The 72089-nt window shown below is 42.4% G+C and overlaps 3 protein-coding genes and 1 long non-coding RNA gene across 4 annotated transcripts; 1 reads left to right on the top strand and 3 right to left on the bottom strand.

Annotated features, from left to right (window-relative positions):
• Positions 1-12181: 12181 nt before the first annotated feature.
• LOC125311017 lies at positions 12182-19495 on the top strand. Its single transcript, XR_007196399.1, has 3 exons — positions 12182-12264; positions 12586-12655; positions 19414-19495. It is a non-coding gene; the product is annotated as an uncharacterized LOC125311017 (long non-coding RNA).
• On the bottom strand, positions 13904-26520 carry LOC125311016 (sodium/potassium-transporting ATPase subunit alpha-1-like). The gene is made up of 22 exons (XM_048268819.1): positions 26402-26520; positions 21707-21820; positions 21526-21585; positions 21127-21330; positions 20895-21008; positions 20641-20775; positions 20422-20539; positions 20006-20274; positions 19508-19816; positions 18731-18865; positions 18428-18617; positions 18061-18236; positions 17790-17926; positions 17513-17663; positions 17239-17407; positions 16901-17055; positions 16661-16784; positions 15862-16007; positions 14978-15108; positions 14765-14866; positions 14526-14617; positions 13904-14129 (listed from the first exon to the last, which is right to left on the bottom strand). The coding sequence occupies exons 1-22, from the start codon at positions 26426-26428 to the stop codon at positions 14101-14103; spliced, it is 3087 nt and encodes a 1028-aa protein (XP_048124776.1). The 5' UTR covers positions 26429-26520; the 3' UTR covers positions 13904-14100.
• A 2739-nt stretch (positions 26521-29259) lies between these two features.
• On the bottom strand, positions 29260-39867 carry LOC125311014 (sodium/potassium-transporting ATPase subunit alpha-1-like). Its single transcript, XM_048268818.1, has 22 exons — positions 39753-39867; positions 39509-39610; positions 38086-38145; positions 37209-37412; positions 36952-37065; positions 36735-36869; positions 36510-36627; positions 35809-36077; positions 34951-35259; positions 34366-34500; positions 34041-34233; positions 33510-33685; positions 33273-33409; positions 33013-33163; positions 32664-32832; positions 32423-32577; positions 31865-31988; positions 31583-31728; positions 31320-31450; positions 30939-31040; positions 29655-29746; positions 29260-29438 (listed from the first exon to the last, which is right to left on the bottom strand). Exons 1-22 carry the CDS (start codon positions 39762-39764, stop codon positions 29410-29412), a joined length of 3063 nt encoding a protein of 1020 aa, XP_048124775.1. The 5' UTR covers positions 39765-39867; the 3' UTR covers positions 29260-29409.
• Positions 39868-40993: 1126 nt separating this feature from the next.
• On the bottom strand, positions 40994-57139 carry LOC125311013 (sodium/potassium-transporting ATPase subunit alpha-1). Its single transcript, XM_048268816.1, has 22 exons — positions 55848-57139; positions 55570-55680; positions 54401-54460; positions 52099-52302; positions 51842-51955; positions 51615-51749; positions 51411-51528; positions 51024-51292; positions 50506-50814; positions 50118-50252; positions 49842-50034; positions 49553-49728; positions 49325-49461; positions 49058-49208; positions 48788-48956; positions 48542-48696; positions 47595-47718; positions 47328-47473; positions 47076-47206; positions 45962-46063; positions 41336-41427; positions 40994-41139 (listed from the first exon to the last, which is right to left on the bottom strand). Exons 1-22 carry the CDS (start codon positions 55857-55859, stop codon positions 41111-41113), a joined length of 3072 nt encoding a protein of 1023 aa, XP_048124773.1. The 5' UTR covers positions 55860-57139; the 3' UTR covers positions 40994-41110.
• Between the last annotated feature and the right edge of the window lie 14950 nt (positions 57140-72089).

Genomic DNA, 72089 nt, shown 5'->3' with positions numbered 1-72089 from the left:
CCACCAAAACACACATCATCAATCCCACCACATTCTAAGCATCCTGCACTGCACTCTGCTCTACACCACACACCACTGCAGCGGGAGGCTGTTTGCAAACATTTGCCCCAGAGACTCGGCCCTGAACCCCAAAGGCCACACCATCCAGGGCGGGGGGAGACGTGGAGGGGTCCCCCATCTCCCTGCGTGGGGCAACAATACGCCCAGCGGGCTATGGAATTCCACTAGAGCCCACCTGCAGAAAAAGAGACTGCACAGCTGGTGGCTTCCCTTCATGTTGCTCCCCACTCTCTGTTTCTCGCTCTGTTTCTCTCTCTCTCTCTCTCTCTTCTTCTCTCTCCCTCTCCCCTCTCTTCTCTTTTTTCCCTCTCCTGCTTTGTTCCCTTTGCCATGGAAGAATGTGGCCTGTTAATTAGTGCTCAATTGCTTAGGGAATGAGAGAGAGAGAATTAGAGAGCAAGAGAGAGAGAGAGAGAAATGGGGGAGAGAAAGGGAAAAAAGAAAAGAGGAATCTGCATAAAATTTTAATTTCCACGCTACGCAAATGACTGTTTTTCAGAGGCTCTCATTTGGTGTGTGTCTGTGTGAGTATGTGTGTGTCAGGATTGTGTGTATGTGACTGACATCCTTATTAATTACAGGATTTAAGCAGTCATTCGGCGGCGTTCATAATTCAAAGGATTAGAGGGTGTGTTTTTCGGGCTGCCTCGCACTGTGTTTGGTGTTTTGTGTGTGTGTGTGTGTCTGTGTGTGTGCATTTTGTGTGATTGTGTGTGTGTGTGTGTGTGTGTGCACATGCATGCGTGCATTTGTGTTTTGTTGTTTGTTTGTATGTGGGTGTGTCTGTGTGTTCCCCTCTGTGTTTTGTGTGTATGTGTTTGTGTCTAGGTGTATCCCTGTTTTGTTGTTCAGAGCTGTGTATATGGGTTTCACATTTTCTCTGTGTGTGTGTGTGTGTTTCTGTTGAGGTGGCGTGATGGAAGCTGGTCTGGTCCATTGTCAGCACACACACACACGTGATGCCCAATCACTGCCCCTCCATTGCTGCCAGGCTGTGTGCCAGCCTCCCGCGCCCCACAGGACAGGCTGTGCCATGTGGCAGGATGCACGATGCTCTAATGCCACATATGGCACGTCCTGGCAGTGCCAGTAGGTTAAGCAACGAGGACTCTTGGTCTGATAGTCTTTTGAGAGAGAAAGAGAGAGAGAGCGAGAGAGAGAGAGAGAGAGAGAGAGAGAGAGAGAGTGAGAGAGAGAGAGAAAGAGAGAGAGGCTTCAGAGGATCAGCATTGTTGCCTGTTGCATGAATATGTCAAGCTCAACTGTTGACAGTGTTTTGTGTGTTCAGTCTCTCTCTCTCTGTATACAGCAACCTTCATGTCCATACACTTGTACAAGTGGCCAATGTAACTCATCTGTGTTTCTTCTTGCATTTGTATGTACATGTGTAAATGTTGTGTGTGTGCATCAGTTTGAGTGTATGTGTGTGTGTGTGGGGTTGTTCACACCTCACCACGTGTGCTTTTAAATCCTCCTCATGATCGTACCCCTCCATGCAAGGTGATGCACAGTAGGCAACTCTGAAGGGTTGGGAGTCTGAGGGGGTTGGAGGGTGGGGTGGGGAATATCCGTCTAAAAATAGCCCATCTCTGGAATGCTGGAACGTTTCACCGCTAGTCTCCTCTTTTGGCCAAGATATTCCCAACACCTTGTCACAGGCAGCCGACCAGATGGTGAGCTCGGTAATTACCAGTGGCCAAGGAAATTCTCTAAGAAAAGAGCAGGAGGAAGTTATTTGTATTCCTGTTCTCTGCTGTCATATTGGGAAAAAAAAAACATCATCTCTTTTCTCAAAATTAAACTTTACAACCATCTTCCTCACTGGCAAAATAAGGTGCACACTCAAGGCATAAGCATTTTCACACACTACACACACACATTTCTCTCACACACACACGCCACCCATGTTTTGCATACATTTTCCACATGCAGCATATGTTCCACACGTCAACATTCTATAACTACACTGCTAAATGGAATGACTGCATCTCATCACCTAAGCCAAATGATAAATGACTGGTAGTCTTTTCATTAGTGGTTCAGTCATCCTATCTGGAGATGAGAAGGCATCGTCCAACCACAGCAATACAGTACAGAAGAGAAAAGAAGAGAAGAGAAAACAAAAAGAGGTTTGCACAACAGTTAGTGCACATCTCAATTAGTGCAGCATTAGCAATTGACTTGACATTATCAATTGAAAATGTAAAAAACGACATTTGTTCACAATCAGTTGCTTTGATGTACTAAAGCAGTTGCTGTTTGTTCAAGATTGAGAATTTCAATACTGATCTGAAATATGCACCAAAGCAACTGAGCAAAACTGTAATATGTAAACATATTATTTTTGTTTGGACACAGAACTACTGACTACTGAGTGAGGACTGTAAGGTACTTGTTTCATGTAGAACCTTATCAGAACCACATTACTCTACTGGGTCTGCTGCGCCTGTAACAAGCCCGTGCTCAGAGCCCCCCCCAGGACTCATGCATCTGCTGGCAATCTCTGCTGCAATAAAGCACCACTCAAATACAGACATCCCTCTTCCCCTGCTCCCAGTAATGAGGTTTGGGTGAGATTATATGCCTGTGTTTGTGTCTGTGTGTCTATGTCTGTGTGTCTATTTGTTTGTGTGTGTGTGGGTTTCCCTTATTGTGTGAGTGTGTGTGTGTGTGTGTGTGTGTGCGTGTGTGTGTCTGTGCGTGCATGTGCATGTAAATATGTGGTCATAGCTGCTCTTTCTGCTATGTACCAATACTATGATATCTCCATCCCTCCTCTCTACAATTGTAATTATTTGGGTGAATTTGTGTGTGCATGCTCAAATTCGTGTGTGCATGCTCCAAGGCAGAGAGAAGAGGTGGAGGAGGAGGAGGAAGAAAAGCATTTTAACAAAATATTTCTGCCACACATTTTCTCATGCATAATTTACACCTGATCCTTTCCAGTGCTGTCAGGCTCCCTGTTCTTTGAGTGCTCCTCCTGGAAGAGCTTGATCACTGGCTGATGGTTTTCCCACAGAGGAATACAAAAGAGAGAAAAAGAGAGGGGTAAAAAGATTGAGATTGATGTGGTGATATTAGGACTGCATCCACATTTTGTTGTAATTCAAGGCTGGCAAATCTTCTTTTCTAATCTTCGATGTGCTTGCTTTTGCTGCCGCCACCACACATAGATTTGTTTTGCGCAGGCTGTTCTACCTGTTCTAATTTAAACAATTTGAAATCATAGGAGCTGATGCTCTTAATGTATGTGTGTGTATGTGCGTGTGTTTGTGTGTGTGTGTGTGAGGGAGAGAGAAAGCGGGAGAGAGAGAGAGAGAGAGAGAGAGAGAGCACAGGGCTGAGGGTCACAGGTGCCTCACAGTGGGGTCTAAAAATAAACTGTCTTAGCATCATTGATCTTGATGCCCTGGGGATACATTGTATTCCTGTGGCTTGTCATAAGAGCGGATAGTCCCAAGTCATTAAGAAGAATAAATACAGAATTTGTTTCCTTTCCATGATGATATTTACTGTTGAATTACCTATGTTTAATAGGATCAAATAAAACATATTCCTTTCTTGACTACATTAAGCTACATTATGTCATTATGAAGACTGAACTATATATTTCTTTAACATAATAACATCATTGAATGACCAATATTTTAATATCATCAGCCTAAATATCATAAGCATATTAAGCTGATTAGGTGGTAAGACTTATTCTCAGGACCTAGACATGATTTCCCTCCTTTATTCTGTTGAAAAAAGACATTGAAATGACAAAGACAAAAAAGTACATTGAAATGACCCCTGTTAGCATTTAAAATCATCCCACTTTGAGCTTAGGAGTTATTTTCACCTCAAAATAGTTATGGAAAAAAACATGGTCCTCACATGGTCCTGAGGTTATGGTCCTCATCAAATACTGCAATGATTATGTCTGAGATCTTGAAAGGAGTCATGCACAGGGTGAAGCCTGACAGGGAGGCTACACCAGGTCTGCAACTGAAGCGCTCAGTTAGCATAGTGTAAAATTTGTTTTAGAAGAATTGGTTTAATTTTTTCAAACGTATGCGCCGCTCATGTCTGGTGTAGTCAATTAATTCCATTGATTCTAGTTGCATAGTTCCATTGATTCCATTGATTCTAATTGCATAGTTGTAGTAGTGTTATACAGTAGTTGCAGCAAACGCTACGCGAGCTCAACACTTCAGTGTACGTCCATGTGCCAGGTGTAGTCTCCCTGTGAGAGTAAAAAAGTGTTGGCTCTGAGCAGGCTGTTTTGTTAATGCCTTCCACTTCACAGCCCACGGCAGCATCTGAAAATGGATGGCAAATCTGATTTGAGGAATTGAATGAAGCGTGAGCTACCAAGAAACCTGGTCAACTTTCAGGGAAACGCCAAACGGGGACATATTATCAAATGATGGACAATGTTCTATGTGTTTGTGTGTGTGTGTGTGTGTGTGTGTGTGTGTGAGAGAGAGAGAGAGAGAGAGAGAGAGAACTAAAAAACAACTCCACTGATCCATGTACATTTACACACACACACAAATACACCTCTGTTGGTCTACCACATTATATTATCCCACTGTTTATCTCACCAGTGTGATAATCTGAGGCAGCAGAGCAGAGGGGTCAGCCTGTTAGCTCAAACAAGGTATGTAGGGGTGTCTTGGTTTTATCATTCTCTATTTTTCTTCTCTCCCAAATTGCCTAGTAGTTCAGATGCAAGCTATATTAGTTGGTATCACTGACAAGAAATTTCTTCTCGTCAATTATGTACCGGTATTTGAGGGGTTATAGAAATCAGGTATACCTTCCTCTGTCTGTCTAAATATACTGTAGCCTACATATTTCTCAGTGGACATGCACTGTACTCTACCCTGGGTACTGGATGGTCCATAGGATAAAATGTGTTAATCCTGGCAGCTCTTAATGAAAAGCTCTAAATGGCAGCTCTATAATGACATCGTCCCTATTGGTTCCCAATATAATGTCTACTATGCATGTTGCTTACTTTAAATTCTTTGACCTTCACCGGCTTGTCTGCATGTTTTTTCCCCTCATTTAAATTGTCTATAAAGAAATGGTCAAGCTTGGATAGCAGCAGCCTTGGGATAAACCTAACCAAACCTATGTGAACATTTCCACATAACTACGGTAAGTCACACAGCCTCCCCTCATTTCGAGTCCATCAAAAAGAGCACTTCATTTTCCACCATTTGCTCTCCCTTAGTTTAGTCATCAGTGGAGTTGTAACAGCTACAGCATCCTACAATCACCTATTAGATCATGCATATGACAGAACATTTCCACAGTAGCTACGGGTGCTATAAGGGCCAACCCGGGGGCTTTGAGCGGCTTGTCATGTCACATATCAAAGCCATTCTCCCCCCCACCCTGGACCCCTTCCAGTTTGCATACCGAGCCAAGCGGTCTACAGAGGATGCAATCTGCTCTGCCCTCCACCCAGCCCTCACCCACCTGGAAAAAAGAGACTCATATGTGAGATTGCTGTTTATAGACTTCAGTTCTGCATTCAACACCATAATACCACAACAACTCATCTGCAAACTCGACAAACTGGGACTCAGTACCTACCTCTGCAACTGGCTACTGGACTTCCTCTGTCAGAGGCCCCAAGTAGTGCGTGTGTTGGCAACAATACCTCAAGCAGCATCACACTGAGCACAGGGGGGCCCCCAAGGCTGCGTGCTCAGTCCGCTGCTCTTCACCCTGCTGGCGATGACTGCACTGCAACCTACAGCAACAATCACATAGTGAAATTTGCTGACGACACAACTCTGGTGGGTCTCATCACCAAGGGCTGACGAGACTCAATACAGGTTGGAGGTCGACCATCTGACCACGTGGTGCAGGGACAACAACCTCCTGCTGAGCGTCAGCAAGACCAAAGAGATTGTTGTTGACTTCCGGAGAGGTCACACCCAACACCTGCCACTGACCATCGGCGGTGCTGTGGTGGAGAGAGCGAGCAGCACCAAATTCCTGGGGGTGCACATCAGCGAAGACCTCTCCTGGACCACCAACACTGCATCACTGGCGAAGAGAGCTCAGCGCCGCCTGTACTTCCCTCTTGGAAACTCAGGCTGAGCAAGTGCTCCACCAGCCATCATGACCACATTCTACCGAGGCACCATTGAGAGCATCCTCTCCAGCTGTATCGCTGTGTGGGGCGGAAGCTGCACTGAATACAACAGGAAAGCCCTGCGGCAGCATAGTGAACACAGCTGGAAGGATCATTGGTGCTTCACTCCCCTCCCTGAAGGACATTTACACCACCCACCTCACCCGCCAAGGCGACCAAAATTGTGAGTGATGCAAGTCACCCCGCTCACAATCTGTTTGATCTACTGCCCTCTGGGAAGAGGTACAGAAGCCTGCGGCTCCTTTTCTACCAGACTCACCAACAGCTTCATACACCAAGCTGTAAGGATGCTGAACTCTCTCCCTCCTCTCCCCCTCCACCCTCAGCTACATAACATCCTGGACATTGGACCCACAATGGCCGCCTGCACTCTCCACTTGCACACTTGAACACTTGCACACTTGTACACTTTACAACTTGGTTTTGTTGTCCTGAAAACACAACACTTCTGCTGCTCTTACATAACTTGCACCACTATGCCACTTTCTTCATTACTCAGGTCAAACAGAACTACCCAAGCCTCTTATTGGCCTGACTTTGCACTAGTTTTTTATTGACTGTCTATGCACAATTTCAACAAAATTTTGCTGCTCTTATTTTTTCATTATTATATGTGCCCTCTTATTTACTTATTTACTTACTTTTTTGTTTACTTGAATGTTATGTTTGTCTGTGGACTTAAAATTGGTAAAATATGTCTTGTCTTCACCGTGGGATAGTGAGAAACGTAATTTCGATCTCTTTGTATGTCTGGAACATGTGAAGAAATTGACAATAAAGCTGACTTTGACTTTGACTTTGACTTTGATATGGGCCAACCCAAGGATGAAAATGACCTTACCATGGGCTCTGGTGAAGGACAATACAAGTCAAAGTATCTGTCCTCAACTTGATGAAAGGCCAGGCCTTGGCCATGGCGAGGAAAAAATTCCCTATAGGTGGATGGAAAAGAGAGCAATGCAATTGGCCTATATGTTTTGCCAGAAGGTCTGGATGGACTGTTAGGGATGAGATTAAATGGTCTAATCACGGCATTTTAACTACATGGCATTCCTCTTACAGAACTGTGAACGCACTGATATTTCTTCAAGTGAGTCTGAATGAGCGTAAGATAAAGATTAGTCTGAAAAGCCAGTGTGAGTCCATATTTACATTCATATAACCAAGCGTTCCTAGGGCTCATCTTGAAAGAAGATGAAAAACATGAATATGTCACCATTTGCAAATGGTCAACTCTTTGCACATGTCTTCTTTGTGACATCTGACCTGTTATGCTCCCAGATTGGTTGTCTGACCATGTAGAGGCAAAGAGGTAAACGAGACTAAGTCTGTAGACTGTAGGAGGTTGGTCTCTTACTCTGGAGCCGCTCAGTAAGGCATCTCTTTAGCACTGTGGGGAAGACAACTCAAATTATATCTCATATCGTTCTCCTTGTTCCTCCTTTCCTCCCTTCCTCACTGCGTAGGCAGAGCTCCTCCAGATTGAAGCTCGGTCGATCTGCTCCCTGACTTCCTCCCTTCTCTGTGGCTCATTAAGATGGCCAAGAGTTGATATGAGCCGCCTCTGCTCTGTGCCTGTTCTGCCTCGCTGCCTGACCTAGGCCCTTGCGGGCACTGTGTTTGTGTTTGAAATAATATGTTTTTTATGTGTTTGATAGAGAGAGAGAGAGAGAGAGAGAGAGAGAGAGAGAAGAATGTGTGTTGTGCGGCCATGTCTACTGTATATTCCTTGACAAATTTGAGGGGGTGGGGGTTTTCAGAGGTGGAGATCATATTGATAAAACCTGCCCCCCTTGCAAAAAGCCCATATGGAGACCAGCTGAATGTAGCCTATACCAGTTAGTAGCCTAAGACATGGATTTTGTGCACACTTAAACTTCTCATTTCTTTTCATTCCTTTAATTATTTGTATTATTTCAAAATCCTCCATAATGTGTGCTCTTAATGTGACACAATGATAAGTGTTATTCTCCACCAACTCAAGTGCTTCCCTTATTAATAACAGATAGCCTACCTTTTTGGCAATTCCTAAGATAAACAGATGTTGACTAGCCACCACCTGAATGTTTGTGTGATACTAACAAGCTATCTTAAAGACATGTAGAAACCTTGCCAAACACAATCAATAACCCATTGGCAATGATAGAAACGTGCTAAATTGTGTCTTTTCATGATACCTCAGTCTAACGACAAAATGTGGCGCTCCGAAATAATGTCAACATTTTCGCGGGTGCTCTGCCTGGAACCACGAACAACACAGAGCATATCCTGGATGGCTAGTGGGGTGAGTCTAACTGTGCTACCAATATTTGAAGATTATATATAAAAAAGCCTATTTGCCAATACAGATATGCCTCAAAAGTAGCACACTGTTAGTTGTTAATACACTTTTGGACTTGTTTTAATTTTTTTTTTTTTTTTTTAAAGAAAGTAATATGTTCACTTACATTATGAAGTGTTTTGTCCCAAAGCTAGCAAGCTAACTAGCTAATTACCTACAGCAATAAACACTAGCAACACACACTGTAGCTAGGCTACTGCTCTCTGGTGTGTTTTAGTAGGCCTACAATGTACTAGCCTACTGTACTACATTGAGGAGACTAAACTAAGTTAAGTTATGCAATCAAGCCGTATCTCAAAGCTAATGTTAGAATACTGTTTGGATATCAAATTTAGCATCATTACAGCTCCTTGTCAATTTTGACTAGGCTAGAATGCAGGGCTCATTTTATTGACTCCGACACTAAATGTTTGCAAAATCCCGATGTAAATAGAGAAGTGTTTTTAAAGACTCAAAAGTGCTTGTCCCAAGGAGAAGTACGAACCTTTATTTTAACTACGTAGAAAACATTATGAATTGCATCAGCAGCCTTTTAACTGTGTTAAAATTGCAAGGGTTCCCTCATGGACGTTTTAAAGTGACAGGCCTTCACTTTCCTTGGGATATAATTTTTTTTCAAGTAATTTGAGTATTGCATTCGAAAGGGGAGGCAAAGAAAATACAATTGGTTGAGTATTATATATTTTAAAGTCACTTAATTGTTCTAAAAAGCCTTTCAAATGTGTCAATGATGTCATTCATTAGCACAATGCTAGCGTGTTATGTGCAACAACGACCCAACCTGTATAAAATCAAAAGGACATAAGTACTCGTTCATTCAACTTTTGACCTATAACCCATGTTGAAGTTATACAAACTACAATCAAATCTGAGATTTGTCAACGACAATCAGGTGAAAGAGACAAATTTAGCCGTCTAGCTCCTTTGACTCCCATTCATTCTGCACTCATGGCGATCGCCCCCAGTGGAACTCTGGTGGAACTGCATCCGAAATTCGGTACAATGGGACTTGATACGGAGTGGCAAGGCTCTCCGTAGACGGGCTCTGGTGACAGTAACTCCTTCAACCTTAACCCCCCCCCCCCCCCTTGTCAGCTACCGTCACAAATTGAATCCAATTCTGTGGGAAACACTGCACATGTCAGTCTGTTTATGACTCCTATGTTTGTGTGTGGCTATTTTGTTTTGAATTTATGGTCTTCCTTGTCAAAAAAGAAAGGCGTTATTAAAGATGTGCACAAGAACAAATGTCCTCCTGCATCGCGCCCCACCTGTCAGGCCTCTATTTCCCACTAGTGGGGCCTGCCCCACACTTTGAGAACCAATGGGCTACAGTAAATGTCCAAGTCCATAGCCATACACTGCCCCCTTCACGTTGTGCACCAGTCGGAATGCATCTCAGTGAAATGCAGAAAGACCCAGATCTTTTTCAGAACGGCATGTGGTGTTTGCTGCCATCACTGAGTCAATGAAGAGGATCATTGGCATTTCTCTCGCTCCTCTCCTCCCCCATTAATCACCAGTGGCTTTCTTGGTGTTCAAATGAAATGGCTGCTTTTGTCTCGACATCGGTGCAGATGTGCAAGCCACTTTACGGGCCAGGCCCAGATGGGCTCATTACTCGCGAGCACTGGCTCCCATAACAACCGTTAAGTCGCGCCGCCGAGGCTGTGGGCTGGCAGACGTTTGTCTCCTGGCAATATCGCTTCCTTCCCCTGAGAATCTCAGTGACACTGAGAAATGAGAAGAAATGGCCCTGTAGTCATGTTGACTGGGTTATTTTGATTTTAATTGAGTTTGCCAAGTCATTTTTAATATTGACATATAGGTCCCTGTTGCTGCATTTTTAAAAGTACAGTCTATCCTAGCAAACGGTTTAGGGTGTTGATATTAGCCTATTATTAAAGTCCTGGAGGGTGAGGGCAAGAGCTAACCATACCATCTCAACTGGCTAACATTCTTCCCTGCATGGTGTTTGAGAGGGATTGGAAATGTGAATGGGTAACTTGAGACGTGAACATAGTAAAGGTGGATGAAAAAGCCCTTTAACAAATATTCTGCAGAGTACACAGACAGAAGTGTAAGTAGCCTTACTGGTTCAGTGTGTTGTCGTTCTCTTGGGAGTGAACTATTACAGAGAAAAAAAGTCTGCAGGGCTCCTGTCACATACTTGGATGAGATTATGGGGATAAACTTGGATACTATAATTGAGGGTTATATTACGAAAGCAAGGTAGCCTACCCAGTTTGTCAATGTAAATTCAGGAGTAGGCTTAACCACTGATCTCAAAAGAGCATGTCACTTTTGAAAAAAAAGATGTGTCGTTCTTTTTTGAGATCAGCAGTTACTCCCAAAGTAACCTGGGTAAGCCTGTAACCTCACTTCATAGTAGGGCACTCTTACAGACATGGAACAGAAAAGTAGGTTCCTCATCAGAGGGCACTTTATGTTCCTGTAAATAGCCTGACGGTTTTGTATATCAATTTTACAGTTCTCTGTAGAGCTTTTATGATCCGTTCAGTGAAGACAGGACCACAAGTATAAGGAGGTATAAATAAAATCAGGCAAATTGCATGACAACTCCAGTTTAAAAGGCAAATGCATTTGGTTTATTGGTATCCATTCAAAACAGACAAGTAATAAACATATTTCCCTTGGACATTTCCAAAACAGAAAGATGCATTTAGCTCTGCTCCTGTTGTCATTTGCTAATGGCGGGCTCTAACTGCTGTTGCCAGCGGTTCACCGTAGCACCACTTGCCTTTAGTCAGATTAAATGAGGCAGAAAGCATTGTGGGCAATCTGAACGCATTCACTCCAGGCTTGTGGCAATTGCAGAGACTGCTGGACTCTCTCTTCCTCTCCTGTCAGCCTTTCTCTCTCTCCTTCCCTCCACTCTTAAGAGCTCACTTGACTGTGGAGCCAGTGGCACTAATGTACTGGAGAGAGGGCCAGTGCGCCTGTTACCGTGCCGACAGCCTCTGCACTCTCCGAAGTGACACCACAGAGCATTGCTGTCATGCAGAATCATGCACAGGTCACAAGCATGCCAGGCTGTGTCCACACGCACAATACATAACAAAGAGGAAAAAACAAAAACAAGAAAAGTGATACAAAAACAGAGAACTCAGATTGTATTACCATCCATGAGTGAGCCCCACCCCTCTACACAGGGACCCTTCCATGACCCTTGGGTTCAAATCTCCACAGATAGTGTCAGCCTAGTAGTGACCTTTTCCTCCTGTCCATCCCTTGGGACATCACCGAGTCACTTCCCAAATTGCCTATTTATACATACATTGAGTGCTGCTGTCAGCTGACCATATAGAAAGAGACGGTGGTTAATGCTTAACTGACCCTTAATCTTGGAGAAGTTGTAATATGCTGTTGCTGTAAATGTACCCGAGGGTTAGAGATTAAGCTCTCCCTAACTCTCTCCCTGTGTTGGCACTTGGCAGTTCTGAGAGATTTGTTTGTTTACTTGTTTGTTTTCCTCCTCAAGGAGAGGTGATCAGATGGCAAGTCCACCATTGGGTCACAGCCAGGCTGAACCTCAGGCAGTGTTAGCAAGTGGACAGACCCAGGCTTGTTGGTGTACGTGCGGACTCTCATGCACAGCCTCACTCACCCATGGCACGAGAGTTCAAATGAGTCCTGCTACCCTTCAGACGACAAACTTCGATGTGAACTCAAGACTAACCTACAGGTACATATAAAGCTATTTGGAAAAAATAATTATCCTTCACAAATTCTAGCAGCATGTGCAATAAATAGTATAGATAGTACAAACATTGTATTATTGAAACCACAGAAGGACTGACAGCGCTTTTAACGAATACTACCAAAACAATAGCAGACCAATTCAATTTGCCTTCTTAATGGCATTTTCAGTCCACAGCTAAATTGAATCCCAACAGGATTTAGGAATAAATCAGTCATGTCCAGCTACTACCATCAAATTTATTTTTGAGGAAGGAAAGACTCTTTCAAGCTAACCTGTCCCTTCTATATTCCTTTCCACATACAGTTCCAACACCATTTGGCAGTGTTAAATGCTTACAACTAATTCCAGTGATTATACAAGTATCCCAAGAGAGGTAAGAAGATTACAAAAGGAAAATAAAGAATAGCTCCTATGATCCAGACAACTGGGAGAAGGTTCTATAGTAGAACCAGAAGTCCAGCTTGGAACTTCTCCAGACTGGCAGCATCTAAGCAGTTATTAGTTTTTAGGAGAAAGTTCTAAGCAGTCCCTGTGTGTATCCTTGGCAGGTTATTTGTTTTGTCCGCATAGATAAATCCTTTAAGATGATAAGAAACCTTCTAATACAGGAGCTCTTCCAACAAATATGAGACATTAAGCAGGACCTTTGAGGATTCATTTCTGAGGACAAAACCAATTTTTTTTTCCTAGAGCGCCCTTGGCCTACAAATAACAAGGGCTAAAGAAAACAAGTCCCAAGGAGTAACATGATATGCAATATGGCAGCATCCAACTGTTTGTTTGTCCCCCCTGGGGCCAGCTTTGGATGTGTTGCTTCAGCTGGTCCTGAAGAGATATCAACTCATTTATTTTTGGCTGCTGAAGAGTGACATTCAATAAGAGTCAACTCCTCTGAAGAGAAGGAACACTAGGGCTACAGAAATGGTTTATGCGCTTTCACTTCAAATACAGGGGCTTTTGAAAGACTCATTTACAGGTTTTGTAGGCCTGTTAGTGCCAAAGCCTGTTTCAGCCAGGTCACTACTTTGCACTTGTCAAGGCATGACACAATGGACAGTTTTTTAAAAAGAAGTATTACACCAGAGGTTTCTATAACAAAACACTAACAGCAATTTGTAAACTTTTATAACAGTCTTAACATTATCGAGTAGTGCTGACAACTTCACAATTGCTCTAGCCACCCCTCACTCCAAATGAATAAACGACACAGGATTAGGCATTCCAAACCTGCTTAGCATGCCCACTCTCTCTTTTCCAAGAGCTAAGTCACGATTGCAGCTGTAACTTCGGTCTGCTGCTTGTCCAGAAAAAAAAAAATGTTTGAGTTACAGAGCGGAAAAGCAGGGACAAAGTAGACTGAGCGCCACATGCTTTTGTGATGTCATCAGCAAAATTCCCATGGTCCCTTTCAACGTAAAAGTAAAAATTGTACTTGTTTGTTATTTTTGTGGACTTAATTAAATAATTTAATTAATTACTGTTTAGCATACACCTAAAACAATCCATGCACAGTGCTTGTGTGGTATAATTAAAACATCAATAAATATAAATAAAACTGAAGCAAATATACAGGCAGGCATACGACAAATAATGTAATAAACTAACAAAAAAGGACACAAAATAAGAGACCTGACTGGGTTTTTATTTTTGTCACTTCTAAAAACATGTATAAAATTGGTCCAATTTCAGAAACAAGGCACACAATGTCTTGGTTCAGGATTTCAGTGTTTGCATCGAGCATTCTATCCAAATATACCAATGTATTTGTTTCCCCAAGCAGCAAGACAACCATGCAAATTCATAACCGAATGATGCACTCTAGTAGTAGGTCTCTCTTTCCACCCAACCTGCAAAAAGAGATGAGTGGGAAGAATGGTTTCAGACACAGTCACACCAGAATTCATGTAGATGGTAAAAAACACACACTTTCTGATTAGCCATCACTGATCAGACGACTATTCATCGTGTTTAAGGGATCAAGCTTTTATAAAATTTACATTTATTAATTTAACAGATTCTTTCATCCAAAGTGACTTACATAGGTCAGTTATATTATAAGGGTCCTTCTCCCCAGAGCAACTGGGGTTAAGTGCCTTGCTCAAGGGCACAACAGTGAAAGCTAGGAATTGAACCCAAAACTTTTAAGACTACTGCATGGTAGCCCAGCTCATTTGCCACTACGCTACCACCACCCCATAAAGATCACAATGGCAAAAATAGATGGAGGGAGTTTTTCCCCTTACCTCCTGGGCTGCGTCGCAGGATAAGCTTACGGATTTCATCATAAATAAAGATAAGGAGTGAATATGGGAAGGCGCAGAACCACCAGTTTGGTCTGAAAAAGGAGAGAAAAATGAGAAAACAACAAAACAATTATAATCTTTGATGAAGAATGCAAAGAATATGCCAATTCAGAAATGGCTTAAAAAAAAACATTTTGTCGTTGGTTCTGTTCAGAAGAGCAGATTTTGGCCAGACTTACTTGAGTGGGTACATTCTGAGGGCGACATCCATGCCTGGGCAGTAGGACAAGAAGGCAGCCAGGGCTGTCTCCTCAAACAGGCCAAAGATGAGGATTTTATTTCTGGGAATGGCAGGAACACAAAAGATGTCAGTTCAATACTGTTCCTTCTGCAGCCCTGTTATCATTTTTGTAAGGCCTTTCATGAGGCCTGTTTATTCACGCCCTACTTACTTCATGCCCTGTTGGAAGACTGAGTTTCTCCTGGTCTTGCAGATGATCAAATCAGCCCATTGCACGACCACAATGCTGGAGAAGAAGGCCGTATGGCAGGTGAACTCCACAATCTTCCTCTGTTCATAGGTCTGTGGCACACAAGTGATGCAAGTCAGGGGAGGATACAGGAAGCTGAACACAGACGGCCTGTTTTCCAGATAAAATTGGCTCTTTGCTGGTGAATTTTTTGCTACTAATCAGCCAAATTTACTTTGCACATGGGCTTAATTTCTGACCTGAAGCTACAGAGAACTCAAATAGACTATTAGATTTGCCATCCACAGGTTGTAATGAAATTGTACACTTATGCATAACTCAAGTTGAACAGCATAAAAAAAGTCTAACATGTCAGACACATTAATAAAAGTTAGATGTGTTACAGCAATGGGCAAACTGTGCAAACAAATGTAGCCTAAACAGTATCCCACACCAGAAGCACACAAAACTATTTCAATCTGAGCTAACTTTTTTTAATCTCTTACTATGCAATAGGATTTTGGACTCCTCTGTCAGGGTTCCCACTCTTTAGAGCGGTAGATGAATACATGAGCATTGAATAAACAAAGTTGTTAAGCTAAGAACCAGATATACACCAATTCTGTGTGGAAATATATTTGTATAAATGTATTCTGGCAAGTCCATTTTAAACTGCTACAACAAAATTATTTCCATTTTTGGAATAGACTTTCCAAAATTCCATAATATTCCAGAAATTCCATGACCCGTGGGAACCCTGCTCTGTACAATATTATTGGTTATATAGTAAAACTTGGAAAACAAAAATCTGTGTCATAACCCCATAGATAACATTGGTAGTGGTACACTACAAGCTGGACACTTACCCACTGCTGTCCGTAACTGTCCTCCAGATCGTTAGTGAACTTGTCATCCCACCTCACTCGAATTCCGAGTAGTGTGGAGGGCAGGAAACCATTTTCAGCCAAAATTACAAAATATGTGAAGAATCCTGCCAGGGCCTGGATCATACCTGTTCAAAATACCAAAGATGGTGACGATCAGTCCCTGAAGTCACAGCACATGAATCTCTGTCCAGAGGGTAAGCATGATTTAAGTAAGGGATAATGGATGACACGGTGGTCTGTTGACAGAAGTTAATGCACAGTCGAGGTTGTAAAACGTCCCCGACACGAAGCGGAGTGCAACCTCGTAAGTGCATTATTAGATCTGATGAACTGAGACTGCACCAGACTGTGATTGAAAGTCAGATCTCACACAGCCCTGCTCTGATTGGAGCTGTGGATTTTTGCAAAACAAATAACAGGTTCTAGGTGGAGGTTTTTCTTTTCCTAAAACCGGCTGATTTATGTTGTTCTGTTGGAGCATAGTGTCGGTTTCAGTGAATATGATCAAATCTTGCCAACTGCAGCTTTAACTGACAGATGATTGTTTCTTAAGAGGCATTCACTGGTACATAGCCCAATGGATCTTTTTAAACAAAAACAAAAATACATGTATTTAAAGAGTTAACCTTATTTTAGGAAAATGTGTGCTCTAATTCCATGTCCCTGATTGAAGATATAACTTCAGCTCCCATTTATCTTTCATGAGATATAATAAGGATGTACTCCATACAGAAACACACAGCATTTCACATTTCATCTTGAGTAAAACAGTTCTCACCGATCTGCCCATAGGCCATACTGATAAGCCTCTCGTTCACCAGCTTGTCTGTCTTTGGGTTTCTGGGCTGTCTCTTCATGATGTCGCTTTCAGCCATTTCATAAGCCAGGGAGATAGCAGGAACCTGGGAATTCACAAAAACATTGGTGATATTACTGTCTAAGAGAACCGATAACTGGAAGGTCTGAAAATGATGAAATGACAGAGAAAAACAGAAAAACACAGAACAGTGTTCTTTACCATGTCTGTTCCGAGATCGATACAGAGGATGGTGACTGTGCCCAGAGGGAGTGGGATGTTGGCGATGATGAAGAAAAGGAAAGGTGTGATTTCAGGGATGTTACTGGTCAGAGTGTAGGCGATAGACTTCTTCAAGTTGTCGAAGATTAGACGACCTGGAAGACAAACATTTTTAGAGGATTGACAATTTTAAGTCGTGGTATACCATTCAAGCATGCAAAAACACTTATTGATTGGGGCAAGACATACACATTGGTGAATCACAGCACTTCACACATAAGCAGATATCAGTGCAATGAACAATGGGGTAAGGGCTAGTCTTTGAGAGAATTCCCCACCTTCCTCAACTCCTGTAACTATGGAGGCAAAGTTGTCATCCAGAAGGATCATGTCAGCAGCCTGCTTAGAGACATCAGATCCGGCGATACCCATAGCAACACCAATGTCAGCCTTCTTCAGGGCAGGAGAGTCATTGACGCCATCACCTGTTACAGCCACAATGGCACCCTGTAGAGCAAAACAACAAAATGGATCTTCGTGAAGGGCAATACCATAAAGAAAAGCAATATGCCGTCAGTGAGAATTATCAATTTGGTGAAGACCATCATTTACCTGTCGCTGGCAGCCCTCAACAATGATGAGTTTCTGCTGTGGAGAAGTTCTGGCAAACACAATCTCAGTGTGGTACTTCAGGATGTCATCCAGAAATTCGGGTGTCATGTCCTTCAGTTCAGAGCCATGGACAACACAAGCCTTGGCATCTCTGAAGAAAAAAACAAGATAAGTGTTAATCTAACTGTTGTCCTGAACTCCTGTTACACATTCAGATTAACACTGTTAATATATGGATTATTTAAAAGGCTACACTGACAAGAGTGATGTGGTCTACCTTGGGTTGACTTCTGTAATGGGAATGTTCAGGCGAGCTGCAATATCTTCCACGGTCTCGTTACCCTCAGAGATGATGCCTACACCTTTGGCGATGGCCTTAGCAGTGATGGGATGATCACCAGTCACCATGATGACCTGGAATTAAAACAATAGGCAAAAAAAGGTGATCAAGCTTTGTTCTCAATCTTCATTCAGTACATGTCACATGAATGAACATGCACATACAGTAGACTTGTACACATTAAACAGGCATTTAAGCAAAAGCATACCTTGATTCCAGCACTCCTGCACTTGCCAACAGCATCGGGCACAGCAGCACGAGGAGGGTCAATCATGGACATGAGGCCAATGAAGCACAGATTCTCGGTGGGGAAGTTCACCTCCTCACAGTCAAAGACGAAATCCTTAGGGAACTGGTCATCAGGCAGGTTGAAATGGCAGAAGCCTATGAGGTGGAAAGGAATTGCAAAAAAAAATAATAATTGTAAACAAAACCATTGATACCCCGATGAGTAAGTGTGGCATTCAAACGTCTGGAAAAAAATACAACACAGAGGAAACTGGCCAGCCATGAAGACAGCCGTCTTTCACAACAACCAAGCAGTTTGAATAATTTCAAGGGGTGCAGAACCATACCGAGCACTCTTTCACCCAGACCGCCCAGCTCCAGGTAGGCGTTCTGGAAGGCTTCCTTCAGCTCTTCATCCAGCGGCTGCTCATTGCCCTGGATCATGATGGATGAGCAGCGGTCCAGGATCCTCTCTGGGGCTCCCTTCATCACCAGCAGATGCTTGGTCTCGCCACTGGGGTTCTTGTGAATGGAGAGCTACCAGGAAAACACAAAAACACAATGGTCTTACCAACAAATGCAACCACTTATGGACATGGACAGGCACTGCTGACGTTGGAGGAGGGTTTTTAGTAAAGTGCTCCCAGTACCTGGTATTTGTTGGTGGAGTTGAAGGGGATCTCAGCTATCTTCTGGTTCTTTTCCCTCATCTCCTTTACAGAGCCACAACACAGCTCAATGCACTTCAGCAAGGCAGACTCAGAGGCATCTCCAGCAACATCTCGCTAAATATGTCCAACACACACACACACACACACACACACAAGTTATTGTGAGGAACCAAGAGCTGCACTTTTATAGACACCAGTTTCTGCCCTCACAGAGCTACATGATATTCACTTCAGCTGTCGTCACTGACTTGTGAGGGGGAGAGAGTTGTTAAAGCAAGCTGTGATGCCACCATGCTTCACAAATAAGCATGATACAGGAGCGGATGGGTGTAGGATGGATACAGAGGGTATGTTGCATTTCATTTAGTGAATGGAGGAAGTAGGGCTTGTTTACAGCCAGATCATTCTGGCTCTAGGGAGGAAAATGGCGCTAGATGATTCCCTAGGGTAGTCCGAGGGAGTCGGAGCAGAACATAGAGAGAATAACAAGCCCTGTGCGGGGGTAAACAACACTGAAGACAAACAGCTCAATTATGTGCTAAATAGCCAGGGCAACTTTACAAGATTTTTAAACTGGTCAGTATGGGTCATAGTGATGTGCCAGAAAAAATCTCCAGGGCTTTCATTATGGTAGAATACTAATTCTACCCTTTCATTTTCAGGAGAGGGAGAGGCTCAATGTACAACCACTGGACTTTATTTCAAAAACAAGATGTCAGAGGGGGACTTTTTACATTGTAATCCACTGCTAGTCACCTTGAGAATGGGGACACTATCCTGATCGGCCAGGAAGACAGCACGATTGCAGAGGCCGGCCACACGTGCCAGGGAGGTCCAGGTAGCGGAGGTGCGGTCAAAAGAGGTTCCAGTCTGGTTCTCCGTGGTGTCGGCTTCATGGATCTGGTTGTCGAACCACATGTGGGCCACCGTCATGCGGTTTTGGGTCAGAGTTCCGGTCTTGTCAGAGCAGATGGTGGAGGTAGAGCCCAAAGTCTCCACAGCTTCCAGGTTCTTCACCAGGCAGTTCTTCTTGGCCATGCGCTTGGCAGTCAAGGTCAGACACACCTGGAATTGGATTTGTGGTGCCAAAGTTCAGTAAAAACAACCAGCTGCTCAACATTTACCTCAAAAATGATCTTGGACTTTGAATCATCCTATGGATCGATAGAGAGATATGGTATGCTGACAGGAATATTGAATTTGCGATGTAAAAGAATAAATCCTGACTCTAAACTCTAGACTAGGTGTACTTACAGTGACTGTAGCCAGGAGACCTTCCGGCACGTTGGCAACAATGATCCCAATGAGGAAGATGACCGCCTCCAGCCAGCTGTATCCAAGGATGAGCGAGAGGATGAAGAACGAGACACCCAGGAAGACAGCCACACCAGTGATGATGTGGATGAAGTGCTCGATTTCAATGGAGATGGGTGTGCGGCCGACTTCAAGGCCAGAAGCCAGGGTGGCAATACGACCCATGACTGTGCGATCACCAGTGTTGATGACAATACCTCTAGCAGTACCTGACAAAAATAAAAAAGGCAATTGTGACAGTCAATATTACAATGTTCCTGCACATTATGTAAACTTAACTTCTTGGGTTGAAAGATGGAAAATGGTTAAAACACTTGTGGTTTGCTATGTTTTGTAAGTTGCTAAAGCCAATATACCTTCGACACAGTTAGTGGAGAAGAAAGCGATGTTCCTAGTTTCCAGGGGGTTATCATTGGAGAAGTCAGGGGTACGTGTCTGAGGCTCAGATTCTCCTGTGAGGGAGGAGTTGTCCACCTGACAATGGAATACAATGCCATTGAGTAAAATAGAAAAGATAATGTTGTCTATGCTGAAAATTGCATGCACACAGACAGAATACACCCCAGAATATCCACCTTGCAGCCATGAGCGGAGATGATACGCAGGTCAGCAGGGATTCTGTCTCCACCTTTCACCTCCACCAGATCTCCAACCACCACCTCCTCAGCATTGATGCTCATCTTCTCACCATCACGTACAACCAGGGCTTGCTACAGGGTCAGTCAAAAATATATAAATTCAGAGGTCTCAAGACATGTATACAAACCGTACTTAACTATACAACAACAACAACAACACACCTCATAAAAATATTATGACCTGGAGGTACCTGAGGAACTAGGTTCTTGAAGGAGTCCATGATCTTCGAGCTCTTAGCCTCCTGGTAGTAGGAGAAGCATCCAGTGATAATCACAACAGCAGACAGCACAACACCCAAGTACAACTGCACAGGGAAGCAGAAAAAGAACAAGGTTAGGTTAGGTGAAGTGCCCAAATGGAGAAATACATTTTTCCCAATGGACCTGAAGTCTGCTCTTACACAGAAAGAATGTTCTCCTTACGTTATCATTTGCTGGTTCATCTTCTGAGGCAGCCTGAATACCGTAGGCCAGGAAGCAGAGGATGGCTCCAATCCACAGCAGAGTGGAGAACCCACCAAAGAGCTGCTTGCAGAACTTCACCCATTCTGGGGTGGTGGGCGGTGGGGTCAGAGCATTGAGACCGTCTCGAGCAAGGATCTCTTTTGCACGAGTGGAGGTCAGACCCTGCAAATTCAACATGGAACCATTCAGGAACTTTTGCCAAGTTCACCGCAACCGGCTCACAACAGACAAGGCTTCCATAGCATATCTGATACAACACAACATGAGGCCGTGTCATTTTGTGTAAATGTTTTTGTGTGGAGCCATGTGTTTAACATACTTAAAACTCATCCTCAAAAAGGATCCTCAGCAACTCACCCTGGTCAAGTCAGTGCCATATTTGCGGTTGAGTTCATCAAGTGTCAGCTTGTGATCATCCTGAAGGGGTAAATAACAGGAGGAAAGATCAGAGGAAAGGGCCCATTTAGGTTTTAAACTAACAAAGTTACACATCAGGACAAGCCTTTTTCTTCCACAAGGAGAGATAAAGTTGCCTTACCAGGTCCACCTCTTTCTTTAGCTCATCCATGTCCTTTTCTTTCTCCTTCTTGGCCTTGGACTTCTTGCTTCCCTGCTCTGAAGTAGCAGCGAGCTCATATTGTTCCCGTCCTTCCTGTGACACACCAGAATAGAGAACATTTAGCTTCAAGAAAAATCGCTGACCTCTGTGGGTGTTATTCCACAGAAGAAATTCATAGTGCTTAGCCCTGGAGCAGATTTTCCCCTTGTATTATCATGTTAGGCCTCTTGTCTGCCTTGGTTCCGGTTCTCAGTAAAGCGGCTTTGTGACAATGTTGTATTGTTTGCAAATATAAATGCTAACTTGGACAGAACCAATCAGTTTGTGGCACAATGTGTGGCACTTTGTACCATTATGCCCCCAGATCAACATGATGTATGGACTAACGTTAAGCTCTTTATGATGGCTGATTTTCTTTCTTCTGCCCATCCGAACATAGACTGATTTTGAAAAGTTAAATACATCATCACTTTAGATTTGAAGGATTACTTTTTACAGGGAATTTAACCAACATGTAGATAATAGATATAGATAGATAGATAGATAGATAGATAGATAGATAGATAGATAGATAGATAGATAGATAGATTGTGGGTGTTATACAACTTAAATGAGCAGAACTTAAAGAGCAACTTGTTGGTTGATTTCAAAACTGAATTTATACTTCATCTTGTCTGAAAATATATTTTTAAAAAATGTATATGTAAAAATGAATGTTTTACAAAACGTACAGACAGTAATTCAGAAGAAAGTGTACCCACTTTAAACAGGCTCCTAAATATACTTTTCCCACACACAAACGAGTCATATTACGTAGAAGGTAAACATCTTACGTTTTTTTTTCCTCAATTTTTTAGAAAGTCATAATGGTTAATCATTGTCTTTGTGCTGGTTGCACTAATTCCACTGGTATTTCATTCAGTAAATGTTATGAGAATGTAAACATTGTTAGAATGAGAGTTGTTTACCGGATGCGGTATGAATGCAAATGTGTGTAATTTAATTATAATTAGGTGGTTATATTATGCCTTGCTAGTTCGCTAGTGTAGGCTACTGTTTTGACACTAGCACTTATAGTTAATGTGGCAGCAACTGCCTAAGATATACTGCCACTTATGTCGCTACTAAGCTGTCTTACACATGTTTCTTTTATTCCCGACATATTTTTTGAAGTTGTAGCCTACTCCGCTCATAATCTTTTCCGGCAGAAGGTCGTGACAGAAGAAATATGGGCCGTCAAACAGTTTGATAATTTTTGCCATGCTGCCCAATTGTCGCAAAATATTGTGAATATTTCAATATTTTCTCACACTGTTCTGGCGTAGTTATTTTTTTTTCTTTCTAAGAATCTAATTCCTTCATCATTTATCTACACTATGCTTTATAGGGGTTTACAACCTGTAAGTTGCTCTTCAAAGAAGGTCTCACAGCCTTGACTTCTCACATTATGTAATGAAATGATGTTGGTGATGGCACTAAACAAGGCTGAGACTATCCAGTTTAAAAAGATTATAATACCATGTCCAACTTATGACCTTTAAAACTGATTAACATTTCATAACATTCTACACATATAATATAATGGAAAGCAAGTAAAAAACATCGCACATCAGCACAAGCTGATTGGTTCTCCCAATCATTGATTGAAAATGTTGCATAAGCAGTACAAAATATATACATCTGTTGAAGTAATTCATCTTCTGGAAGGAGAATGGTTACAGGCTTTATGGATGGTGGATGTGGATCCGACACTTAAAATAAACTATTGACAGCCACTAGAATCTCATCTCATACTTGTCCCTCATGTCTAGACGCTGACACTTTAATCCTGAAAATGTGTTTTGCCTGCTCATAGCTCAACCTGCCATGTCACAGACTGATCTTGTTCTGTGGGCTGCTATGCCGCACATGTGCAGAAAAGCCACCGCCCTGACTGAAAGCAACAGATAAACATCCACTTAAAGCTCTACCTCATGTTTTATTAAAAAAGACTGGTAGATGTTTTGACGATCAGCATTTCTCGCAGCTCTCTAAAACACCCCCATCTACAATTCAACAAGTAGTTAGCTGATTTGTGCGCCCATTTCAGATTCAGCATTCTTTTCTGCTTTTGTGTGAAGGCTGCTGCAGGAGCTCAATGTTCATCATTTACCAACCATTAAACACCAGCCATTTCCTCTCAAAACTAGTGGAAAACAGAGGAGGGGAGCGGTTCAGCTGATCGGCTACTCCACAGACTATCTCAGCCCCTAGGGGCATACAGGGCCCCCTGCAATCTTTCCATTAGAAGGCAAAGGCAGCACATGCTGAAAAGCAACAGCGTGAAGCGGGGTGGGGGAATCTGAAATTTCACAAGCGGCTCTAAAGGATACGCAAAGTTTTTTCGCCTTGGCGTGACTACTCAAAACAATGACCCTTTGTTGCTTACGCTTTTACCAAAACGAGGGGAGGGGAAAAAAAACAACCGAGAAGAAGGCTGTGTTTGTGCACTACATAAACGCCGGCAAGTCACACCTCGCTGCTCGTCTGTGGATGAAAATGACATCAGGAGGGGCTCTGCTCAGCACAGAGCAGAGTATTATGTCAGAGTGCGAGAGAATTGGGCTATTGAAAGTGAAAGAGCACACATGAGTATGTCAGAGCCGAGCGTCCTTCCACGTGCAGTGCCTCAAAATACGGAAGAACAGGCATAACAAAAGGCTCCAACCACCGCCTTTGGATGTATTCACTGATAGTGAACCAGGGAGGCATTCTTACAAGTCACTATTCCTCCATGAGCTCTGGTAATGATGTGTTGCTCTCCCTCTATCTCTCCCCCTTTTTCTTGTGTGAGGGCCAAAAAACAAAAGCGCTCACTCAACCATATCACTTCCCACCCCACAGCTAACCCCCCACCCCCTTCCCTTCTGGGACTTTGCCCTGTTGCCATGGGCGATAGAGCCACACCTCTGGATATCTCAATGGGTGGAGTCACGTGTTCCACCCCCTTACATTCCCTTTGTTGCAGAAGGGGCTCATTAAAAAACATTGACACTCATGCACGACTCACTACCTGCTAACCTGTATGGGGGGGGGGGGGGGGGGTTACAACAATCCAGGTCCTGTGAAACATAAATAACTAATATGACAGCAATCTCATATGTTCATACAGTTTCAATTACAGTTTTCCCCCTCTACTGGTTGTGGAGGAAAGGTTATTTAGCTCAAGAGAGGAAGCTTGTTTGCACAATTGGAGAGAACACAGACACAATACTCAACCTAGGCTCCATTCTGAGCCCTTGGGTCAAACCAGCAAAGGAATGGGTGATGGTGTGGCACTGTATTTAAAGCATAACACACAGGGGAAGAGGGGTTAAGGGTGTGGAGAAAGTGCTGTCCACTTTATGCCTTTAAAGTTAGTGAGTGTGTGTCTGTCCCCACAAGCTTGCATATGTAGGTCTCTGTGTGTGTGTGTGTGTATGTGTCCAGTTATGGAGATGCAATCGTTGGTGACAAAAGGGCTTGCTAACGCACAGTGACTGTTGAGCGGAAAGAATGTTAAGTCCTTGGGAGAGCAGCGACGGTCTTAGACAGGCATGCACCCTTCTGGGATGAAGGGGGTGGGGGTTGGAGGCAGAGAGGGAAGGGGTGAGAATAGCCAGCTGGGGCCGACACCTGATAAAACTTGAATGGATCTGATGCATGCTGCTGGGATCAGACACCTCATCCAACTTTACTGTTCACAACATACCGTTCCATAAGTAACGCCCATGTTAGTTGGTGTTCACTTGGAGATCGTGGAGGACAAGAAAACCAGTGTATCCAATTTGACAAACAGCTATGAGGAAATCAGTCTTTCAAAGGGCACATGGCTGGTGGATAAAACCCTCTTGTACTCACCGAAGCCCCTCTGATTTAAACAGCCACTAAAGAATGGCCTAACATTGCTGCACTGGGAGTCAAAAAATTGGGTGAACTATTGCATTTCGTAGCCTACATGAACACCTCTCTGGATCTCTAACCTAGGCCTACCCAGCATCATTTCAAGTCCAGTGCCCTGCACTTTACATTAGGGGCAGGGAGTGATGTCTACTGTTGGATACCTACGTGGGAAATGCAGCTCACAGGGCACACACATTCTCTTCACTCCAAACAGTGTATCAGTCCTTTCGTCCAAATCCAATTAAAGTGAATGGTTTTGAATAAAAAGAAACCTTTTAGTTTGTTTAGAGGTAAAGAAAATATCATTTATCAGTGGTAGCCTAATGTCGTCATATACGGACACAACATTTAGCCTACGGCAATGTATTTCTCTCTGAGAATTTGGCGGCACATCCTTAAATCACCGGAAAAAGATGAATGCACCGGAATGCAATTGACAGCAACTATTTCAAATGGCGACATTACGAATAATATAATAGAATATTACTTTGCTACCAATATTCTGTGAGAATCTTAAACCAGACGTTTATTTATATCTCTGTTACAGACCACCACCCACCTCAAAAATACCGTCTAAAACGCCTCACCTTCCGTTTCATTGCGCACTGGGCTAGTCCTGAAGTAAAGGCGCCATGAGAACAACTTCATGAATTTCACGACGTCATAAGAAACCTTTTAACATTTTTACCTAACTTCCCTCTCCTAAGTTGTTAAAACATGTCACTTACCGTGTAAGATAATTATAACACTTACTTCGACTCTATTATCTCGTCCCATCATTACGCAATTTGTATCAATCGATTTCCGCTAAGAATGCTTAGAAACATGTTGTATTAACTTTCCATTGTTGTAACACAGCGTAAGCGACATGCTTCTGAAGTTTCTACATCAGATGCCACAGTTCAACCCAAGACGAGCGCGCATCTACCCTGCATAGACTAGCCTAACTTGTTATCTCTTGGTAGCAGGATCAGTTAAGCGTTTTCCATCTCAGACAGAGAGAGCACGCCACGGTGAAGTCCAGCCATCTCAAAGGAAGTTTCCACGCACGCTTTAGATGAGCAATCTTTGGGCTACTTTTTGTCGTTTATCTTCTGAATTTTCTGACATTAAACTTTTCTTGAGATGGCTGTCAAAAACTTCACTCATAACCCTAATATGCAATGATTATATTGTGGTTGTCCTATTCACCCCTTTACATGAAGAAATATCACATCAACATAAAACAACAAAACAGTTGCTAACCAGCTATGCTCACATAGCATACCCTACCTAATGAATGCCACTTTCACAAGGGGGATTGCGGAAGTCTTCAAACATCGCAGGCATTTTGAGAGTTTTATCTATTCATTTGTCTGAGGTTAAAATGTGAGTATTTCTTTATTCTTTAATGACCACCTATAAGCGTCAGAACTAGGCCTACAACGCATCCGACACATGAAGTCATGAAATATGGGTTAAAGCACGTTTTCAATAAAAAAGCTTAGAATGGAAAAAAATAGGGAAATACTTACTCCGCGTCCCATTTTGAAATGCAAAAGTCTGTACAAGACCTCACAAATGTGCCGATTACTGTTTCCTGGACCGCCAATTAAAATCTGACAAAGATGAAGTTTTAAAAAACCCTGGATGCGTCCTGGCCACACGCGTCACACCCGGACACGCATCCAAGCTCCTTGGCCGTCACAAGGTCCCAATTCTTATATACAGTGTGACTTTTACTCGTGACGTCTACTGCCTTTGCCATGGTAACATAGAAGTAAGGGGCGGGGTCTTATTGAAAGATTTACAGTAATCACATATTAAAATGCCCTCCTCGCTTAACAGTTTAACATCTAATTAAGTTAGATATTAAATTGGAAAGCAACTGGTCCTGGCCTTAAATTCAGATTTTATTATGCAAGGTTTCCCTTAGCCCACACAGTACACTGTCAGACAATACACATCATCAGGAAAACATATTCTGAGCTTTCTAATTCTCTGACTTAATTGAAAGGATATAAATAGTTTGATGATGTAGGCTATACTTCAGTCTATTTCAAGTATTTCAACTGGTCGCTCGTAACTACTATTGAACCAGATTTACAGCAGTGTGTTGCCTATTTATTAACTTTGGTTGCTATTCTTAAAGGCCTATCTTGAAATCATGTGGGAAGCCTGCAAATCGTTATTCCCACATTAGCTTTATTTGTTGTTGCTTTAAATCATTTTTAGTTGTCATCAATTAATATTACATCTCATTATGAGTAACGAAATGGGCAGAGACGTTGAATGTTTTGACAAGAGGCTCCGGAGTAAATTCCTGGAGTTATGCACACCACGAAAGACAAGGTTGTTGATATCAGTTGTGGATATTCTGATAGAGATGTTGGGCTCTATAAAATAATGTAATATTAGGTCCCCTAATTATGATAACAATGGTCATTATGAACTATGATAGCCGTGTGTCAGTGCAGGGCCTTTGGAACCGTATGTAAGTCTACTGTCTCTTAAATGGCAGCCGTAGGCTACAGTCACTATCCAAACAGTGGTTTCATGCAACATGCTGTTTTATTGAAATCTTGTAATGCAAGTTGTTAGGTGGATATGCAACAAGACCCATGGCTAAAACTGAACACTGACCACTGGACAACTGTACATGTGCATGTCTGTTTGTGTGCATGTGCACATGTGCATATGTGTGTTGAAGTTTGTCTTCAAAGTGAGAGCTAAAAATATCTTGGATTTTATTTACATGCTGCTGCCTCGATCCTATAAATGTGTTTCCATGGAAACTGTCATGTTCCAACCCTCTCTGTGTAAATGAAGAAGACACTCCAGAACCAGTGCAGTGCCCCCTGTTGGACAACCATGCTACAACGCCTAGTGCCATGGACACGAAAAACATGTACATTTGGACTGATGTTCAAATGCTTTAGGAGTTTTTTTTTGTTTGTTTGTTATTCATTTTTTATTACATTTGTTTATTCAATGATACATATAGATTTTTTGTTGTTAATTTTATTTTACTTTTCTTTTTAGGTAGGCCTAATCATCTCATTAAAACTATTTTTTTATTCATTACTAGGTTTATTTGTTCAATTTGTATCCCTCTTAACAGTGCATTAATGACTTGTAAATATCTGAGATAGCATTAGAAAGGGAAGTCATTTAATTAAGTTTGTATTTGAATGATTTAATCTAATCAACGTTTAGATTAATCTAAACAAAGGACTCTTGAGTGGGTCAGTGATTAATGTCCAATACAGAAAATACTAGATGTTGTTCTACGGGAAAAAATGTAACCACATTATTTAAATAAGATTAAGAGGAACCCTATCTTTCCTCTTGAGACATGGACATTGTGTTTTTATAACAAAGAGAGTGAAGGATGTTGCACTATCTCCTTTTTTCTTGAAAGCCGTAGTATGACCATGGGTGATGGTATTACCAAAGATTCTACAACAATCCACTCTAAGATCTTTGTTATTACAATGCCTAAATATGTTCAGTGATCATGACAGTCCAACAGTTTCTTCCCTCGTGAAAAGCATTTGGAAGAAATATTGATTATATTGATTGATTCTGACATTAAGTGACAACACTTGTATGAAAAATGTCAGACACATAGATTTCAGTTGGAGTGATATTTTATTTTAAGTTATAAGCAACGTCATCTCAACATTTTACACTTATTTTGAATACAAAATGCATCTGCATCAAGTAGGATACACATGAGAGATGCATGTGAGTGTGTGAGGTGGTGTACACTGGTATGCACACTAATAGTATGTTTCCATTTCCACCCAGCCTGACAGACAAAGAAAAGATTCTAATTACTAATCACAAAACAAAAATCCAACATAGAATCTTCACTCTGAATCCAATTTACCATATTCAATTGTATGCAATTCAGTTCAACTAAATTTAACTACAGTCTGCTAAAGTTTCACATTGATTCAAATTAATTTCAGCGATGAGGTGAAATGTTTACACAATTGAGTTTGACATGAAGAGAATATCTTACCTCCTGGGTTTCTCCGCAGGAGATATCTTCTGGCCTCATCATAAAGGAAGATGAGTAGGGAATAGGGGAATGCACAGAACCACCATAAAGGCCTAAACACACAGGAAAAGATATAACATTAGACATTTCACATACCGGTTACTATAGATTAATGTTCTCTGTTTAGGTTTTGCATTCTGTAATTATTAGCTGGGATGCAGAGGGACATTCTAACATAATATTGATCTTAGAAATATGTGTGTGCCATGAAAACAGAGATAGCACCATTTTATCACACTCTTAGCTTGACCTCATTACCATGAAAAGATTACCAATTGTACAAACATGATGTTCATGGAATGGTTGAACACGCAGGGCCGGTTCTCCCTATACACACTACACAAGTTGCGAAGGGCCCCGCAAGTTAATGAGGGCCCTCTCCCCCGTCTCCCTTTGAGCCAAGCTAGCGACAGGTATACAGTTATACACAATGTATGTGTCTCATACATTAAGAAGATGATCATGAAACTGAATTACCATTCAGAGCATGAAAAACGGAAGAAGAAACTTCACGTTCAGCCTAACATATGTGATGAAACTAGTCGTATTTCAACAGAAACATGCAAGGACCCTAATCAGTGATTTCACTCTTCCCATACATTTTTCAAACAAGTAAATGGTTTTACAATATTTCAGTCAAGCTTTAGTTGGTTTAGATACAACTGAATGTATGGAAAATAGAAAGTAGCCTAATGCATTACTAATGCAATGCACTTTGATTTGCATACTGGACAATAGATGCACTGCACATGGCAAATTAGGCCTATATGAAGTATTAAAATGATTGTTTAAATAGTCTATGTTTGAAAAATATTGAAGGGAATCAGGGGGAGCCAGTCCAGTAGCTTATGTCTGGCAAGTACTACAGACACAGGTGAAGAGTCAGCCTCAGCCAGGAGCCTATTTAGGCACAACCATGTACAGCAAGCATCAAAAGCAAACAGTTCAAACACTAATAAAAGAACTGGACTGAGCTGTGAAGGTGATTTACACACAATTATGTTTATTTCTCCTAGTCCTTTATGGGGCAAAACACTATATTTGGTAATTTCCGTAGACATCCAAAATTGGGTGGGATGATTGTATTATAATATATTTGTATTATTATTATACAGCTAAATCCTCATTATGCATCTGCTGTCAAATTTTTTTCTGCACTGTATGTTGTTTCATTCAGGGTTCGTTACAGTTAAATCTTCCCGAATAATGAATAGTAGATGTGAAGAACATGCTCAGTGAACTTACTTGAGGGGGAACATTCTGAGAGCAACGTCCATGCCTGGGCAATATGACAGAAAAGCAGCCAGGGCTGTCTCCTCAAACAGGCCGAAGATGAGGATTTTATTTCTGTGGACGATGGAAATGGAATCGTGTGAACACACAAGAACTGAATGTCCAAAGTGGTCCCTCTGCTATCACTGAGGTCAGGTGAAGGGATATATTTACATTTACATTTAACCGACACTTATATTCAAAGCGACCTGTCAAGTATATTACAAGGGCCATTCTTCCCAGAACATTGCTGGAAATGGGGAATTGAACCCACAACCTGTCAGGCTACTGCATGCTATATGTCCTACACAACTGAATGCTAACACCCACACGTCCCTCTTCATTTTAACTTACGTCATTCCTTGCTGAAGGATGGAGTTTCTTCTCGTTTTGCAGATTATAAGATCAGCCCACTGCACAACCACAATACTGGCAAAGAACGCTGTGTGACATGTAAACTCCACTATTTTTCTTTGTTCGTAAGTCTGCAAGAAGAAGCCGGAAATGAGAGATCGGAAACAGTTAAATACTGTATCTTCCACTTTTCAATATGCTTCTCTTTAATTCAGTACACTTTATTTCTCTTAAGTTACATTGCAGACCACTGAAACACTTACCCACTGCTGACCATAACTGTCTTCAACTTCATTGTTGGCTTTATCATCCCAACTCTCACGTATTCCTATGAGAAATGAGGGCAGGAATCCATTTTCAGCCAGGATTACGAAGTAGGTGAAGAATCCTGCTGTGGCCTGCATCATACCTTGGAATAGAAGACAAACATTTAATTTAGAGAAATGCACATGTGTCTATGGCTGGATTATTTCTTCTGTGCTTTTTTGACTGTGTTGTCCGAAGTGGTCTGTCAGTAGTGTGGTGGTGTTGCAGTGTGATCTTACCGATCTGCCCATAGGCAATACTGATAAGCCTCTCGTTCACCAGCTTGTCTGTCTTTGGGTTTCTGGGCTGTCTCTTCATGATGTCGCTTTCAGCTTTTTCGTAAGCCAGGGAGATAGCAGGAACCTGAAATATAGACCAGGCAATTAAAACCTCAACCAACAGTGTTCAGAGACCAGACTGTGCCTCCCTTAACCCCCCACCCTCTCCAGACACACACATTCACTCTCACACACACACACAAGCTTGCGTACGCACACACACACACACACACACACACACACACACACACACACACACACACACATTAAGTTTGCAGCCAAAACATTTTCAGCCAAATTTCTGCAAAAGTTTAGCAGTGAAGTTGTAAGACGTATCATATGGAGAAATGTTAGACTTATTAATTTTATTTGCATTCACTAACTAACAAGAGTCTCTTGTCCGAGACTCACAGTACACTGATGCTAGCTTTACAATGACAAACAAAGCTAGAGCAACAATAATTCTTATCACACTATCAACAATGTCTGACCAGTGCGTAGTCAAATAAATATCTCTACCATGTCAGTGCCCAGGTCAATACAGAGGATGGTGACTGTGCCCAGAGGCAGTGGGATGTTGGCGAGGATGAAGAGGAGGAAAGGTGAAATCTCTGGGATGTTACTGGTCAGAGTGTAGGCGATGGACTTCTTCAAGTTGTCAAAGATCAGACGACCTGAAGAAAACAACAAACCCAGTGATCAGAAAGATCCAAGCATGGTGATGAATTATTTGTATTTGCCTTTAAGGAGTACAATATACCTTCTTCAACTCCTGTAACAATGGAGGCGAAGTTATCATCTAGAAGGATCATGTCAGCAGCCTGCTTAGAGACGTCAGATCCGGCGATACCCATAGCAACACCAATGTCAGCCTTCTTCAGGGCAGGAGAGTCGTTGACGCCATCACCGGTTACAGCCACAATGGCACCCTGTAGAGCAAAAGAACAGTATTAATCTCCATAACAAAAGAACAGTATTAATCTCCATAACGGCCAATTTCATAAGGGAAAAGAGCAAAAAACTAAATAGATACCATATAAGGAAACTATTATGCCATCTGTAATAATTGCCAAGTTGCTGAAAGACATTTAATTTGATTTTTGCATTACCTGTCGCTGGCAGCCCTCAACAATGATGAGTTTCTGCTGTGGAGAGGTTCTGGCAAACACAATCTCAGTGTGGTACCTCAGGATGTCATCCAGAAATTCAGGTGCCATGTCCTTCAGTTCATTACCATGGACGACACAAGCCTTGGCATCTCTGAGGGTATATAAAGAGTATTGTGGTTGAACTTTTCAATGGTATTTAAGTTGAGCAGGACAAAACAAATGCATGAGTATCTTAATTCACAATCCAAAAATGATCATACCTTGGGTTGACCTCATCAACAGGGATGTTCAGGCGAGTGGCAATGTCCTCCACAGTCTCATTTCCTTCAGAGATGATACCCACACCTTTGGCAATGGCCTTGGCAGTGATAGGATGATCGCCAGTCACCATGATAACCTACAATGGAAAAACGAAACCAGCCAAATTACTCAAGCATGACATTCAAGGGGGCAAGTGTAACAAGTATGGGGAAAATGTGGGTAACATATCACTCTACCTTGATGCCAGCGCTCCTGCATTTGCCCACAGCATCAGGCACAGCAGCACGAGGTGGGTCAATCATGGACATGAGGCCGACAAAACACAGCTTTTCAGTAGGGAAGTTCACTTCCTCAGTATCAAACTGAAATCCATCAGGGAACTGGTCGTCGGGCAGGTTGTAATGGCAAAAACCTGACCACAAATGGTTGTGTAAAATCATGTCATGTTTGCAGTCACACATTTTTCAAGTTAATTTTTCTTTACACTGTTAGGGTCGTTTCATAGTCTACACAAGCAATGCGGACGCAGTTTGAAATGCAAAGTTTCCACACATATTGAAGAGCCCCCCCATAGCCTACGGAAGCTATGCAGACGATGCACCCCTGTGGGAAACGCATGACATGGCACTCATGCTTGCGTCGCATGGCAAAATATTTTGCTGCGCAATTATTGTAAATTCGCAAATGGTGTCTCCTTGCATAGCTCCATACATTCACATCTGCGTAGCTTGAAACAGCCCTCTATCTAAGTTCAAGTGACTTCTTACCGAGCACTCTTTCTCCTAGACCTCCAAGTTCAACATAGGCATTCTGGAAGGCATCCTTCATCTCGTCATCCAGGGGCTGTTCTTTGCCCTGAAGCACGATGGATGAGCAGCGGTCCAGGATCCTCTCTGGGGCTCCCTTCATCACCAACAGGTGCTTTGTCTCTCCAGGGGTGACGTTTTTGTGGATGGATACCTTTTTAAAAAGCAGTTAGTAATTAGTGGCTAGCATTTAGCCAATTGTTGAGGTGACTTAAAAGTAGTACTGACTAGTTTTATTTATTTATTTATTTTTTATTTTGGACAATTGACATATATAGTAGCCCACCTGGTATTTGTTGGTGGAGTTGAAGGGGATCTCAGAAAGCTTCTGGTACTTCTCACGCATCTCTTTCACCGGGCCACAGCACAGCTCAATGCACTTCAGCAGGGCAGACTCAGAGGCGTCTCCAGCTGTGTCTCTCTGTGGAAGATAGAGGCAATTAGAATGACTTAATTTTTCGAGGTTTCGGCCTGTGGGTTGATATCCTCAGACATGAACTAGCCATGGACTAAATAGTATTTTTATATTGTATCTGCAATACAATTAAATCCAGACCAGGGGCATATCTTGTCTGAGAAAGTGACTTCTTCAAATGTATCAGTAACAACTTTTTGTTTTAGAGAGTGAAAAAGGTTGAGATCATTATACGATTTCTTAATGAATAGAAGACCAAAGCATTTAAACCTTCTTTTGTTATTTTTCACAATTAAGTATTTTATTACCACACTTATTCATACCATGCTTAGCAATCAATGATCACATCCAAAATGTACATTCAACAATCTTCTTAAAGGCCTAATGCATTGGAACATCCACTATTCTTACACCCCAAACAGTAAAATGTACAAGTTGAAATACTGCTCTGCACACCTTGAGGATGGGGACATTCTGCTGATCTGCCAGGAAGACAGCGCGGTTGCACAGACCAGCCACGCGTGCCAGGGAGTTCCAGGTTGCTGATGAGCGGTCAAAAGCGGTTCCTGTCTGGTTCTCGGTGGTGTCGGCTTCATGGATCTGGTTGTCGAACCACATGTGGGCCACCGTCATGCGGTTTTGGGTCAGAGTTCCGGTCTTGTCAGAGCAGATGGTGGAGGTAGAGCCCAAAGTCTCCACAGCTTCCAGGTTCTTCACCAAGCAGTTCTTCTTGGCCATGCGCTTGGCAGTCAGGGTCAGACACACCTGAATGACATTAAACAGGTCATGAGATCACACCATCCTAGAGGACATTGCAGGTTACTATCCAGACCTTGATGTTTCACGTAAGGATTACAGGGGTCAAGGAATGATGTTATGATTCAAGTTGTCTTGGACGCAGCCGTACGTCACCCTTCCATTGACTGTATTTAACACAGTGCTACATGTGGTACACAGTGGTATTATTTGGTCAAGAAGTTAAATGTAATGTAATATTACAAGAGAACTGGCCTGACGCTAGCTGGTTTGATTGCTAAATTTATTTTATTTATTTATGTATTTTATTTATTTATGTATTTTATTTATTTATTAATTTATTTATTCATTTACTGAAATGCAATGAACGTTTTCATACTTCTAAAATACAAACTTTCAGGGTACAAGACAACACCTCAAGAGGATCTTTAAGAATATATCTGTTGAAAGAATTGTTTGCCTGAGGTAGTCTTAAAACTCTGAAGCCATGAGTCTGTGTAATGTCATGCCTTACCCCTCCATCCACCCCCATCCCAACACAGACACTGATTTACTCACAGTGACAGTAGCCAGTAGTCCCTCTGGCACGTTAGCGACAATGATACCGATGAGGAAGATGACGGCCTCAAGCACACCATATCCGAGGACGAGAGAGAGGATGAAGAAAGAGACTCCCAGGAACACAGCCACGCCGGTGATGATGTGAATGAAGTGCTCAATCTCTCTGGCAATTGGGGTTTGCCCTCCATCCAGACTGGAGGCAAGAGTGGCAATCCGACCCATGACAGTGCGGTCACCAGTGTTGATCACAATTCCTCTGGCAGTGCCTGGGAAAATATGAGTCGGATATAAGTCAAAATGTAGGGATCAGATGTGCATCAGATGTGCATATGCAGATTTTCATCTTTAGAAATGTAAGATCAACAACGTCTATCTGATTTTTGTTTCACCAAACCTTTTAAACCAAATACTCAGTATAGTGCATTCCTATACCAAGGCTAAACAGTCCCCTGTATGTCACGCTATATAGCCTTATACCAAGTTTCATGAAAATCAACCTAGTAGCTTGTGCATATAATCCACCTAACAAACCAACCAAACCGACATGTATGAAAGCATTACTTTTGCCAAGATATGGTGATTTGACGATTTGGTGCAAAATAACAGTATCATATTGTTTATGTGGATAGAATAGGAACCTTACTTTAATAGAATTGTAATTATGTTGTGTTAATTTTAATATTTTGGTATGTGTGTACCTTCAACACAGTTGGTGGAGAAGAACACAATGTTCCTGGTCTCCAGAGGGTTGTCGTTGGAGAAGTCAGGGGTACGACTCTGAGGCTCGGATTCTCCTGTGAGGGAGGAGTTGTCCACCTGACCAAGCAGAAGAGAGAGAGATTGAGCACAGGAGAGAGAACCGTACCGTCTGCATTTTTTTTTTTAAAAGTGCATAGATGATATTTAGTCAGCTCCAAAAGCACCTTGCAGCCATGAGCAGAGATGATACGCAGGTCAGCAGGGATTCTGTCTCCACCTTTCACCTCCACCAGATCTCCAGCCACCACCTCCACAGCATCGATGCTCTTTTTCTCTCCGTCACGCACAACCAGGGCTTGCTGTGTTGAGTGAACAACACGTTAATATCACAGACTGTCAAAGGTTGTACGCATGATAAGAAAAAAAGGTATTTTTATGTACCTGAGGGACCAGGTTCTTAAAGGACTCCATAATCTTTGAACTCTTGGCTTCTTGAAAGTAGGAGAAACAGCCAGTGATGATGACGACAGCAGATAGCACAACACCCAAGTACAGCTATGTGGAGAATGTGGAAAGTTGGCAATGAACGCTTAAGTCAGTGGTCTTAATAATAATAAAAATCATTGGAATAAAGGATTTGATATTACAGTATTTGCACTCATGCATGATTTTGGTTTTATGCAGGTCAAAATCCTTACATTATCATTTGCTGGTTCATCTTCTGAGGCAGCCTGAATACCGTAAGCCAGGAAGCAGAGGATGGCTCCAATCCACAGCAGAGTGGAGAACCCACCAAAGAGCTGCTTGCAGAACTTCACCCATTCTGGGGTGGTGGGTGGTGGGGTCAGAGAATTGGGACCATCACGATCAAGGACCTCTTTTGCACGAGTGGAGGTCAGACCCTGGTGGTAATATAAAGGTACAGCAGCATTCACACAAGTCAATGAACATTCTTAGTGCCAATAAGGAAAGCAGCCAATAAGTGATTACTGTTACTTAAATAGCAAATTGTTATACTATAATTTCAATACCAACGGAAATATACAATACAACTTATATATAATACTATGTAAATATATAGAATGCCATTATATACCAAAACATATTATATATTGCTGTTTAAGAATGTGGGGGAGAGATAATGAAAGATAACAGTAAATGTCTGTAGTCTACTGTACTACAGCACTGCCATGCTGTTTCTTTGGCAGCAGACAGTCTTTGTCCATTATACCTAACATTATTGTTATCCCTTTTCTAAGAGTACATACACAAGGTATAATTGTCTTATGTACTTATTTTTTCCACCTCTGAATCAATATGAAAAACATTAACTTCCTGTAGTCATATTCAACACTGACTACCTTTGTCCAAAGTTCAAACTTCAGCTTCCTTGAGATGATTTAACCTGATAAAAGCAAGGCACGGCCTCAGGATACCTTGCTACTTGCTGAGATTTTGACAAGTACACTGTGTAGCAGTTCCACTGATACAAATGAGCCATTGTGAGTTTGACTGTGAGAATATCCACTGGCTTTGACAACATTTTTTTTCTTCTCTCAAACCAAATTTGCTCACCCTCTGCAGGTCTGTTCCATATTTGCGGTGAAGCTCATCCAAGGTCAGTTTGTGGTCATCCTGTGGGGGGAGAGGAGTGGTATTTAATTTATGCGCATGAGAGGTGTTACATTCCTTCTGCTATAAGCAGGGGATTTTCCCACAGCTGCAAAAAAACAACCAAGCCTATTTACCATCAACAAAATCACCAACAAAACAACCTTTGTGGGAAAAAATATCCCTCGAGAGCATTCCACTAGGGTTATCTAGCAGGCAACTTCCTTCATCAGTATTTTGTTGAATTAGGCCCATGACACCTTGAGAAGGATCAACTATGGTGTCTGGTGTCCCAGACCCACCTCCCTCCACACTCATGATGGATTACTATTGAATGGTGACAAAGTCTTTAGTCATTCCTTTTTGTTGCTGTGCATGAGCCTATCAGCAACATAACCAGACAAACCGCAATGACTTGACACACCCACAAATACCAAAACTATCAGCTCATGCTGACTGTTCCTCGTGCCCCCTGTTCTAGCACGTGTTATTGACTGCTGTCCAACATATTTGTGTCAGTTTGCAAGAGCTCAGATTCGCTACAGTAACACAATAAAGAATTGGACGCACTGTAAAGTAGGTGAAAGGATAGATAGCAAGTAAGTTCAAGATAATTCTATTCTTGATATATGTTAATACAAAGCACTAGAAAGTTATCCAGCCTGATTTGACATTTATGCCTGACTGCTAGTGTAGACATTCCACACAACTGCAGAAGTATTCCGGCAGTCTTCAGCCAGAGAATACTTTTTACTTTCTACTTCCTACTTCAGTACATTTCTCGCTTTGCTAGGGCTGGGGCGGTATGTTTTTTTTCTTACTGCAGTTGAAAAGAGGTATACCGCTTTAATCCACCCCCCAACCCTTCTAACACTTCCCCCTAAGCTGGCTGCGTCAGGTTGTAAAAAAGGTAGGCTATGTCACTATTAAGTTAAATTCTTAACAAACTAGAACATATTCTCTATTTCTTAGTTTCAACTTTCATAGAGTAAACATGTATGAGTCCTTTCTGGCCAAATTTCACAGCTTTCAAGTCTATCGTCTTTGTACAAATCGAGTTTGAATGGAGAGAATAGAAAAGTGTTACAATTGTGCTGGTTCTCCCCTCCTCTCGCATAGTAAAGTTTCAGGTTTTGTTAGAAAACCTTGAAGAACATATGTCATAAGATGATCTCTCACATAACATCACATTACACACTATGTGCACACATGAGCAGGCCAATGTTTCATTGATTTATTTTTTTCCGTTGATGGCGGTGACAAGCTCAGTCCCACGGTAGGCTTCACTTACTCTTAGCATTTATATGTTTATCAAGGTTCAGGAATTAAACAAAGTCTGAGTGACTATGGCAGATTTTCAATGCAAGGATGTGATAGAGGGACTTACCAGATCTACTTCTTTCTTCAGGTCATCCATATTTCTCTCCTTTTTCCCTTTTTTCCCTCCATCTTCAGAGGTTGCTGCCAGCTTGTATTTGTCATTTCCCTTCTGTATCAAACACAGCAAAGTGATCATGTAGTGCTAATCATAAAAAAAGAGAACTATACCAGCAAAATATCCACTGCAAAATCAGGCTTAGTCCACCAAAATGTGTGTGGATAAACCATGAGGAAATAAAGAATTCACTTACACCCAAGCCCATTTTTGCGGGCTGTTCTTGTATCTGTGCTCCAAAGATCAAAGATAAGAAAGGGCACTATCCCCAGGCACGTCCTGCTGTGTCACCCTACAGAGCCAAGTGCCCAGTGACTTATATACCACTGTCTCTGCACCTGTGGGTATGGGCGGAATTTTGGGAGGAGCACAGAGAGGAGGGGTTTGGCCTCAGACCTTTTCTCGTTGTTGATAATCATTCATTCAACCTTCATTTGTCCTTTACAAGACTTCTGAATGGTGCGTTAGCAGAAGATCATTCATTATAAACTTTAAATAAAAGTGAAGTATAAATGAGATTTATTTGATTTTGAAGAAAACTTGTCACACCAACTAAGTGCAATCTGTGTATGTTTAGCCATTATTGGGTTACACAATTGTTTAAAGTCAAGTGTAAATGTACAGATTTGACTCCAAAAAGTCTTGAAAGAACAAATATGTTTGCTGCTAACTAGATGAATCCCCTTTCATTTCCATTCAAATAAATTAGACTTGAATAGACTTGCCTGGTGCAGCCTCGAGACAACCGGTTTGTCAACTTCCCTGTCCTCTATCTACCATAGAAACCTCAGAGTTAATGAATGTCAAAGACTATGGGGCAATATTGTTCAGTATTAAAGTGTGTCCACATAGGGAAACAATACCTAAGCCAAATTGTAAACATTTAACAATGTGGGTGTGTATAGATTGTGCTTGTGCATGTCTGCATGCCACTTCCCATTCCTTGAGGTGCGTTTTTGTGTGTGTGTGTGTGTGTGCCTGTATGGTGGTGTTGGTGGGGGAATGGGGATAATGAAGTGATAGTAAGTAAGCAGAAATAGCAATGTTAGCATTCTTTTAAGATCCCACTTATGAAATGGTCCGGCACACTGAATCAGCGACTGACTGGCGAGAGACTAGACAGGCAATCAGGCGATAGTCAACATGGTAATACACGAAAAAAGCAACAGGCCAGTGCCATCTCTGAGCAAATTCACATACAAATGACCTTTAACACCTCAGGAGTTTTTTCTCGCAAGGGTGTGGGTGTCAAAACAAGGTGTGAAATAAAGCACTGTCCCAAAGCCATCATCACTGCTTGACAACAAAGAGCAATGGCCCATTTCAAAAGCCTTTACACATAACAATTAAAAGCATTTTCAAAACAATTACTGAATACACTAAATCTTACTGACTTAATATGGGAAAATCAGGTAAGAAAAGGACACATGCAGTAGATTCAGTTGGACATTTTTATTTCATTTTAAGTTTTAACTTATAACGTATACAGTGGCATCTCAACATCTGCATTAAGCAGGCGTACATGTGAGTATGTGAAATGATGTGATGTGCACACTAATAGTAGGTTTCCTTTTCCACCCAGCCTAGAGGTCAGAAGAAAAGTTAAAAGTTACAAAGCAGAACAATGAACAAAGTCCAATTTACCACACAACATTTGTGTTTTAAATCCATATAATTTCAATAAAAACGATTTTGACTTTTCAATTAAATTCAAATAAATCTCCACAACTGGAGGTGGAATATTTACACAGTTGGAAGTTGAAACTGAGAATATCTTACCTCCTGGGTATTTTCGCAGGAGATATCTTCTGGCCTCATCATAAAGGAAGATGAGTAGGGAATAGGGGAATGCACATAACCACCAGGAAGGCCTAAACACACAGGAAAATATATAACATTAGACATTTCATATGACTACACAATAATCTGCTTTAGGATTCTGTTCAAATTAGCTTGGCAATATTTTGACATAATATTGATCTTAAAAACATTTAGGGTATGTTGAAGGCATGGATATTGAGAAGGCATGGATTTCATCACATATTTAGCTTGATCATTTTACCATGAAAAGGCTAAACAGGAATGTAAACATAGTGTTCATCATTTTGGAGTCTAAAGCCACCCTAAAATGATGAAAAGCCCCCCCTCCAAAAAAAAAGTAATAATATGCGTCCAAATTCACATCCATGGAGTACTTATCTCACAAAAATCACACTGATGTCACATGAACACTTCAGGGCTTTCCAATGATATTAGTGGCTTGGTGCTATGATAAACGGTTTGTGAGAAAATTAATTAAATTTCATCAGATATCCATTCGGAACACGGCGCTTCATCCATCTCCACTCATTACTCTCGGTGGTATATCTCACAAACGCTTCACTCAACACATGGCAAACCATATATCAGAATAAACACCATTCTTCTGTACAGTAAGCCATTCCTGAGTAATTCCTGAGTTTTGAAATTGCAGCACATTTCTACATGGTATCCAACTTTGGGCAGATATTTTAATGCAATAGCAGTCCAAAATAATGAGCTTGGTTTCCATATCCACAGCACAGATCAACTGTGCTTTTGAATAGATATTTCTACCATCATGCTTCAGGTGACATGGATGCAACAGTCATGAGACACAAAGTATTTTACCTTGACATAAAGGCTGACATAAGATACATGTAAGTATGATCACATCATACTTTCCCAGATATGGGTAGCCTATACTGTCTTGAAAACAATAATTGATGGCCCTTACAATGACCAAGAGCTTAAAAGTAAAACTACACTGAAAATAGCCTAGGCCTCAAAGGACTAATACATGACTTATAGTAGCACTGATATTAGAGCACTGATCAAATGCTACAGGAAAGGAAGGGCGGACAGAATGCAGTGCATAATGTCTCACTCAGTACATGTGCTGTTAGAATTCCATGGTATTCGGCAACTTTCACTTCCAGTTAGCGATGGCTTTAGAGAGGATTATTGGGCAAGTCAAGTCAGTGTTCTGTAATTAGGTTTCACTTCACTTAAAGTAGTAATCCGGCCGATTTTTACATGGATCTTGATCGCTAGACGTCGCAGAGTAATGTCGATAGGGAAAAAAACGACCCAAATCGGTGCTACCAAACTGGAGTAGCTGCAGCTAATGGCCAGTACTCCTAGTCAGCTACAACACTAGGTCTGGGGGCATAATCTAAACATGCCTTTTTTGCCTCTTAACAGACTCAAAATGTCATTAAAAGGTCTGAACTATATGAGTCCTTACGTGACAAAACGATGCATTTTCTACTCATTAGCTGTGAAGAAACCGACTAAATTCAAAGTTTGATAACTTGCTGTTAATACTAAGCCCTTTTAAGGTGTGATAACATTTTTTCAGCACACTCTGATGCACACGCATTACCTAAAACCCTGGGGGCTGTCTTTCAATACTAGGGACATCCCTGTGCACAAGGTTCTTCATTAGCCCCAGAGAGCTAAATCCTCATTTTACATCTACAGTCACAAAACCCCCTGGGGACTGTTATTTCATTCAGGGTATGATGAAGTTACATATTCATGAATATAATAATAATAATAATAATAATAATAATAATAATAATAATAATAATAATAATAATAATAATAAATCCTCACAGTGCATCTGCCGTCACAGTATCCTTTGCACCAGTCGTGGCCTACTGGTTAGGGCTTCAGGCTTGAAACCGAAGGGTTTCCGGTTCGATCCCTGACCGGTAGGAACGGCTAAGGTGCCCTTGAGCAAGGCACCTAACCCCTCACTGCTCCCCGAGTGCCGCTGTAGAAAGGCAGCTCACTGCTCTGGGTTAGTGTGTACGTCACCTCACTGTATGTTCACTGTGTGCTCTGTGTGTTCACTAATTCACAGATGGGATAAATGCAGAGACCAAATTCCTTGTATATGCAAGTATACTTGGCCTAGAAACCTCATTTACATTTATATTTACATTTATATGTTTCATTCAAGGCATGGTACAGTAGCCTGGCTCAGCCCGTCTACGTACTTACAGTCAATTTCATTTCGCTTCAGTATTAGACTAGCTTTTATACATTACCAACCTAATTTGCTTCCAATACCCTAGTGTAGAGGATGAGTTTAGCTCGTGGCTAACACTTACAATGACTTCCAATCAAGGGCGTAGGTTTGGTCTCAGCTTTGGTGGGGACACAGACCAGTCCAGCCTAATCAATAATATAGTCTATTATTTATGTTACTGCCCCACCTTGTCTGACAGCAGCTAACGAGTGATAAGATGTGCTTTTAATAGTTTCTGGTGTAGAAAACCAATCAAGAGCCACCAACTAACCAGCGAATAGAGGGCGTGGCTGAGAGTGATTACGTTACACCAGTATGAGGAAAGCAGACTGCTTAGATTGAATAGAAACCTATGGGGCTACCTAAACATGGGGAACGAAAAGGGTTCATTCTTCTTTGACCAAACATGTATAAACGATAAAAAATAAGGTTGGTGTGAGAGTTATCCGTGTGTATGTGGGATTTAGGTGACCATTACATTTCTATGTTTAGCTCTTTTCAGTTTACTAACAGTGTCACAAACAAAGTCACAGTTGAACTGCCTGTGGCTAGGTTTGGCAAGCTTAACTTTACATGTCATAACATCAATTAAACATAAGTCATTCCTTAATGTTATCATTTGAAATTCGAACCGTTAGCAAGCTGACGGTTTTACATTGGAAGCATGGGTATAGGTTAAGAAGGGGACCATGGTGACTAATCCCCATCAATATTTTGAGATGACAAAATGGTCTCCACCAATGTGGAGTTTGTGCTATTTGGTCCGATTCCGACAGCCAGGACAACAGTAAAAGAAACTCTGTCATTTGGTTGGCTGAAACTGAAGGGGGATTATCTGACATGCAATTCCATTGTAGCCTCTGTAGTTCCTGGTAAAATATAAGTCCATCAGTCATGCAAAGTAGTTATACACCAGGGGGGTATTCCATCAACCTTGCTAATGAAGGCGGCGCTTAACAGAAATAGCCTGGCTTGAACTAGCGTAGACTTTCACTTGGAGCTGAAGCCGTTCCATTAACTCAAGTTAGCGGCATCTTGGCCTCGTTTATTCAAGCGAGGTTTAGGTCAGCTTCATCTTTGCTTGTGCACAAGGTAGAACAGTAGACCAAAACAGTAGATTGACGAAAAGAGGATATATGTCGTAAAATTAAGACAATACTAGACGATTTCTGTTCGATTCGGCAAGCGCCATCTACAGGATTTTCATCGAAAGTCATCAAATTTAACATCGAGAGAAAAAATTGATTGCCTACAGAAATTGGAGAATAGTGAAAGCAATCATTTAAAACAACAATGCTAATGGTTTGAAATCAATTACCTGTTTTTTCAATGCCCATTTTTAAATATCTGGTCATGGAAATTCAGGATTTTTGTTATGGAATTTTACATTTGACTTAGAGTGGGAACCCTGGTAAAGATACACTAACAACAGTCTTTTTACAAGAGTCACTATTAGGCTACTCATTACAGTGGCAAAAAAAGGTTTATTGTGAATGTGTAATATTTTTTAGTTTATTTCAAGTTCATTGGTGAATAGTAGCAATATTAAAAATACATTTGAGTATAGAAAATATTAAATTAATGCATGTTGGTGGTTTAATAAACCATAACGACATACTGTAGGCCTATATATTTAATACTCCTGATTCCTGATATCCCAGTGGTGGACGTGCGCGGTAACATCTGGCCCTCTGACAGCGACAAGAACATTTTGTGGCCCTCTCTATCAACAAAGTTGCCCATCCCTGGGCTATGATATAGCCCACTGGCAAAGCTGTCACTGAACAGCCTACCAAATGTAGCCTATGTAGCCTTAATAAATTCCCATAGTTACTAAGCTGGGATTCACGTTAACCGGAACGGTCACTAAAATTAGCAAGACTTATCGAAATAAGACAGGTCTTTAGTGAGGTTGATGGAATACCCCCCAGGACCAAACAGTGAGGCCATGTGTGGTATATTTACTAACTCAAAAGCACTGGACAGCCACACTTGCTGCTCAGGGAGGAACAGACAAACAGATATCGCAGCATTCCCTTTTTATACTAGATAACTACAGCTCAACCAAGTTTCCAAAATACCAAAACTCTCTATGGCAAATTATGTCATAACATAACTACTTTTTATTATAGGCCTATAACAGAGCTTTGTTTATTCAGCGTAGGTCCCTGCAACGGCTCTCGAACACACACTTACCACCCACCAGGAAGAAGACGTTTGCCAATGGCGAGTGGTCAGACTCTTTGCACGAAGAGTAACAAAGTCAAGAGTCTGGTTCACAAGGCTATGTTACAGTTAAATATTCATGAATAACAAAAAGTTGATGTGAAGAACGTGTTCAGTGAACTCACTTGAGTGGGTACATTCTGAGAGCGACGTCCATGCCAGGGCAGTAGGAAAGGAAGGCAGCCAAGGCTGTCTCCTCAAGCAGGCCAAAGATGAGGATTTTATTTCTGTGGACAAGAGGATGGGAATGGAATTAAAGGAACATGCCAGAGATTAGCTAGAGACTTTCTAATGAGGAGACACAGCACTCAAAAAATCCTCTACAGACATGCATGGGTTAGCTTGTTGTCTACACATATCCAGCCTCTTCCGCTGCAAAAAAATCAACATGTGAATAAATTGTGTCAATCATGTGGTGTGTTGTGAATACATCATGCCAATCATGTGTTGCAATCTTGCTGCTGGAGCAAGGTTGGTATCGAGAAGTCTTGTGCACGCCGAAATAGATGCCCGATAAGTGCCCAGAAAGTGTTACAATATGGCCGCTGAGTGGAGGGACTTGCCTAAAAGGATGGATTAGCTTATTCGCTCTTCTTCGAACCAATACCAAAGTCACAACATGTAAATAGGAAAATGTTGGAGTTTCTTTGTCACATTTGCGAATGGTAGTCTAGTTGGTGGGTGCAGTAATGATGGGTGCATCAGGGTATGTATCATTATATCTAACTCTGGGAGAGACGACAAATGAGCAATTTTCCCAAAATGTTGGTGTGTTCTTTTAACAAACAAATGCTGATGTGAATACAATTGTCCAAAATGTTCACTGTATGTAGTTAAAGAGAAACTATGCAGTATATTGGCCATTTCTTCACTGTTTTTTTGCTTCTTTTCGCTGGCTCTGTCATGACGAATGTCTGAGAAACTCCATCGCTAATCGCAAAAGCAATTTGTTACACTCGTTATACTTCCCGACACTGAGGCCGTTGGCCTGCCGGCCCAAAGTTGCAAGGGTGGTTTTTCCGCTCACAGGCGCTAGGGGGAAGTGAGACGGCCACCATTCAACCCGAAAAAAGTCATATAACCATTCTAATGACTCCAAAGCTGTTAAGTTAAGGTAAATTAAGGTAAATTAAGCTAAAAAAACCTGCATATTTCGCCTTTAAATCCCCGTAAAGGGATATAAGCTATACAAATACCCACAGTCTCGCATTCAAGCCCTCTTCTGTTTGGTTGACTTACGTCATTCCTTGCTGAAGGATGGAGTTTCTTCTTGTTTTGCAGATGATAAGATCAGCCCACTGCACAATCACAATACTGGTGAAGAAAGCTGTGTGGCATGTAAACTCCACTATTTTTCTTCGTTCGTATGTCTACAAGAGGAAGCCGAAAATGAGAGGTCCGAAACAGCAAAATACTGTGTCTTGCCATTTTCAATATGCTTCAGTATTCAGTACACTCTCAAGTTACATTACAGACCACGGAAAGACTTACCCACTGCTGACCGTAACTGTCCTCAATATCATTGTTGTCGTTGTCATCCCAGTTAACACGAATACCTATTAGATCTGTAGGCAGGAATCCATTTTCAGCCAGGATTACGAAGTAGGTGAAGAATCCTGCTGTGGCCTGCATCATACCTTAGAGTAGAAGACAACCATTTAATTTAGTAGAGTTTACAAATAGGTGATTTGTTTTTCTTTTTGAGTTCCCTGGGATGGTGTTTCAGTAGTGTGGTGTTGGAGTAGGCTTTGATCTTACCGATCTGCCCATAGGCAATACTGATAAGCCTCTCATTCACCAGCTTGTCTGTCTTTGCATTTCTTGGCTGCCTTTTCATGATGTCGCTTTCAGCTTTTTCGTAAGCCAGGGAGATAGCAGGAACCTGAAATATAAACCAAGTAATCAAACTCTCAAGCATCAGTGTTCAATAAACAAACCATATCCCGTCTTTCACTCTTATACAGGCCTTTAAATTGATAGGTTTGCATGCAAGATAATCAAATTTAGCAAACGATCAGCAATGCAGCCAAAAGACATGTCATGTGGACACACATTGGCTCTGTTAAGTTCTATTATGACCAGACAAGCAACAGTGTTCTTTAAAGCAGCCTTTACAGTTTTGGGTTGTTTCTGCTTTGAAATGACTGTAAGTCATGCATTCTCTATGTGGAATCGTAGACCCCATGTTAATGTGTCAGAATGAGTACTATGCAAAGGGGCTCAGACCAGGGACAACAATGGTTGAGACAACTCACAACAGCACCAACATTTTCATAACAACTTTTGTTACACCACTTGTTTCCAGCTGGCTAGTTAATCAGCAAAGTCAACCAACTGGCTGACTAGCAATCAGTAAGTCCAATTACATTTGTTTTGTGACTTTTGTGACTTCTGTTTGATAACAGAATGGGTAGACGACGTTAGCAAGACTTGGCCAGAGATTCATTGGCCCGACATATACGGCTATCTGGTTGACAAGCCCAGCATGTATACATGCAAAAAAGTAGTAAGAGTAAGCATTTTTCTTGATGTTTCCTTGACATTTCAGTCAATTCACACACACAAAATTCAATGGTATGGAAAGCTTTCTGAACCCGATATATGCACATCTTTTCTGTGACCATGAAGGGGTCAATTCTGAAGCCTGCAACTGCGAATTGGCAACTCTTATGACACTCTATGTGGAGGGAAATAAATATCTCTACCATGTCAGTGCCCAGGTCAATACAGAGGATGGTGACTGTGCCCAGAGGCAGTGGGATGTTGGCGAGGATGAAGAGGAGGAAAGGTGAAATCTCTGGGATGTTACTGGTCAGAGTGTAGGCGATGGACTTCTTCAAGTTGTCAAAGATCAGACGACCTGAAGAAGATCCAAGAACAAACCCAGTGGTCAGAAAGATCCAAGCATGGTGATGAATTATTTGTATTTGCCTTTAAGGAGTACAATATACCTTCTTCAACTCCTGTAACGATGGAGGCGAAGTTATCATCTAGAAGGATCATGTCAGCAGCCTGCTTAGAGACGTCAGATCCGGCGATACCCATAGCAACACCAATGTCAGCCTTCTTCAGAGCAGGAGAGTCATTGACGCCATCACCTGTTACAGCCACAATGGCACCCTGTAGAGCAAAAGAACAGTATTAATCTCATAACGGCCAATTTCGTAAGGGAAACCCATATGCCCTTTGTAAGAATTTAGTGAAGATGAAGCTTACATTACCTGTCGCTGACAGCCCTCTACAATGATGAGTTTCTGCTGTGGAGAGGTTCTGGCAAAGACAATCTCAGTGTGGTGCTTCAGTATTTCATCCAGATGCTCAGATGTAATTTCCTTCAGATCATTCCCATGGACGACACATGCCTTGGCATCTCTGTGAATATGAAGAGTGAAGAGTCTGAAACTTTCAATGGGATTTAGGTTGAAGAATTATTTAAAATTTTGTTATAGGCTAAAGGCAAGAAAGGTAAAATATAAATCCCACTGTACCTTGGGTTGACCTCATCAACAGGGATGTTCAAGCGAGTGGCAATATCCTCCACAGTCTCATTTCCTTCAGAGATGATACCTACCCCCTTGGCAATGGCCTTTGCAGTGATAGGATGGTCACCAGTCACCATGATGACCTACAATGGAAAACAAAACCACCCAAACTACTTAATTATGACAGTCAAAGGGGCAACAAGTATGGGCCAAATTTGGTAAACATCACTCTACCTTGATGCCAGCACTCCTGCATTTGCCCACAGCATCAGGCACAGCAGCACGAGGTGGGTCAATCATGGACATGAGGCCGACAAAACACAGCTTCTCAGTAGGGAAGTTCACCTCCTCAGAATCGAACTTAAAGCCCTCAGGGAATTGGTCATCAGGCATGTTGAAATGGCAGAAACCTGACCGCAATTAATCATGAAAAAAGTCATGAAATCATGTAATGGTTTTCAAATGTTCCATTTTTTGAAAATTTAGTTTGGAAAGATTTTTCTAAGCTCAAGTGACTCCTTACCGAGCACTCTTTCTCCTAGACCTCCAAGTTCAACATAGGCACTTTGGAATGATTCCTTCATCTCGTCATCCAGGGGCTGTTCTTTGCCCTGGATCATGATGGATGAGCAGCGGTCCAGGATCCTCTCTGGGGCTCCCTTCATCACCAACAGGTGCTTTGTCTCTCCAAGGGTAGCGTTTTTGTGGATGGAGAGCTTTTCAGTAAAACAGTTAGGTGTTAGCAAGTAGCATTTAGTATTCAGCCAGTAGTAGCGGGCGAGAAGTTTGGTATTCTTACCTGGTATTTGTTGGTGGAGTTGAAGGGGATCTCGGCGATCTTGTGGTATTTGTCACGCATCTCAGTCACTGAGCCACAGCACAGCTCAATGCATTTAAGCAGGGCAGACTCAGATGCATCTCCAGCTGTGTCTCGCTACAGATAATGGAGGGAATTACTTAATGACTTTCATATTGAATTTAGTTTTTAGATAGATAGATAGTTATTTTCTAGGCCAACAGACTGAGTCCAACCATGGCCTAAATAGTGTTTTTGTATTTCAGCCCCCTCAAAAAATAAAATGTTTTGGATCTTTCATAAAAAAATGAATCATTACATTTTGTAAATTGTTGTTTTGAAGTAGTGACATGTCGAAAATAGCAAATGTTATGTAAATAGTTCTGCATACCTTGAGGATGGGGACATCCTTCTGATCTGCCAGGAAGACAGCACGGTTGCACAGACCAGCCACGCGTGCCAGGGAGTTCCAGGTTGCTGATGAGCGGTCAAAAGAGGTTCCAGTCTGGTTCTCCGTGGTGTCGGCTTCATGGATCTGGTTGTCAAACCACATGTGGGCCACCGTCATGCGGTTCTGGGTCAGAGTTCCGGTCTTGTCAGAGCAGATGGTGGAGGTAGAGCCCAGAGTCTCCACAGCTTCCAGGTTCTTCACCAGGCAGTTCTTCTTGGCCATGCGCTTGGCAGTCAGGGTCAGACACACCTTTCAATGACATGAAACAGGTCATGAGATCAAATCATTTTAGAGGACAGATCCAGATCTTCATGTTTTCATGTAAAAGTTTCAAGGGTTTACTTGACACACTCCGAGACATTTTAAGTAACTAGTGAACACTGAAATAGTCTCAAGAACCCTGAAGCAAACAAGGCTGTCCAATGTCACGTCTTGCATTGTGACACTGATATACTCACAGTGACAGTAGCCAGTAGTCCCTCTGGTACGTTAGCGACAATGATACCGATGAGGAAGATGACGGCCTCCAACCAGCCATATCCGAGGATGAGAGAGAGGATGAAAAAGGACACACCCAGGAAAACGGCCACGCCGGTGATGATGTGGATGAAATGCTCGATCTCAATGGCAATAGGAGTTTTCCCTCCTTCCAGACTGGAGGCAAGAGTTGCAATCCGACCCATGACAGTACGGTCACCGGTGTTGATCACAATTCCTCTGGCAGCGCCTGGGAAAATAGTCAGATACAATACAAAACACTGGGATTAAACAGCACACGTTCAGGTGACTTTCAGGCTTAAATAATGCAAGATTAATGTTGTGCATGGGGTTTAATACGTGTGTACCTTCAACACAGTTGGTGGAGAAGAAAGCAATGTTCCTGGTCTCCAGAGGGTTGTCATTTGAGAAGTCAGGGGAACGTGTCTGAGGCTCAGATTCTCCTGTAAGGGAGGAGTTGTCCACCTGACCAAGCAGAGAGAGATTGAGCACAGGAGACAAAACCATATTGTCTGTATTATTTAAAGAGATTTAGTCAAGTCAAAAAGCACCTTGCAGCCATGAGCCGAGATGATACGCAGGTCAGCAGGGATTCTGTCTCCACCTTTCACCTCCACCAGATCTCCAGCCACCACCTCCACAGCATCGATGCTCTTTTTCTCTCCGTCACGCACAACCAGAGCTTGCTGTGTTCAGTGGACAACAAATTAACATCACAGACAGTTGGGGTGTATGCACGAAAGGAGTGAGAATTTGTCTAAAAGCAATTTATATGTACCTGGGGAACCAGGTTCTTAAAGGACTCCATAATCTTTGAACTCTTGGCTTCTTGATAGTAGGAGAAACAGCCAGTGATGATGACGACAGCAGATAGCACAACGCCCAAGTACAGCTATGTGGAGAATGTGGAAAGTTGGCCATGAACACTTAAGTCAGTGGTCTTAATAATGATAAAAGTCATTGGCATAAAGAATTTGATATTACAGTATTTGCACTCATGCATGATTTTCCTTGTATGCAGGTCAAAATCCTTACATTATCATTTGCTGGTTCTTCTTCTGAGGCAGCCTGAATACTGTAAGCCAGGAAGCAGAGGATGGCTCCAATCCACAGCAGAGTGGAGAACCCACCAAAGAGCTGCTTGCAGAACTTCACCCATTCTGGGGTGGTGGGTGGTGGGGTCAGAGAATTGGGACCATCACGAGCAAGGATCTCTTTTACACGAGAGGAGGACAGACCCTGGTAACATAATGATACAGCATTATTCACACACAGTTCAGAGAACACATTTGACCCACAATTAACGTTTTTCATGTGACATATTCTAGGTTCAGCTTTGTTGACATCCACCTGGTAGGCAAGGGACAAGTTGAACCCATCAACATCGTTGTTTGCAGCTGCCTCTCAGTAGGCTACATCTCTGTATTTCAGCAATGTCAACATTTCAGGCATCAATAAAGGTGATGATGAAACGTTATCCCATTGTTCAATATTTGATAGCCTGTCACAGGAACGTTATTTCGCTAAAATCGCCCTGATTTGGTGCATTGATCTGTATCGATAACGTTATGGGAGAACCTGCATGTAGCCTAATGGTAGCCTAACTTTTTTTCTCTGTTCAAAACTCGGTTTACACGAAGACGATAGACTTTCTTAGAAGCTGTGAAATTTGGCCAGAAAGGAACATCTTCCCTCTGAAAGTTGACACAAAATCAAACAATTTTTGATCATTCTTCAACTGAACAGCAGGTTTTGGTAGACATGTAGACTCAGCAGACGTTAAACGGTAGCCTACAGTTATAGCCAGCGTCAGTCAGCATCATGTAACATTAATGGCGTTAAAGTCATGAATCCTTCAACATATTAGCTGCTATAACATAACAGCGATAGCTTATCCAAAGACGATCTGCATGGATATATAACCACACAGAAAAACTCAGAATGTGAGTGATAAAGTTAATTAATTGTATGAGACTTTTGATTAGTTATCGATTGCTATATTAGGCTGTTATGCTAGCTCAGCCTTTAAATATGCTGTTATTTTGGTCATGTGGACTTGATTAAACGGGTAAAGATAATTCATAAACTGCTATTCTTACAAGCAGTAGCCTAACAGTGGTGTTTGAGGTTGCCGTGTGTGTGTGATCGCTAAACAATTCATAGGATCAAATCAGTTTATTTTTACATACGGGAGTCAGCCTAACTGACCTGTAGGCTATAGCACATAAGCCTATTCTGTTTTCATTTATTAGCATTTGTTGTGATTATATAATCAAATGACACTCATGATAAATTGAAATAGAAGGACAGGAGATAGGTGATTGATGTCCACAAGCACGAATTTCACGAGACAAAACTGTTCCGGTAAAAATATTCTTGCCATGTTTAAAATGCTGCATTTTTCCCCTTCATAGCCTATCTCTTGCAATTCATTTTTGGATGACTGTAGATAGTTGTATTTTAGCCTACGTCTTCGTAGACAGTAGCCTAGGCTACATTAGGCCATCTTGAGAATAAAAGACTTCACAGCTGCTAACGATCATCCTCCACAACCATGAGGATAGGTAGGCTAAACGGTCGTTCGTCGCCTTTTTGCTTCTTATTGTAAAACCAACTGTTAGGGCCTACACAAGTGGTCGACATCCCGTTGAAGCTAACTATGTGTAGCCTATGCAACCCGACTATCTAGTTCTAGGCTTCCCTACCACTCTGCAGTGCCTTGCCTACCATTCTTGCCTACCACTCTAGTTGTAAACAAACGGTGACGTAACATTAGAACGGAGGTGCAAAAGTATGATTATGAATTTCCCCTCTAAAAAGGATGACTACATCAACTTGAATAGCAACACCAAAATACATGCATGTTGTACAATGCAATATGATCATATTAGAAATAATAGGCTACCATAAAATATACAATGTGATACATAAAACTGCATAATAAGGAAATTGAAGAGATGGAACGATTTATTAAATTATTGAATTATTTCTAATTCTACTGACTCTGTCAATAGACTATTTTAATCAACTTCTAACATTCAACTTAGCCTTTCTCTGGGGGAATATACATGTCATCTTATTAAAATCTTGGATGTTCCCAGCTATGAATGGATGTGCATAATATTAGCCTGTTGCACTGAATTTGGAGTTTCGAACAGTGAAGGCTTCACTCAATGAAAACACTTGAAGTGCATTTCAGGACACAGTGGTGTCACATTGCTTGCTGAGCATTTTGAAATATATTGGTTACAGTTGCACTGATACCTCTGAGCAGATTGTGAGAATATCCCCCAGGCTTGGCTGCAGTTTTTCCCTCAAACCATATTTTTTCACTCACCCTGGTCAGGTCTGTTCCATATTTGCGGTGAAGCTCATCTAAGGTCAGTTTGTGGTCATCCTGTCGGGGAGAAGAGTGGTAGATTTAACACTAGACTTCTCTATATCATGTTTACAGTTTCCGTTATAATGCTTTGGATGTGCCATTTGGGGGTGTTATCATTCTGGATTTACCTTACCTTGCTTTACCTGCTGTGCCCTTTGCTAATATGAGTGCCCGTTATTTTGTCATCCTTGTCTGATGTTGGTAATGCCTTGATGAGCCCCACATGTTTGTGTATCTGTCTACCAGTCCTGTGTGTTATGTCAGCACGAGATGTCCATCAGATTTCAGTGTTTCTGTATCTGTTCTAAAGCTAATAGATGCCACTCACAAGATTGTGAATGACATGTATGGGATTCAGGACCCTGCCATTGAACTAGAGATCTGTGTGTCCAGCTGTGTGTTCTCTCTGGGCTGGTGGTAAACATTGGTGGGAAAGTGGTATCTTATTTAGAAATTATTGTCTCAGATGGGAGTTGGTCCTGATGGGGCCGTGATGTCCTCCTGCTCTCCAATGTGCTATGAGGTCATGCCGGTTGCCAGGCCAAAGATGGTGCTGGGAGAGACAGGTCCTGCTGGTCCTGCCAAGACCTCGGGGACTTTGTCGGGTTGGTTTCCGTCCTCTTTCCACCATTCCGTGGCCTCTGCCTGTGGGGATGCTTGGGCAACCATGACAGATTGTCATTCCATCATCCTTGGGATGGTATTTGGTTCCATATATCCTGGTGGCTGTGAGTGTGGTACTGATGTGAATGATGTAACTATTTCGACTCATGCTTTGGCAGTGGCACTTGGTGGTATTGGTATTTGGAAATAATATGATTATACCTTAATTTGCTTGTCCTGTAACCACCTGCTACTATTTCGTGTGTGTGTGTGTGTGTGTGATCTTTTCAATGTCCTAATTTATCCCCACCTACTGTATGTGTATATATTTGATGTGTGCTTTGTGTATGCAGTGCTTGCATATGAGAGACCCTGCCATTTAAACCAAATGTATTTCTGCCCCGGCCTTCTGGGATAGGTTGCCACAATGTGTTTATCAAGGTTAAAGGACTGGACAACACTAAGTGTTATCCTAAGACTGAGGAAGAATAAATGTTAGGTTTTAGGATTCAGCAACTTACCAGGTCAACCTCTTTTTTTAGGTCCTCCATATCGGTTTCCTTTTTCTTCTTCTTCTTCTCCTTTCCTCCATCTTCAGAGGTGGCTGCCAGCTTGTACTTGTCATTACCTTTCTGTGTCAAACACAGCAAAGATGATAAGATGTATAGTGCCAGTCCTCAAAGAAAATAAATAACCCCCAAAAGTACAACATGCACAAACAAAATTGTTGTACAGTGCAAAATTGTGCCTTTTAACAACATACCAAAATGTAAATAAAGAAAATAAAGAAGTCACTTACACCCAGGCCCATTTTTGTAGGCTCTGTCTTATGTCTGGACTTTACGGGTAAAAGGCTGCTTTCCCTAATCAGGTCCCTCTGGGTTGAGGAGCCTTGTTCTCTGTAATTTATATACCCTGACCTGTGCAATGGTGCCACATTTTGGGAGGAGCATGGAGCAAGGAGGTGGGTTGTGGCATCAGAATTATGACTGTGTTATTTTTTTGGATTATAGGTTGCTTAAATTGGAAAAACAACAAGAGTTCTATGCAAATGATTTATTTCACTCAAATGTATATTTCACTGAAAAAAATCTGGATTAGTGAGTATTTGACCTTTTCTGGTAAACATTCCTTCAGTCAGCGTGTCAGTTGCATGCTCCCCAGAACTTGTGGCAACAGAGGCATTGTGTTGTGTGATAAAACTTTTTTTAAGTGATTATTGTGATTAGTCCAAGCCACACCTGTACAGGAAAGTATAGGCATAGCTTCACCTATATAATGTAACATACCGTATTAGTGGACAATGTTTTAGTGAAATAAATAAGCCCTTTGTTTCCATAGAGGTGACATCAACAATATTTTTTAACATACCACACGTGGGATATAGGCTTATGAAGTGTGGATGTGTCTGTGTGTGTGTGTGCGTGTGTGTGTGTGTGTGTGTGTGTGTGTGTGTGAGAGAGAGAGAGAGAGAGAAAGAGAGAGAAAGAGACATATTTGTGCTACCTTTGCTTTTATATTTAGCCTACCAACAACACAGATACAACACAACATGATATCCCAGATGAAAATATTTCTGCTTTCAACAGTCTTGTCTTTGTCTGAGAGAAATAAATCAGGTCTTATTTAGAGATTATTGAATTCTGATCTGTTTCTCCTAAACCCCCTTAGGGATAAACATAAGCAGAAGAATAACAAAAGAGCATCTTTAGTTGAACTTTAGTTGAACTCAGGCTGAGACAAGAGGGAGGCTATTTCTAAATCTAAATAAGAAATATGGGTATGAGACATATGGGTCAAAAATCATTACTGTAACATTTAGCTTAATTGTCTCTGGAAGAAATAGGCTCACAAAAAGAGATGTTATTTTGAATGTTTCCTACCTCAGTGATCTTAAACATGTTTAAGGTTTCAACACACAAAGAAACATCAGCAGCACAACTTTTGTCAGTTTTATGTAAATGTCCCACAGGATAATTGGATGCTAACCAGGCATATTTGAAAATAATATGAGTGAAGATGAGCCAAAAAGAATTAAGGCCTAGTCCACACATACATCCATATTTTTCAACATCATAACTTTATATATTTCTGTAATGATTTAGGTCACTAATAATTGACATTTTGCCAAATTCTTTCCAGTGTGAAGGTGTTGAGAAACTCAGTGTTGAGGTTTAAACTAGGAAGACATTTGATATTTGGCTTGTAACATCAGAGTGTACACCACAATCTTCTGTTGTTGACGTCAGAGTATGTGTCATTATCCCCTATGAGGATGTTTTGTGCAGTCACAGTGACTGCAATTGTGCTGTTTTTAACCTTGCTAATGGATTCTGTGAACTGGACTTTTTAAGAACAAAGGAACGACATCCCTGGTTTAAAAAACATTCATGTACATGTGGACTTGGCCTATACTCACATTTATATATCATGTTGGTCACAGGACTTCACTTGTAACTGCAAACTATGTGTTCCTTGACGCCCTTGCTGATTAGACAGCCCTTTTCCAAACTCTACCAACTAGCCATTTCTACTCTGGAAAAGGCAAGCCTTTCCAGACCCCTTTTGCCTCTCTTTAACTGAGTTCCATACAACCATTTTAAATGGCATAAAATAGATATCTGGCCTAGAATCCTCTATGCCACTGGATATTCCACCGATCAGGTGTATTGAAAGTTGCTGTCCTCTTACATGGACCAGAGGTTTGGGGGCCTGTCCAGAGTCATTGGCTGCCGTGGTAAAAAAAATCCCTGGGGGATGCTTGCTAAGGAATAGTTGTACTTTACATCTTCGGCCAACGTGTATCCTTGTGCAACGTGGAACCTTTGAAAGTTCAGGAATTCACTAGCTGTCAGCACATACTCATTACTCTGGGTTGTATTACAGTCACAAAGACATTAATGTACTGGTGGAAGTAATGTTTTGAAAACACGCCAAATTCAAGGTCAGACCTTTCTCCACCCATTTTTGTAATAACTTAATGAGTCGTAAAGGAGTTTATGGCTTCCAAAGGACACATCAAGGTCGATGACTCTGGTGATGCTAGTTGCTAGTATGTTGGAGTAAGCCAGTCTTGAAACTCCTGAAGTAAGTATATACAAGTAAAAGTACATGTACAACTAGTGATCACTGCTTGCGGCTATGCTATTTAGTTCTTACTATGTTATTTATTTATTTTATGTTGGTGTCATTGTTGTTTTGTGTTCTTTGGTAATTTATACAGATTGTCTAATAAATATGAATGAGACTAGAGAAATGCTTTTATAAAAAATGAGTAAATCACAATGAAATGTTCATTAATAGACTTTGGCACTACTGTGAATCAATATACAATAGCAAGCATGACAATGAACATAACAAAAAAGCTTTCAGGGAGCAAGAGGTAAAGACTATTTCAGAAAAGACCTGGCTTTAGGAGTGATTTTGCTTTATTATGGATTTAGAATAGGTGTAGGAGGTGTGTGGTGTGGTGTGTGTGTGTGTGTGTGTGTGTGTGTGTGTGTGTGTGTGTAGGCTGGGTGGGGCTGAACCTGATAGTGTTTAGTAAACATGTCACTGTTTGTTTTATGAGATGAGAACTTTCCTTACACACCATCCTTATGCTCTGGTATATCACCACTGACTTGATATACATTTAATGGAACCTTTAAGTATACCTATATTTTTGCATGTGGTGATTGAGAGGCACCTGACAAATTAACACACTGTAGAGTCCATGTTTTGCCTACAGGTGCTTTGATATTTGGCCTAACAACAGTGGAATGCATATCTTAACAAATGTTAAGCTCGGCACAGTTGTATCCACAGAGGCATACCAGTGGCTTTAGTCTACACCAACAAGCACATCGCTTTTGCGAGATTAGTGTAAATGCCTAATGTGCTAACCATGTATCAAGTGAGGCCACTGACCAGCGTCGATCTGTAAAGTGAAGATGAAGTCATAAAAGAACAGTTAAAATCTCAGGAGGGCCATACTGAAATCACACTGCAGCCAACACCCACTAATAAATGATTCTCTAAGTACTGTATGTCTTAAGTCTCAAAAGCTACAGGGTTTAATTTGGGTGCTGGTAGCAGTAGTAGCATAGTGGCTAAGGAGCTGGGTTAGTTGTGGGTTCATTTCCTGACTGCCACCGTTAACCTTAACCCCTAGTTGCTCTGGGGAGACTGCCCCTTGTTATAATTGACACATGTAAGCCTCTTTGGATACAAATAGGTTTTTGGGTTTCTTAGTTCAAAGAAGGAAACATGGCATAGGTTCAACCTTACCAGTCCCGACCCTGTCACTACAAGCGTCTTATGCTTGATCACCCTCAAGCACATTGGACTTTTTTTCATTTCATTTATATAGTGTATTTAGTTTTGTTAGTTTTCTTATCTTTCTTATCTTCTACTGTCTTTATTGTACAGTGGAGTTCAGTTATATGTTTATACTTATACTTATGTTTACCATTTCTGCTGTAAGTGCATGTTGTGTGTGATGTCTGTATGCTACTGAGACCCTTGAATTTCCCCTTGGGGATCAATAAAGTATCTATCTATCTCTATCTATCTAACCCAGGACATCTCAAGGTTATCCTGGGGCTGGAGTTACATCCAGCTGTTGTCACAACAATATTCATTCTTACACACTCACTTATGTGTGTATGCATCTTTGACAGTAATAGTGATGCCATGCCCTTCACACTTTACTTTTTGGTGTGATGTTGATGTAGCCTGCCTACATCTCTAGGGACACTCTGAGGAGAGGAACATGAACAATGTATCAAACTAAGAGCAAACAATACTTCAGCAAAGGTACAGGAAAAACTCACTCCTCAGTTTTTGACTACACGGGCATATTCTTGGCCAGATCTGAATGGCTGTTTGGCTTAACTGTGCTAGAACAGTTCTTGCCTGACTGGCATAGCAGTCCCTCAAACAGAATATTAATTTCAAGAGAATTTGTCAAGTCATTCTGCACTCATTCGGTGGAAAATCATTTACATGCCCTGAAAGCTTTCAGAAACATTTCCTTTGAGGACTCCGAGAATGCGTAAACGCTTCCAGGAAAATTGTTAACAAAGAACACAAAGAGTGTGGATGGTATATAATTTTTCATTGTTGATGAGTAGTGATGTTATATTCTATTCTGATGCTATCCTCTTTTTCAGGATAATCATTTGGATATTTTGTCGCTTATCTGTGTTGACACCCACACCCCCTCAAGAAAGACTCCATGGGTAATTTGCATGGGCCTTGCTAGTGCAAACTCGCTGTTTCTTTGAATGTATTTCCATGTAGACTACCAAATGGTTGTCTGTCTAGTTTCTTTCTCCAGTTTCTCTCCCTCAAGGTCATAATGGTTGCTGATTCTATGAAGCTCCTTTTTTTGGAGAAGTGTGGTTTCTACTGATGAATACAAACATTGTGGTCTGGCTTTGGTATTGTTTCTGTATGCGGACACACAACTTAACTCATTGAATGCCAAGCTGTTTTCAGAAGCTTTGTCCTAGAGTGCCAGCAATCCATTGTTGATGATTTTTGTACAGCCACAGCATATTCTGTGATATAGCTATGAACACATACAATGGCTCGTGTATTTCTACACGCCTCTGTTCCTGAGAAATCCCAAGCTAAACAGTGGCTAGTTTTCATCAAAATCCCTGTTTTTTTTTCTAGAAATGGAGATATTGCATCTTTTATGACCTGAGAAGTGTTGCCTGCAAAGTTTCTGGGAAGAGATCTAACGAGACCTGCCACCTAGTGATAAACCCACGAAAATAAATGACCTGATTTTGATCTGGCGTGCATGTGCACTGGCTAATCAGTGACTGATTCGAAACAAAGCGGCAACCATCAAAAGCCGAGTTAAGATCAAACGTCCAGATAAATGTCCAGATCTTGCGTTTTCATGAGTTTTCGATCGTCATATATTTAATTTCCATTCATCACAGAGTTCCCAAAATCACATATAAGGTGTGTTAGAGTGTCCAGTTTCGTAATTAAAAATATAAAAAAATATTACGTTTTTGGCAGTCAACGCATGGGAAGGAAAAATGTAATATTACGTTTTTGGCATTCAATGAGTTAATATGGAACAATATTGCCACTGTTTCAGACACACATTAACTCTGAGGTTTCTGTTGGAGAGGGGGAACTGGGGAAGTGGACCGACCGGTTTTCCAAACGATAGTGCGGAGGTTGTCCCCAGTAACTCTATGCCTTTCCTGGAAGAAAGGACACTGTTGTTCAGTCACTGTTGGTCAGTAGCTTTTGTAGTAGCTCTATTCAATGTCTTTCCTGCTTCATCCACATACTTTGAATCATCACTCCTTTTAGATTAACAATAAAAATAAAAATGAATCAAACGTATATGTGAGATGAAATGCAAAATTGCACAAAGACACAGGAACACTGCATATTACTTGTGTGCTACTTACTTCAGGTCAGCCAGAAAAGGCATAACATAGTCACTGACAGCAGAGCAGACTAGAGTTGAGCTGGACGAGAGAGTGTGGGGGATGGGCCCAGTGAGTGGGTAGTGGAGGAGGGGATGGGTTGATCATTCTCCTGCACACTGGCTGATGCAGCTCTAACAAGCACTAGTATCAGAGCTGCCAACCCTCACGCATTTGATTGGTGTAAGAGGGCGTGAAGCCAATCAAATGAATGAATCTCACTCTCAATGTTGGCAGCTCTGATGAGTATGAACATATAACTGTGGAGAGACTTTTTTTTCTTAAGACCCCCCCCCCCTTTTAGTGTTTGGTCAAATTTAGTGTAGCTGGCCATGTTATATTCATTTTCTCTCTTTCCCTCTCTCCCTCTTTCACTTACCCTCTCTCCACTACTTCCAATTCCTGTTCTTAGCTGTTCGTGAAACTTACCTGTTTTTGTCTTTGCGTCATTTGATCTGTCTTTGACTTCCTGACTGTTGACACAAAAGAGCTGGCATCAAGCACACTCTCCAGGGAGAGAAGTGAGACGGCAGACAGTGCTTGAAAGCATCACTTTTGCTGTCTGCTGTTCTCGCTCCAATCTCCCCCTCAGTACAGCAACATGTCAGTGATGGAGGGACAGAGAGAGCGGGGGGAGGGAGGAGAAGAGACGGAGAGAAAATTACAGAATGATAAACATAATGACGGTGAAGGAGGCCAGAGCCTCCATGAAGTGGTCTTCCCGATAGCTGAGGTGTGTCCTGATTTGTTGGCCCTCCAAATGAATTCCATTTTAGCCAACGCTAACACACCATATCATCCTGATACACAATAGAGTTTAATGGTTAACCCAAGAACAGTTCAGTGCAGGAAGCATTGTCCTTCTTTGCTGCAGAAGGCAGATGTGAGGAGCCAGACATTAAAGCCAGGTCCAACTGGTGCCAGTGGGGTGAAAGTTCATCTTAAGGCACTGACACAGCAGTAAAAAGGCCATAAAAAGAGACCATATAAAGGCAGAGGCAAACAGTTTACTGTTATGAAAGAATGATAGAGACTACATGTCTTCCTGGGAGAATCCACCAACACCTATCATTTACCTGGCATATCCAATGTTTTGCCTTCTGCACAATGCGGGTGCTGCTATGTAATTAAGTCATCCCCCTTTTCACTTTGCCAGATTAGCTTAAGTACAGCATCTCAAATAATTATTTGTTGTACCTTTGTCTTCTCTAACCCTCTCTCTTCCCTTTCTCTATCTCTTTCATCTGCTCTGTCACTCCCAAAGTCCAAGTCACACGTTACACCAGGGGCCCGCACACATTGGCGCCATTGTGTGAGCTCTCAGTGCTGCATGTGAGATGTCATTGTTCTCTGAGAGAGAGAGAGAGAGAGAGAGCTGGAGGGATGGGCAGAGAGAGAAAGAAAGAGCGAAAGAATAAACACAGAGTGATGAAGGAGGAATGGGTTGAGAGAGGCACCTAGCAAAAAAAAAAAAAAAAAAAAAGCTTCAGCAATATGATACCAGTATAAAAAAACGCCACTCAACAGTTTCCTTGTGTACATGCACCTGGTTGTCCATTATTTGTAATTTTCCACTGGGCTCTGCACATATCCATCTTGCAGCCCATTTCGGGTCTTCCTATCTGTCCCCATTCTATCTCCTCTGTCCTCTGACTCTTCAGCGCCCTTGGGCATGGGGTTATTGTGGTCGGGCCAATTACATTCATTGTGCCTCGACTGGATTATTTACTGGAAGAAAAGATTGTAGAAGTATCAGTCGGCCACATCTGGAACACTCTGGCAGGGTTCTCCAGTTTTCCCGAGCTCTGCCAGCGTAGTGGAGGATCAACTCAAATCGTTTAATCTCAGATGAGCTGGCCAACCACAGAGTGTAAGCAAAAGATACCAAAGCAAAACAAAACATGTGGGCATGGAATCAGACATATGGACCCCTCATCCCAGAATACCTGCATCATGTGGGGAGGGATCGAGAGAAGAAGAACAAACAGGGGGGATGGATGAGAGAGAGAGGGAGAGAGAGATGTGAAGAGAGATAGATTAATAGAATGGTGACTGAGGAAACAGCCAACGAGAAAGAGAGAGTGTGTGGGAGAAAGCAAGAATGAGCCGAGACAGTGTGGCATCAGTAGAGGTTTTCAGGACAGATTTTCAGTGCAACCAGGCATGTGGAGCTTCTTAGCTGGACCATGATGCCTTAAAATGTCTGAGCTGACCCCTGGCAACATGTGTCACTTTGTCACCGCCAGCACACAGCAAGTGATAGCCCTTGACGACATTACCCCTCAGGTGCCCAGTTAGGTGGATGGAGGAGGCTGATGAATATGAGTAAAGGATAGAAATGAGTAATCAAGAGATGGAAAAGAGAAAAGGAGGAGGGAAGGAAGAAAAAAGAGGAATATAATGAGCTCTGCCAGGCTCCACTGGCGGAGTGCACAAAAGGGGCACTGTCCTCACTCAGTGAGGGGAGAGAACACTAGAACAAACTGTACACTATGGACACACACCCATGCAAAACTATAACACACACACACACACACACACATAGATTCAAAGAATTTCATTCCTTAGACATGCAAGGGAATTACGATATGAATGTAGTGACGGGAAAATGTCACTATACGTACATATCCTAATGGGTCCTTAAAAAAATACATATTCACCCAGTGGGGACTAAGTGATGGCATGATTGTTTAATAGCATGCAAAATAGCCCTTTTTTCTCTCAGCAAATAGAGCTTATCCCTTTGCTTCCATCTCAAAATAGTTTTTCTTGTGTGTTGCCATGGCCAGTGTGGCTGCCAAGCGAGCAGCAACCTCGCAGCATGCCATCTGAGTGATGGAGATGTTATTTAAAGTCGCAGCGAAGGAGTCATTGAAGTCTCCTCGAGACAGCGCAACGTGCAATCGCTGCCTGGGCTGGAATGAAACTTTACAGCCCTCGCCACAATAAAAGCCCTCGCTGGCCCATGCCCTGTGATCTCAATCTTGGGCTTAATGTCCTCGTTTCTATTTCCGAGGTTTTATGGCCTTCTCGCTCTCCTCTCGTCTCCTCTGGTGGACGCTCTTTCCAGTGGACTTTGTGACGAGCAGAGCAGTGCAGAACCGCAGGAAATGACAGGTTTTTGCCGACGCCAGTTTGCAGAGCATGTCTGGGCTCCGGGCCTGATCCAGTGAGAGTCCGCTCCGGAGTCAACTGCGAAGGTGTGTGTGTGTGTGTGTGTGTGTGGGGGGGTCGACGAGGAATGGAGAGGAGAGAGGAGCACTCTGTTTTACACACTGCTGCAAGGAGGTGAGCTTCTCTGATGTTTCTCTGCACTTGGGAATCACGGAGGGTAACGGAACGCTAAACAGGATTAGTGAGTCGTTTTTTAAAAAAAAAAAAAATGTTAAGGTCTTTGTGGAGTTCAGCACCCGCGGCTGGCAGAACACCAGCAGTGTGAAGGAATGCGGCGTCACAACACGAGCCACCTACAGTACAAACCAAAGAGCTCCCACAACACTGACCATTCAGTGTGTAACAACATTCATTCATTACTGGGCTCATCGCCAGTGATACTCATGACTGGATTCATAATTAATTATCATTTTGTTATGCAAGTGGAATATGCAGCTTTGGGGCTTTTTAAGCCTCTCAAAGGGAGACGATGTATGCTTCACCCTGAAGCTCATTTTATTATCCACTTCCTCGCATTTCTTGAATCTTTTCAAGTCATGAAAATCTTATGCTGATGGCAACTTCCGGGGTTTCATAAGAAATGCATGGCAATGCATTTTGAATGCACGTCTCCCTGATCTGCACCCCTGTGTGAAATGTTCATGGCATATACAGAGTAGGCGCCAGTTTGAAGTTGGAGTATATGGAGTTTAGGGCAGTGTTTGAGAAGGCATGTGCTCCACAACGTGAGAGTTGCAGTCAGGCTCAACAAACCCCTACGTCCAAATATTTGGACAGCAAGGGAGAGAGAGGAGCCATAACTGGGACAGTGTGTGTGTGTGTGTGTGTGTATGTGTGTGTGTCATGGGGAGTGTGATTTCTTACATAGAACAGGCCCATATGACGAGTATCCGTCTGGCTGGAGAGAAACATATAAATACTTTGATTTAGGGAGAAAGTGAGGAAAGGTAAACAGAGAAAGGGAGAATGAAACAGAGAGATAGAGAGAGAGAGGGCAGATAGAGAGAGATAGAACACATACACATACACATTCACCACTTTCATTGTTAATGTTAGATGCATATCTATTTGCCATGCACTGTATTCCAAGCATTCTCTAAATGTAAATGTATGTTTAAATGTTCTACTTTGGCAATGCAAAAATATTTGTCATGCTAATAAAGCTCACTTGAATTTAATTGAATCTGGCTTAGGCAACAGTGACATGGCCATGCCAGTAAAGCATATTTGTTTTTCGAAAAAGCCTGACACAGAGAGAGAGGGGTGGGAGAGAGAGAGAGAGAAAAAGAAAATGATAGAGAGAGAAGGCTACAACTGGGTGGTAGACTACTTGTACTGTCTGTTTGTGTGGGGGTGTGTGTGTGTGTGTGTGTTTGCACGCGTTTACAGTACACTGACGCACGGGCCCAGCTGACATCAGGATTGCCCGATGCCCTGAATGTGGAGGCTCAGTCTGTTGTTGGTGGACAAACAGAGGCGGCGGCGGCATGGAGAGGTCACAACCTTCCTTTGCGAGTGCGGGATCTGGGAGGTGCCTGACCACTGAATAGCTCGTTCTGCTTTTTAAAAGCCCACAGATACCTTGCTCAAGGCTCTGGTCAACTCACAACCCAGCCCACAGAGTCAGCATGGTGTCCAAGTACACAGTACATATGGAAATGTTTTCACGGGTTAAACATTCAAGTTTAATTTCTCTCTCATTGTACCTGTGTGTGTGTGTGTGTGTGTGTGTGTGTGTGTGTGTGTGTGTGTGTGTGTGTGTGTGAGAGAGAGAGAGAGAAAGACAGAGCAAAGATTTGTATCTCCGATTATGAGGAGATCTGCCTTTTCCAAAGATTCTATGACTGAAACACTTGCTTGACCCTGTAGCAATTTCACAATGATAGTTTGACATGAGTTAAACTGGTAAGTGTAAGGGTCAGAGAGGTTATCTGGAAATTGGTGGAGGGGAGTGCATGACAGATTTTGTTTTGGTGGAGTGAGAAAGTTCATTGAGTCATCCGCAGCTTCCCACACACATACTGATTAATCTCCAGTGAAAAGAGAAGACATGCATGTGTAGCCGAGGGCAAGGACAATTAATATGACATAGAGAGAGAGAGAGGTTCTAAGTTCTAATTCTAATGAAAAGCTGCATCAAAAATGAGCTCCTGAAATCATCTCAAAATATGGACTAAAAAAGTTGGACACTTTGAAAAATAACCCTGAACAAACATCCAGAAAAGACTCTAAAGAAGAGGTGACAACAATAATAACCAACAATTGAAGAGGAAATGTCTTAAAAGGAGAATAGGGGAGAACTGGTACAATTGTAACAGCGGTACAAATGTAACAGTGTTTTATTCTCAAGATATGGTGTAGCTACGGAAACGTAAACAGACACATATCATGTAATTATGTATAATCTTACAGCCATCCAAATATGAATGGTCTACTATAAATACGACCAGAGATATTAAGCAAAAAGGTGCAAAATTCAAGCATTGCGATTATTTATTTATTTTTTTAACCGCAACTGTTTGTTTAAGTTTGCTTTGTGAAATCTGAGCGTGTGGACTTAAATCACATGTCATCCATATATGGCATCCTTCAGTCCCTTCAGTTTCAAGTTAACGTGAGTGCCATTTGATTTATATAGTCATAGCAAATGCAATTAAATGAAAATAAAAACATGACCTGTGCGGGTCAGTTGTAACACCAGTTTCTATGGCAAAATGAACTGATTTTATTGCGCATGCGCGAACATTCTCATTACGAGTTATGGATTATGATTTTTGTGCCACGATCACCCAATTAAACTTAACACAGCAACTTGAAATATCACTGTTGGACCTAATGCTTCAGACATGTAAGAAATAAGCAGTTTATCAACTATATTTACTGGTTTTATCAAGTGGATATGGCCAAAATAAGCATATTTAAGGGTTATTGTGAGCTAGCATAACACTGTAACATATGGTCTGCAATGGCTAATCAATAATGCAATAAATTAGCTGTAACAGTCATACATTTGGACTTTCTTTGTTGATTTTATATGAAAACAGATGCTCTTTGTGTAACCCAGCAGTGTTTTGTGTTAAAATATGTTATAGGATTCACGATTTTAGCACTGTAACATTCATGACGCTATACTGTTACAACTGTACCGCACTTTTTTATGGCTGCGTCAAGGTTGTAACAAAGGTACATGTCGTTGTTAAGTTAAATTATTGACAAACTATAACATATTTTTTAAATTCTGTTTCAACTTTCATGGAGTAGACATGTACGACTCTGTTCTGGTCAAATTTCATATCTCTCAAGTCTATCGTCTTTGTGTAAATCGAGTTTGAATTGGAAAAATAAAAAAGTGTTACAATTGTGCCGGTTCTCACCTATTAGCATATTTCTCAAATCAAAACATCTATATAACCATCAAAGGCTAATCATCAACTGCCATTGTTGCCAACATTTCAAAGGAGAAACTGCCTTAAAATAGCTAACTGAAGAAGCTAACAGAAAATGATTGTTTCTGATGATGGAAAACACCCATCAGACAGCAAAAAAGAAAAGAGCAGGGAAATTGAATACCCAGCTAAATGCAAAAGTGGAGCAGCCAGGGAGAAACACAAGGTGAAGACACTACATGAAAATCCGGAGGTCCTCTTCACCGACTACGCTCAGCAGAAAGAAGGAAGAAAGAAAAACAACATAATTTTCTTCACCCCCTCCATTTACATCTGGAAAGATACTCTATGCAACTATTATCCATATGTATTCAGTGAGGGCATTGGTTCAGAAGGCAGATTAAAGATCTGTAAAGATGAACATCTGGACAAGGATGACCCTCTGCTTACCATCACATACTACACAAAAGGAAAAAAGTGTTGATCCAAGGTAATGAAGCCAACCTGGAGTCCTTTGAAGAGCTGTTCCCAGTTGACTTCCCAGACAAAACTATGCAGCTGCTCAAAATGGAACTCCAACAGCTCAAAAAAGACCACAGTCCTGGCATCTGACTTCAGCATAAGTCTAGAGACACTCAAACAGGAGAACAGTGTGCTCCGTGCTCAGCTGGCCAAAGTGAAGGAGGATGCTGAGAAGAGAGAGAAGAATCTCACCAGGCAAATCCAACGCCTGACGGATCAACTCTTGTCAATGCCAAAAATGACAAGCACAGACACACAGACTCTCCCTTCCAGTATTGCAGACCCCTGCCATGTCTCAGCCTCACCTTCTCTCCTCTGCACCCAGCCCAGCAACACTCTGGAACCTCCTGACCCAACTCCTGAAACATCTGCAGTCAACTACCAACAGTCAGCTCTACCCATGTCATGAGCTCTCTCTCTGCCTGGTAACACACGCTGATTGAAGTCTGACCTCCACCTGTTCCTGCTCTGCTCTGCTCTGCCTCACTCTCGTTACCTACCAGCTGCACTGCATTCACCACTCATCATGCCCTATATATAAAGCCTTGCTTTTCAGTCCACACTTGTCAGATCGTCTGCAACCAGTTTTGGAAAACGCCTCTGACTCTTTTTTTTGTGATCCCGACCCGCTCGACTACTTCTGTGTTCTCCAGCCCCGGTAATCTTGGCCTGCCTTCCGTCCCTCTTCTACGAATACCGCCTAGTCCTTGACTGTCCTGCTGCTTCGTTTCAATTGCTGTTGTGTGTGTGTTTCCCCCAGGACTTCCCGGATCATCCAGCTCCTGCCATCGCTGTTCGGCTACTGGGGAACACACACACGCAGACTCTTGAACTCCTGTACCCCGAACCCCTGAAACCCCTTAACCCCCAACCCTTAAATAAACTTTGAATGTGGCGCTTTTGTGGTCCCGTCCTGTTTGGTGTCTGACAGTACGATCTGACCAAACATGGACCCAGCACACGGTCGAACCAGCATGGAAACCGGCGAACCAGAACCACCCACCGCCATGCAACGCCTGGAAGAGACAGAGAGAGATAAAACCGCAACACTGCTGACATTGCCTCCCTACTTCAAGCCGGCTACCAACAGTGTCAGCAGTTCCAGCAGCAACAGCAACAACTTGCAATGATCATTCAACTTCTCACCAACCTTTCTCCTCTGCCTGCTCCCACCGGCCCAGCCCCAGCCAGCCTGCTCACCCGGCCCAGCACCCGAGTCTCCTGCCCAGTCCACTGCTGCGTGGCTGCCGGAGCCCCAGAACCCAGGATCGGCAATCCAGAGCGGTTCAGCGGCGACCCAACCCAGGTGCACGGGCGTTCCTGACGAGCTGCGTGTCCAGTTTACCCTGCAACCCGGTTGCGTGATCACTCACCTGGCGGGGTCGAGGCTCGACTCTGGGGAACGGCGGGTTCGAGCGCCAGACCCCAGCATGTGCAACCTTCAACCTATTCAAGAGAGGAGATGCTCAAGGTATTCGATTTGGAATCCAATGCAGCGAGGCATCTCGACCCTGATGAGTATTAAGCCAAGGCAGAAGGACTGTTGCGGATTACTCCATTGACTTTTCGAACTGTGGCAAAGTCGGAGCTCCTGGAACATGGGCGCATTGGTGGATGCCTTCCTCCACAGCCTGGCGGGACTACATAAAGGACGAGCTGGTTTCCCATGATCAACCCCCCACTCTTGATGAAGCCATTGCTCTGGCTGTCGCGCTCGACCGCAGGATCCAGGCCGCCCGTCGTGGAGAGAGGGCCCAGAGTCCATCCACCAGCACACGGAGTGTCCCAACTGCCCTTCTGTCCACACCTGCCACACCATCTAGCCAGCCGGACCAGTCTGAACCCGATGGAGATCGGCCGGCGCCTCCCTAACCCCCCCAGAGCCAGCGGCGCATCACCCTCCAACTTGTGCCTGTACTGTGGTGGTGATGGTCATCGAGTCGCCACCTGTCCAGCAAAAGCGGAGCTCACCAGATGTAGGAGGAACTGGGATGAGCTCAATGAACATTCAGCCCTCCATCAGCCGTAAACCCCTCATCCAAGTCTGTCTTCACCTGTCTGATTCCACTCACACCCTGGCAGCCCTGGTGGACTCTGGCGCAGAAGCAAACATTATTGACACAGGACTTGCCAAGCTGGGCTTGGAAAGCTCGCTTGTCCAGCCACTCCTGTTCCAGCCCGGCCCTGGGCGGTCCGCGTGGTGGCACAGTTACCAGCATCACAGCCCCCATCTCAATGATGGTGTCAGGAAACCACCGAGAGACCATCCGCTTCCACCTGCTCAGCTCTCCAGGCCAACCCCTAATCCTGGGCTACCCTTGGCTCCGTCTCCACAATCCTCACCTCGATTGGGCATCCGGAACTGTGAAAGAGTGGGGAAATGCCTGCCACCTGACCTGTTTGCGTGCTGCCCTCGCTGCCCCGGCTCAGTACCCCCCCCAGCACTGCCCCGACATTTCTAATGTCCCTGAATATTACCATGGCCTCCGAGAGGTGTTCAACAAGACCAAAGCCACATCTCTGCCCCCACACCGCCCCGCCGATTCGACTGTGCCATTAATCTCCTCCCTGGGACTGCTCCACCCAAAGGTCACCTCTACTCACTATCCCTCCTGAAAGAAAACTATGGAGGATTACATCAGGGACTCCTGGCAGCTGGACTCATCCGCCCGTCTTCCTCTCCTGCTGGTGCGGGTTCTTCTTTGTGAGAAAAGAAAGATGGTTCTCTTAAGCCCTGCATTGATTATCGAGGTCTGAATGATGTCACAGTGAAGAACCGGTACCCTTTGCCTTTACTCACCTCTGCTTTTGAGTTGCTCCAGGGATCCACTATTTTTCACCAAACTGGACCTTAGAAATGCTTACCACCTAGTGCGAGTAAGGGAGGGGGTGGCCAGTGGAAGACTGCATTCAACACCCACACCGGCCATTATGAGTACCTGGTAATGCCATTTGCCTCACCACAACCCCCCAGCGGTATTCCAGGCTGGTGAATGATGTGCCTGCGGGACATGCTGAATAAATTGCCTTTGTGTACCTGGATGACATCTTAATTTTCTCCAGAACTCTGTCTGAACACACCCGTCATGTCCAGCTGGTTCTTCGGACCGGCTCCTGGAGAACTCTCTCTATGTCAAAGCTGAGAAATCACGAGTTCCATGCTCAGACTGTGTCATTCCTGGGATACATCGTGTCATGCTGAAGGCAATATCCAGATGGACCCATCAAGGTCTCGGCAGTTACCTCCTGGCCAGTTCGAATAGGAAGAAGTTGCAGCAATTCCTCGGTTTTGCCAATTTCTACGGAAATTCATCCGAACTACAGCTCGTCGCCGCTCCCCTCACAGCTCTGACCAGCATCAAACACCCCTTTTCTGGACCCCAGCCTTTCATACCCTCAAGGCCCGGTTCACCACTGCCCCCATCCTCCAGATGCAGGATTCAGACCGGCAGTTCGTTGTCGAGGTGGATGCCTCAGGCGTGGGAGTCGGGGCCATACTCTCTCAACGGGCAGAGGGGA

Source organism: Alosa alosa, chromosome 17 (genome assembly GCF_017589495.1).
Source record: "Alosa alosa isolate M-15738 ecotype Scorff River chromosome 17, AALO_Geno_1.1, whole genome shotgun sequence".
In the NCBI taxonomy this organism is placed as follows: Eukaryota; Metazoa; Chordata; class Actinopteri; order Clupeiformes; family Clupeidae; genus Alosa; species Alosa alosa.
This window is presented reverse-complemented; position numbering and strand designations above follow the sequence as displayed.

Bases quoted from the DNA above. Each gene is read 5' to 3' on its own strand.
- LOC125311013 (XM_048268816.1), bottom strand. The intron at 51,750-51,841 runs GTACATATAAAT...CACTGAACACAG, and splicing joins TTAAGAACCTGGTTCCCCAG to CAAGCTCTGGTTGTGCGTGA. The intron at 51,293-51,410 runs GTACACACGTAT...CTATTTTCCCAG, and splicing joins CTCCACCAACTGTGTTGAAG to GCGCTGCCAGAGGAATTGTG.
- LOC125311016 (XM_048268819.1), bottom strand. From the start codon at position 26,428: ATGATGGGACGAGATAATAGAGTCGAA. The intron at 21,821-26,401 runs GTAAGTGTTATA...GGTGTGTCACAG, and splicing joins GACGAGATAATAGAGTCGAA to GAAGGACGGGAACAATATGA. The intron at 14,130-14,525 runs GTAAGGGGAAAA...CTCTTTTTGCAG, and splicing joins CCTGCGACGCAGCCCAGGAG to GTTGGGTGGAAAGAGAGACC.
- LOC125311014 (XM_048268818.1), bottom strand. The intron at 36,628-36,734 runs GTGCTTTTGGAG...CTGCTTGGTCAG, and splicing joins TCTCTGCTCATGGCTGCAAG to GTGGACAACTCCTCCCTCAC. The intron at 36,078-36,509 runs GTACACACATAC...ATATTTTCCCAG, and splicing joins CTCCACCAACTGTGTTGAAG to GCACTGCCAGAGGAATTGTG.